The 72,089-nt window shown below is 41.7% G+C and overlaps 2 protein-coding genes across 2 annotated transcripts; one reads left to right on the forward strand and one right to left on the reverse strand.

Annotated features, from left to right (window-relative positions):
* Window positions 1-3,158: 3,158 nt before the first annotated feature.
* Window positions 3,159-35,775, reverse strand: fbxo15 (F-box protein 15). Its single transcript, XM_021620462.2, has 13 exons — window positions 35,594-35,775; window positions 35,127-35,303; window positions 29,811-29,915; window positions 29,636-29,708; window positions 22,482-22,648; window positions 13,074-13,274; window positions 12,764-12,893; window positions 12,398-12,480; window positions 11,126-11,271; window positions 10,571-10,695; window positions 10,240-10,398; window positions 9,982-10,113; window positions 3,159-3,711 (listed from the first exon to the last, which is right to left on the reverse strand). Exons 1-12 carry the CDS (start codon window positions 35,701-35,703, stop codon window positions 10,003-10,005), a joined length of 1,587 nt encoding a protein of 528 aa, XP_021476137.2. The 5' UTR covers window positions 35,704-35,775; the 3' UTR covers window positions 3,159-3,711; window positions 9,982-10,002.
* Window positions 35,776-43,850: 8,075 nt separating this feature from the next.
* cbln2b (cerebellin 2b precursor) lies at window positions 43,851-47,384 on the forward strand. The gene is made up of 4 exons (XM_036935150.1): window positions 43,851-44,151; window positions 44,553-45,125; window positions 45,893-46,012; window positions 46,218-47,384. The coding sequence occupies exons 2-4, from the start codon at window positions 44,832-44,834 to the stop codon at window positions 46,413-46,415; spliced, it is 612 nt and encodes a 203-aa protein (XP_036791045.1). The 5' UTR covers window positions 43,851-44,151; window positions 44,553-44,831; the 3' UTR covers window positions 46,416-47,384.
* Window positions 47,385-72,089: the final 24,705 nt, after the last annotated feature.

Genomic DNA, 72,089 nt, shown 5'->3' on the forward strand with positions numbered 1-72,089 from the left:
GCCTCAGGACTACCTGACATGATGACTCCTTGCTGTCCCCAGTCCACCTGGCCGTGCTGCTGCTCCAGTTTCAACTGTTCTGCCTTATTATTTGACCATGCTGGTCATTTATGAACATTTGAACATCTTGGCCATGTTCTGTTATAATCTCCACCCGGCACAGCCAAAAGAGGACTGGCCACCCCACATAGCCTGGTTCCTCTCTAGGTTTCTTCCTAGGTTTTGGCCTTTCTAGGGAGTTTTTCCTAGCCACCGTGCTTCTACACCTGCATTGCTTGCTGTTTGGGGTTTTAGGCTGGGTTTCTGTACAGCACTTTGAGATATCAGCTGATGTACGAAGGGCTATATAAATAAATTTGATTTGATTCAGTGAGGATTTTTTCCAAGTCAGGTCACATGGTCATGGAAAAACTAAGGGTCCAAGAATAGAATCAGTTCAAATAGAGTTAAACCCAGGGTTTGTGTTTGAAAGTCCATCCGCAACACACCAGATGCCCACACACTGTGGGTGCCTCCAAAATGGCACCCTATTCGCCTGGTCAAAAGCAGTGCACTATATAGGGATTAGGTTGCAATGGCGGTTACTGGTTCCAATGACTGACCTGAGGTCATAATTCTAACTCAACTAGTAGACTGAGTCTTCAGTCAGCATTAAACACTGTTTTCATCTGAAAGGAATTGCATAATGGTTAGCAATGCAATTGGGGTAATAGCTAAATCAAAAAAACAAATCAGAAACTTGAATACTCAAATGTGTAACAAGCAAAAAACCTTATAGGGATTCTGTCCTGTGGGCTCTCAAAGATTAACAAAGAGATTGGAATCACAAAAACCATACACAAATAAAGACCGGTATTGATTAGTTGCATTCTGCTAGTTTAATGTGACTTTAGTTGAAACTTTATTCACAAAACTGCCCTTGTTTCCTTGCTCACATTCTGGGCTCTATTTTCAGCTGGCGTTATGGTAGCGCTTAGTGTCAAACGCATGTTAGTTTGCAAGTTCGTTATGTAAAAACGTTCCAGCCCTAACACCAAAGTTGGCAATGTACCTGTCCTATATCAGCTCGCAGGCGTTGAGGTGTGTCCTTAAAAACGTGCGCCAATACGGCAATAATTCAGTGAGCACAACTAGGGACATTTAAAACCGACCAAAATCTTAGGGATAACGCAATTGGTTATGGCACTGATTTTGCCAGCGGAGACCCACACAGTAGCCTTATGTAGGCTACATCACCAATGTTTTATTAAAATATCACGAGCAGCAAAAACATTCAACAGACATTGTGCTTTTTATATAGGTCGATCTCAATAGAACATCACAATACGGTGCAGTGTGTTCGATTTGGCTGCTGGAGCAATGAGACCCCCAGCTCCACTAAAACCATTGACAACTGTCAAGACCCGGTTACGAACTCGGGTCTCCGGTGGGAGAAACAGTCACTTAGCAAACTGAGCCATTAATAGTCGGCTGAACCCAGAACATGAGGCAGACACAGCAGTACTTGAGACGGTGTTTTAATAAAGTAAAAAGGAAAGTTCAGGCAAAAATATAAATCCACAACGTCAAAAGTAATTCCAAGAGAAAAAGGTAAATCCACAAGGTGGTAGGTACAGCAAAAAAAAAAAAAAACTCAAAAGACAATCAAAAAAAATTAAAGACACCAAAAACAGATTACCACAAGAGCGTCCAACTGGCGCACCAAATGTTCACAGCATCGCTGGGTCTGGGTGCTATCATTCAAACACAGAGCAAAGAATTGAGGAAAACTAAGGGTTTAAATACATTCAAGGGAAACGAGGCACAGGTGCAAATAATAACTGGAATCAAGGGAAAACAAAAGGGTCAAAATGCACAATGGGGGCATCTAGTGGCCAAAACCGGAACAATCCTGGCCAAATCCTGACAGACAACTACTATTTTCAAGGGAGTGTTTAATAAATGTTAACTATTTGGTTTAATATCATCACCTCTTGAAGAGCAGTCAGAACTACACATTTCCAATTATTCCATGTTTAGCTCATGTTTAGCTCTATCAACGGTCTATCAACTTATACAGCAAGTAACTGCATGCTTTCATGATCAGTAAACATCAATTGATCATGTAATTTTTGATAGGTGAGGGAAGCCTATCCATTTGGCATGTAGCTAGCTAGATAGTAAAGCAAACATGTCATTTAGCTTGCTTCATCAGAGATTAGGCTTTTGGAAAGAGCTTGACATCGTCAAGTCCTCGTCATGGTTAAGTTGTCAGTCGGACATCTGTCATCACCATTACAGAAGACATGAAAATCAGAAAATATTTGGATATAGCCCTGTAGTTTATCCCCTGACAGTTACCTTAACTAGCCATATTGATGTGATCTGTTATTAGAGAGCTAGCCAATTTACTGCGGTCAAACTATCCTGGAAATGAAAAAACTCTGTCAAGCCATCTGCCCTATAGAATTTGCATGCACGCAGAATATGCTTGACAGGGAGAGACACTCCAATATCTGAACCTCTCAAGAGATTTTGTGTCGCCACACGCTAGTGAATTGTGATATGATGATGTGATATGTTCATACCCAGTAACTTCATTCAAAAAGTGAGACAAATTGATTTGACTTGATTCACTTTAATTGGATGTTTGAGTGATATAAAATAAAAGTGAACCCTACCTGACGAGTGGTTTAGGTTCATTTCCCAGGCTCTGCCTGTCAAGCGCATTTGCCGATGTACTGTTAGTTGATGTTTACTTTGCAAGCTACTGGTAGAAACTTTGCACAGTTGACTAAACATAGTGGTAATTAGACCCAATGCACCTTTTTCTCCAAACAACGTAGGCCAACCTAGCGGGGTTAGCTAACATTATCCTCTTTTCAACATTGTTTTTAAAGAGTGTTTAATTCCCATAGCTTTTGCTGACAGACATGATAGTCTACTTCGACTGATGGACAAAGTCAAATTGGCACTGCGGTCAACCTAAATGGAAACCTCGGTCAAGCCATCTGCACTGTAGAATTTGCATGAACATTATGGTATTATGGGAAATGCTTAACAAGGAGAGACGCTCCGATCTCTCAACCTCTTCTAAACAGATTTAGTGTCGCCAGTGAATTGTGTGATGTGATATGTTTATACCCAGTAAGTTCATTCAAAAAGTGAGACAAATTGTATTGACTTATTCAATTTGTTTTATTTTTTGGTTCGGTAGCAATGCACAGCATACGCGGAAGTATATGCCTTCAGACGGAAGTACAGTTGAAGTCACACGTTTACAGACACCTTAGCCAAATACATTTAAACTCAGTTTTTCACAATTCCTGACATTTAATCCTGGTAAAAATTCCCTGTCTTTGGTCAATTAGGATCACCACTTTATTTTAAGAATGTGAAATGTCAGAATAATAGAAGGGAGAATGATTTATTTCAGCTTTTATTTCTTTCATCACATCCCCAGGGTGCTTTGCTGCAGTAGGGACTGGTGCACTTCCCCGAATGCACTGTATATACACTGAGTGTACAAAATATTAAGAACATCTTCCTAATATTGAGTTGCACCCCCCTTATACCCTCAGAACAGCCTCAATTCATCGGGGCATGAACTATACAAGGTGTCAAGTGTTCCACAGGGATGCTGGGCCATGTTGACTCCAATGCTTCCTGCAATTATGTCAAGTTGGCTGGATGTCCTTTGGGTTGCAGACCATTCTTGATACAGACGGGAAACTGTTGAGTGTGAAAAAATAAACAGCAGCTCTTGACTCTCTCAAACCGGTGCGCTCGGCCCCTACCACCATACCCCATTCAAAGGCATTTAAATCTTTTGTCTTGCCCAACCTTCTGAATGGCACACATACATAATCCATGTCAGCAAACTCAATGGATTAATAGAGAACAACTACTCATCTGTCTATATTATGGACTAGAAATATTTTTACTGTAGCATTTTTTAAAAGAGAGGCCTCTAAACTACTTACATCACATACACGATAATGGCATTTGCAGTGCCTTAAGAAAGTATTCATAGCCATTGATGTATTGAACATTTTGTTGTGTTACCACCTGAATTAAATCAATCAATTTTTTGGGGGACCCACCTACACACAAAACACCATGATGACAAAGTGAAAACATGTTTTAGACATTTTTTCAAATGTATTGAAAAAGAAACACAGAAAATATCAATTTACATAAGTATCACCCTTGAGTCAATACGATGTAGAAGCACATTTGGCAGTGATTACAGCTGAGTCTTTCTGGTTAAGTCTCTAAGAGCTTTCCACACCTGGATTGTGCAACATTTTCCCATTATTATTTTCAACATTGTTCAAGCTCTGTCAAATTGGTTGTTGATCATTGCTAGACAAACATTTTCAGGTCTTGCCATAGATTTTCAAGTAGATTTAAGTCAAAACTGTAACTCGGCAACTCAGGAACATTCAATGTCCTCTTGGTAAGCAACTCCAGTGTAAATTTGGCCTTGTATTTTAGGTTAGCATCCTGCTGAAAGGTGAATTCATCGCACAGTATCTGGTAGAAAGCTGCCTGAACAAGGTTTTTCTCTAGGATTTTGCCTGTGCTTAGATCAATTCCATTTATTTTTTGTCCTGAAAAACTCCCCAGTCCATAACTACTGCAAGCATACCCATAACATGATGCAGCCATCACTATGCTTGAAAATATGGAGAGGGGTACTCAGTAATGTGTTGTATTGGATTTGCCCCAAACATAACACTTTTATTCAGGACAAAAAGAGAATTGCTTGGTCACATTTTTTTTGCAGTATTACTTTAGTGCCTTGTTGCAAACAGGATGCATGTTTTGGAATATTTTTATTCTGTACCAGCTTTCTTCTTTTCACTCTGTCAATTACGTTAGTATTGTGGAGCAACTACCATGTTGTTGATCCATCCTCTGTTTTCTCCTATCACAGCCATTAAACTGTAACTCTTTTAAAGTCACCATTGACCTCATGGTGAAATCCCTGAGGGATTTCCTTCCTCTCTTGCAAATGACTTGGGAAGGATGCCTCTATCATTGTAGTGACTGGGTGTATTGATACACCATCCAAAGTGTAATCAATAACTTCAACATGCTCAACAGAACATTCAATGTCAGTTTAAATGTTTTTACCCATCTACCAATAGGTGCCCTTCTTTGCGGGGCATAGGAAAAGCTCCCTCTTCGTGGTTGAATCTGGATTTGAAATTCAGTGCTTGACTGAGGGACCTCAGATAATTGCATGTGTGGGGTACACTATTATTGCGCACATAGTGAGTCCATGCAACTTATTATGTCTTGTAAAGCACATTTTTACTCCTGAACTTATTTAGGCTTGCCATAACAAAGGGGTTGAATACTAATTGACTCAAGCCATCACTTTTTCATTTGTAATTCATTAGTATTAAAAAAAATTTAAAAAACACAATTCCACTCTGACATTATGGGGTATTGTGTGTAGGCCAGTGACCCCAAAAAATCTAAATTTAATCTATTTTAAATTCAGGTTATAACACAACAAAATGTGGAAAAGGTCAAGGGCTGTGAATACTTTCTGAAGGCACTGTATATTTTGGAGCAGTAACAGCGAGTAGGCGTTCCCCTTGATCTTTATATTGGACCGTTTCCAGCTCACGTGAAAAGTCTACGTAGTCTACGTAGTTTTAGGCCTAAAATGATATGCCCACGGGAAGCAATTATGGTGTCTGTAACTTTATTTAGACATAGGCTATTTCAAACAAGTTGTTTTATTTTATTTTAATTTGATTTGAATTATTTGCTGTCTTTTTAGGTCTTCATAAATTGCATGGATTGATGCGCCAACGATTAATATAATGACACATTTATAACATTAATGTGCACCAGTTTTATTAAATGATCATTTCAACTACTACTACTAGTTTTATTGTAGTAGCCATCAATTGTCCCATTAACAATCACCCATATTAGCAAATGTATTTAATTCCAAACTTCACATTTCTCTAGTATAAACTACTTATCGTAATGAACGATATCAGTAAAATGCCTGCAATAAGTGGTCGGTATGGTCGGTGTTGATAACTTTCGTTATAATTTTCGTTTAGTGTTATCAATAGTGAATTCAATCTTGCTTATTGACAACGTTAGGCATATCCATGGCTCAGACATAATGCACTTTACAGTGGGCCAATATCAGTGTGAATGCTATGTTATCAATATATTTCCATATGGAAGCCATGCAATTACTGTTCAAAAACATGTTTTGCAAATATGGGATAGGTGTACATTTAGTTTCTGTAGGCTATTTAACAAACTAAGCTACAACGGACTAACATTCAAATTAGAGTTGATGACAAGGCAATTACATAAAGGACCGTAAATACACAACTTGAAGCAACCACATATTTAGCCATGGAGCACGTCCCGATTGGCCCGTGAGGCGTCAAGCCTCGACACACCTTCAACTTGCTTACACACTTACCTTGTTTATTCAAATTGCTGCGCCCCTAATTCTGGTTGTGAAAATAACAAAAGTATTTGACACACCCCTGAACCTATAGCGACCGCCAGAGTTTAAAACTTGACCAAACCGGCCCCACGCGTGCATCTGCCATCTTGCCATTTTTGCCACCAGACGCATTCATGCAGATTAAAATACCAAAACCAACTGAGGAGCAACTCTTATTGACTTTGAGACAGGTCGGCACACACAAAACATTCATGGACATTTAGCTAGTTTACTGTAGATAGCTAATTTGTCCTGGGAGATAAACAGTGGGTTGTTATTTTACCTGAAATGCATATGGTCCTTTTTTTTGCTGGATCTTTGTAAGCAGTTTGGATGAAATAATTAAATAACAGCTTGGACATGTAATGTGGCCGGTCTAGTCAGCATGTTAGATGTACCATTACATTGGGTTTGTTCAAATAGAGCCCTCCATGTCTGAAGCATGGTAACTTAGTCTGGCACTTGTATTGAAATATAATATAATTTAGCATGAAATATTCAGCAAGTATTCCAACAGGGCTATGATATTATCTGCTGTCACCATGACAAACACATTGTGCCTCCCACAAAGGACAAGAAACACACAAACACATAACAGATGAAGTATTTTTAAAGATCTTTTGGGGCATAGGTAGGGCTGTGGCTGTCACGAAATTGTCGGCAGGGGATTGTCAAGCAAACAACAGGTCTGTCTCAGGTAATTGACCTGTTAATTAACATAAACACATTTAGCATCTCCTGGCTTCCACACATAGCATACAAGCCATTTTAAAATGACTATGCCAAATGGCTGTGGGCTACACTAGTTCATTTATCAGACAAGATTTGCTTATAATTCTGTGGCATTATTTTATATTATGAAGAATACAATTAAACAAAGCTGAATAAAATAGAAAGGACATTTTCTCCAAACGATTTGAGGGAGTGTCACATGCGTCTATTCTGTGTTGAGCGCTTAACAAAGAAACAGGTCCTCCTATCTGCTTAATTTAGAGTTATTAATGTAACTTTAGTTGTTCTACAAACGTTGGGCTATATGTTTTAATTTATAATACATTGTAATTCTTCATGATGAGACTAATGATGATTCGAAAAAAGTTGCTTGAAAGGCATGAGCTCAACGCCACACACACGGGCGCAATAACACCCAGTCCAAAACAACAGTGTCGGTCAACGTCACACACACGGGCGCAATAAGACCCAGTCCAAAACCACAGTGTCGGTCAACGCCACACACACGGGTACAATAAGACTCAGTCCAAAACAACAGTGTCGGTCAACGCCACACACACGAGCGCAATAAGACCCAGTCCAAAACAACAGTGTCGGTCAACGCCACACACACGGGTACAATAAGACTCAGTCCAAAACAACAGTGTCGGTCAACGCCACACACACGGGTACAATAAGACTCAGTCCAAAACAACAGTGTCGGTCAACGCCACACACACGAGCGCAATAAGACCCAGTCCAAAACAACAGTGTCGGTCAACGCCACACACACGGGTACAATAAGATCCAGTCCAAAACAACAGTGTCGGTCAACGCCACACACACGGGTACAATAAGACCCAGTCCAAAACCACAGTGTCGGTCAACGCCACACACACGGGTACAATAAGACCCAGTCCAAAACAACAGTGTCGGTCAACGCCACACACACGGGCACAATAAGACCCAGTCCAAAACAACAGTGTCGGTCAACGCCACACACACGGGTACAATAAGACCCAGTCCAAAACAACAGTGTCGGTCAACGCCACACACACGGGCGCAATAAGACCCAGTCCAAAACAACAGTGTCGGTCAACGCCACACACACGGGTACAATAAGACCCAGTCCAAAACAACAGTGTCGGTCAACGCCACACACACGGGCGCAATAAGACCCAGTCCAAAACAACAGTGTCGGTCAACGCCACACACACGGGTACAATAAGACCCAGTCCAAAACAACAGTGTCGGTCAACGCCACACACACGGGTACAATAAGACCCAGTCCAAAACAACAGTGTCGGTCAACGCCACACACACGGGCGCAATAAGACCCAGTCCAAAACAACAGTGTCGGTCAACGCCACACACACGGGCGCAATAAGACCCATTCCAAAACAACAGTGTCGGTCAACGCCACACACACGGGTACAATAAGACCCAGTCCAAAACAACAGTGTCGGTCAACGCCACACACACGGGTACAATAAGACCCAGTCCAAAACAACAGTGTCGGTCAACGCCACACACACGGGCGCAATAAGACCCAGTCCAAAACAACAGTGTCGGTCAACGCCACACACACGGGCACAATAAGACCCAGTCCAAAACAACAGTGTCGGTCAACGCCACACACACGGGTACAATAAGACCCAGTCCAAAACCACAGTGTCGGTCAACGCCACACACACGGGTACAATAAGACCCAGTCCAAAACAACAGTGTCGGTCAACGCCACACACACGGGCGCAATAAGACCCAGTCCAAAACAACAGTGTCGGTCAACGCCACACACACGGGCGCAATAAGACCCAGTCCAAAACAACAGGACAAAACGGTTCGAGAACAAAATACTTCCACAGAAATCACACACATTAAATAACAGAAAACATGCCAGCACAAAAGCCTACCGGGTTTAAAAAGCCCAAAACCAAAACAAGAAACAGGTGCAACTAATCAGACAAAACTAAATGAAACAGAAAAAGGGGATCGGTGGCAGCGAGTAGGCCGGCGACGACGACCGCCGAGCACCACCCGAACAGGAAGAGGCACCATCTTCGGTGAGATTCGTGACATACACGAGGTGTGCAACTATGATTCGAAACATAGGGGGCATCATTCACAAGTAATAATTTAGAATTCACAAGTGATAGGCTAATATTGTCACTCACTATTCTTGATTTAATCTTGTCTTTACATTTACTAAATAATGTGTGTGTGACATTTATTTTGATTTAGAATGGACCATTATCATGCACCTGTATGGAAACGGGCAGTGGGAAAAAATACATGTTATCTATGCACTTAAATAGCGAAAGGAGGACACTTTTCCCCGTGGTTTATTTTCAATTTAAGCAATGTTCTTAATATTAAGAAAGTTGAGAAATAAATTTAGTAGGCCTAGCTTCTAGAAAGCTGATGGGATCCTCCTCTTTTAATTAGCTGTTTTCTCACACAATTGCATAGCCTATAGAAATGTTGCGTAACATGAGCTGATGGGCTCTCATGAAGTGTTTGATTAGATTTTCGAATACATTTGCATTGATGTCAGAGTGATTAGAGAGACAATGAGTGCTGAGTACCAGGCAGTTAGCAAGTTTGGTAGGCTACTAATGACCAGCAGCAGCATCAGAGCTTGGAGAAGCCTAATTACTGTGACTAAACTGTATTTTTTTTTGACTGGCTTCATGACTCGTGTCCGCCGGTGTGGCGGTAATATGGTCACCACAACAGCTCTAGGCATAGGGAAATGTACCTTTAAAAAACTAGGCAGAGATCATATAGTACAAACTTACAGTACCCCCTAAACAGTCGCCTTAATAGGCTCTCCCAAAGTGCTGGTTGACTTTGACTGTGCTGATGTAGACAACCAGATTAATAAGGAAGAACTGTCTCTGTTCCTCCAGCAGCACCACGTGCATCTGTACCTACACACAATCATATGAAATAATATAATACATAAATTAGTATAATTATTATTCACTTTGGTAGAGAAACAAAAGTCACGGCAGCATCTGCCAATAACTGATAATTGAATAAAGCTAAAAACACACCTTTCCCTCTGCATCCTTGTACTTGATCAGGAAGTGCTGGCCCTGGTAGTCATAGGAGAAAGGCTCCTCATTGGCCAGCACCATGGAGACAGGCGTGCTGACACACCAGAAGGGTATCTGGGACTCATCCAGCAGAGTCAGGCTCATCATGCAGCAGTTCTACACAGAGAGGAGAGAAGAGAGAAAAACACAGACAAATGCTGCTTTAGCTAAAAATAAGTGTTGATGGTTTATGCCATCTGTTATTTCATTGCTATGTCAACGTTAGGTAGGCCTTATGACAGGTGGTTGCTGTAAACTAAACAAGTGAGTCTGTGTTCCTTTCCTGTACCTTCACAGTCCCCTCCAGAGCATCAGACCTCCAGGGCAGGCTGACCCTGGCAGAGAGAGGGGTCTGCTGAGACTGGTTACTCCTGATGATGGCATTCAGCTGGATGAAACCTTCATTGATCTGACCTGGATAACCACAAGGACCACATCAACAGCCTATGGTCAAGTAGCTGTGTAGAGCAACTACAAGGCAGAGGAATGAAGACTTGACTAAGTAACTTGATCGAGGGCACACAGTACTGTAGGAAGTTTCAGTAGACTTGATATTAAACAGTGTCACTAAGCTAAAAACAACCCAACTCTATCATTCTCCTCAGGAGCCCAGGCTTCTCACCTTCTGTTTGAATGCCTGGGGAAGTTCTCCTCAGTAAGAAGCTACAAAGGGGTAGAGTACGGTGTCTAGATGGAAAATGAACGCCAGCGCTTCCATTCAAATGTAAAATACAACACTTAAGCTCGCCAGACTTTCAATAGACGAGTCAATGAGACGAGCTTTGGAAGGACGGCCACGCGAGACTATGATAACCCTGAGCCCTGTGGACAGTGGTTTATTAACCTTTCCGGCAGAAGAGCTGAGGGAAGTGGCCAGACATGATCTCCGTCACAGTGTTGTGGAGGGTAATGTGTAGCGTGTAACCATGGAGACCGTAGTTTGGGTCCACGTCGTCAAAAAGAGGCCTGTTCTCTGGAATGTTGTAGGGGCTGGGAGAAAAAGTGATAGAGAGATGAGAGAGACACAGACCGAGAGAGAATTAATGTAAAACAGAGGCCTATAAGACCATTCCCACCTGTCACCAGGAGAGGGAGTTAGCACACCATCTGCAAGTCTACAGCTCTGTCACATCAACCCACAGAACCAACGTAGAGGCAGTGTGCAGTAGGCACAAATCATCTTAGACATTTCTTATTTTATTCGGATCCCCATTAGCTGTTGAAGCAGCAGCTGTTCTTCCTGGGGTCCACACAAAACATGACAAAATATAGACCACTAATAAAAAAGAACAGCAACAGAAATATTAAACAAAATAACATTTAAACAAATCATGGGAGTGCGTGTGTCTCTTCACAGTCCGAATTGTTCCTTGTGTTGTTGTTTTATATGTTTTATTTCCAATTTATTTGATTTCTTGCCTCAAGTTACTTTGCTCTATACAGTACCATGCGTTTCCCTGCCTCTGTTCTGACTTGGGGACTGTGAAGAGACCCCTGACTGCGTGTCTTGTGGAGTATGTATGGGTTTTTGAGCTGTGTGTTAGCTGACTGAACAGACATTTCGGTACATTCCTCACGTCAATACTACTTACAAAGCAGTGATGCAGTCAATCTCTCCTCCACTCTGTGCCAGGAGAGACTATCATGCATGTTATTGACATTGGCCCTAAGTGTACATTTGAGGGCCAGAAGAAGTGACTGATTGTGTGCCGTTAGTTTATCATTGTCAATAGCTGAACTCAAATTGGTTTATAGATGTTAAATATTGAAATGAACTATTTTCTTGACTCTCAAGAGTTTGAGAGTAGAGTGCCTAGATAGAGTACACTTGGCAATGGGAACTGCAACAACACAAGCATTATTTAGAAACTAACAGACTAATGTACTTTTAACAAATAAGCAGCAAAAATAATATATGAATAATGTATAACTCCAGGTTAAATAGTGGAACAAAGAATCTGACCCTTAGTCATGTTAGGGGACATCGGTCTTCAAAGACACTTTGAAGCAGCCAGCGGGCCATCTGTGGGTAATAAAGCTATGGAAAAAGGTGAATACAGAGAGTTGCGGATGGCCTGGACCCGGGTGGGGGCGGGGGAAGACAGGGGCTGCATACCAAACAGACGAGCCCAGGAGACTCCTTTCCAACAGCCTGTGGTAGTGGAAGGTGGCCATCACAAAGGCTATGGACGACTGGCCCTGTGGTGAGAAACGGGGAATAGACGTCATCATTATTCAATCATTAAGATCATATTATTCCCCTCCTAATCATCATCCTCTTCCTGATCATCATAATTATTATCATCAGGGAATAGAGAAACACCATCATTACTCAATATCTTCCTTCCCCTCCGAATTATCCTCATCATCATTGGGGAATAGACCAATACCATCATTATCACCCTCGTTATCGTTCTCCTCTTCCATCATTATCAGCAACAGATCAACTCATCATCAGCACATACTGTGAATGTTGGCCTACCCTCCAGATGCCGATGACGATGCCTGGCGACAGCAGCACCAACTTGACCAGTCTGTCTCCACCAATCACCTGGCTGCTCTTAGAGATGGTGTCAATATCCAACTGAGCCATCAGAGACCTCCAGCCTGGCCTGAAGGGTGGAGGTGACAGAGGGGGAAGGGGAGAGGGCAGTTGAAAGACGAGAGCTCTTTTCACTCAAAGGACCAAAACCTCCCAAATATGATTTGATATTGGATGGCTAGAAGCACGGGTGGTAGGAGATGGAGGGAACAAGAAAAAAATGGTGAGGAGGGAAAGAAAGCAAACTCACTTGATGGCGCTGGGACATTTGAGGGGAACTCTCTTGACACCGTGAAGCTGTATGGTAGAGAGTTGGTGGAAGGCGGGCCATGAACCGTTGGTCCAGCACAATGTCACTGACGAGTCACTGTAGTAGGTGTGGCTCTGTTCAAAAGTCCCCTCACAGACCGACCTGTCACGCACTGTGATCTCCCAGGCCACACGCTGCTCTCTGAAGCAGAGGACAAGAGGAGAACAATTTAATGAAGTGATACTGACATGGTTTTCATACATTTTAGTAGTTTTCAATACGGTATGTAGCCAAAACAAAGTTTATTGGTCACGTGCACATGGTGCAGTGAAATGCTTACTTGCTAACCCTCCTCCTCAACGATGCAGTACAATATCAATCATGAATCAAATACCAAATAGAGAAGTCCAAACATAACAAGTAATAAAAAGTAGAAGGAAAAAATAAATAAAAAGTTATGAGAAGTACAGTATGTACATAATAGAATATACAAAGCATGATTCAGTGTCAAGTCACTATATCTCGAGTCCGAGTCCCTAGCATTCCAGTCCAAGTCCGAGTCCTTTATGCTCGAATCATCAGTCCTTTGTTAGTAGTCAAAGATACATTTTGTAAGGTAGAAAGTTGGATAAATTACTGTTTTGAACAGCTAATACAGTAGCCATCTGACATTTGCTGTTGTAGCTATAATGTTGAATAATGCAAGGGAGAGAGACTTTCTGACAACAAAGTCACTACTGGTTGAGTCTGGGTCCAAGCCATCACTGGTCGAGTCCGAGTCGAATCACGAGTCATGAAAATCGTGACATGGATCCGAGTCAAGTCCGAATCTTGGACTCGAGTACTACAACAATGATATGATTTCTAAAATGTGTCAAATTATGATGACTGTTTCTGTATACATTGTTCTGACTATGTCAGTATTACTTAATGGAAAACATATCTATCTTTCTGTAAACTGTTTATGACTGAGCCCATACAATGTAAGCCAAATAAATTCCCATTCTACCCTCATTGTTCAATAAAGCATTTGAAGGAAGAAACCAACCAGTGTGTTTTTGGCTATTGAAATCACAGCATTGACAATGACCCACTAAAACCGAAATGACTTGCAGATAGCTGAAATTAAATCGCATGTATTAGGATACATTTCTGACCCAGTTCTTTCTACAAACACAGCCCAGGGATACCCCCACACGATGATGTATACTGTGTCTGCTGGCAGCGGCCCAATCATCCAACATAAATTAAATAACTGAATAAAACGAAGAACCCGAACAGCCAGGAAGCCCTGGGAGAATTCCATTGACTCTGTGTTGTTTTGTTCATCTGACTGTTGTCATATGAAATTATCATTACCTGGGTAAATCGCAACCTCCTGCATTGCAAGAACCCACAGGTCTCCAGAGGTAGTAGTCTGGGCAGGTGAGGATGTAGGGAGGGGTGGGGGTTCAAGTCATTTATTTAAACAGAAAAACAATTATTTCTCCATATGCCGCAGCCACTGCCATGGAACTCAGAAGTTGAGTGCCAGCGTTGCTTCCAATCAGAGGTTAAAAAAACCAACTAAAAAAACAGAGCTTAAAACAGCAGAGGAAATGCTAAGTGAGCTTTCACCCGTGTGTGTTCTTATCAGTATTCCCCATAGCATGGATCTCATATCAGACAGAAACTCCCTCCCTGTGCTTTAATAAGAGAGGTCATTAACAGAGAGGAGAAAAACAAATGGAAGCGGATTGATCTCAGATTGTTATGAAAACGTTTCTGTAGTTAGAAACAGATAAGATTAGCATTCCTACAACATTTTGTTGAAATATAATTTGATCTGAGAAATTAAGCTCATTGATTGCACCCAAATTGAAACAGCACCATCTAGTGGTCAACATCTGGTAATATCAGGATGAAGGATGTGATAACTTCAATGACAAATCTCTCTGAATAAGGAATAAATAAACTGAGAATACTTTACATAGGATGAAGAAACAATACTCAGAACCGCAACTCCATACTACACGTCAGACATAGAGAACTGATACTATATAGTCATTGTTGGGGTGGGATTGGTGTGGGGCGGGGTGTGGGTCCTTGGGTGGCTTTTGACCATGTCTTTGGATTCTTCATGTCTTACTCATTGTTAGAAAAAATGTTTGGTCCAAATCTGATGTTATTTAATTGATTATGGCCAATCTGGATGCAATCATTTATCGTAATATCTCAGATCAAATTATATTTCAACTAAATAATGTTGCAGGAACAATTTCAGAACAATCTGAGATGGAGATGGTGGAACGACCAAGGCGTTTTATATTTTGGAGGCTCGTATCATCTCCATTAGGGGTGTGCCGACATGGCCATAGTCGTATTCGTAATTGGATCTGTAAATTGACAGTTGATAGTCAGATTGGATATGCCTAAATATATGTTGTCAAAATACCTATCCCCCTGCATGTTTATAGACCAAACAACTGCAGATTAGGAGCAGCACGCGGAGGGATGTCTGTGTCCTGAAGTTATGAAGAGAAGTGAGTGAACTGAGAAATACACCTTCGCTCTACCCAATCAAAGCAGCAGGATCAATGTACAGCCCGCCCTTTTCTTTACAAACAACTCAATTGCTTAGTTTGCCTATTTAGTCCACGTAGCACCTCGCACTTGATTGAAAGACGCACGCTGGCACCCAAAATACCTTTACTTGTTGTCTGACTATTCGCCACAACCCTAATCTCCATGCTTTAACCTGAACCCCGAATAACAGGGAAGCGCTTCAAAATACACCGTTTTTAACTTGGCAGAGAGAATATGAGATTACCTTGACAGCGCTGAATGAAGCCTGGATATCCCACGGTGTTATAGCTATGTAAATACTTGGGATGCACGATATAAAAATCTGTGAACATATCGGAATCGTCCGGTATTAGCTAAAAATGTCAACATCAGTATCGGCCCGATGTCTATTTTAAAGCCGATGCGCAAAACCGATGTCAAAGCTGATGTACCTATATAAACATAGGTACATTATGTAATAACGGCATGTAAAATTTTGCGCTACACGTGCAACACAGCATTCCTAACCTAGCCCACAATGTCTGCTGTGTGGATCGAGCAGTCATCAAGTCGAGCAGTTATTTGAAAGAGTTAAAACATTTCAGCTAGACAACTCATTGCCCTTGACAATCAGCCGTTCTCTGTCGTGGGAGATGTTGGCTTTCGCCGACTGGTCGAGCCCCGGTACACATGTTGCCCTACCGGAGTTACACAGTGATAGCGTCACTGCTATTAGCTTCACGACATACAATGGAACGCCGTTTGGGTCTTTGCGTGTCAAAAAAGATACACGTCAAATAACACTATTTGAAGCGTTAAATAAGCTTTTAATTTGACACGTCAAATAACACAGTTCTACTATAGAATGTTGTGTGTCATGAATTTGCACGTGCAAGGCAAGCTATTTGTTCGACTACAACATCTGGGGTAGCTAGCCTTAGCTTGGTACCTAGCTAGCACCAATACAACCAGCTTGAAAACAATGACCAGTAGAAACTGCAGTCATTTTCATTATTCTTAGCCATTATTTAGGAATCGTTGTAAGTATTAGCTTGGTAGCCAGATAGCCATTAGCTAGCTAGTTGTTCACCTATTGAAATTTAAATTCAGTTCATGAAAATAAATAGCTAGCCAGCTACTTAATCCTGTTGCCCAAAGCTAACGTTATAAGCAGCCAGCTAGCTTCATCTGGCTAGTGATGCTCGACAAGACCGGGTTATGTGTTGTGAAGCTAGCCACAATAACGATTAGGCACAATAGTGGAATTTGCAGTTTGCCTTCAAAATAAAAGTACCTCTGTGAAAGTGATGCAGAAGGTTACATTTGGTGGAATCATGCTATATTTAGACTAGATAATGTTAAACAAGGTTGGAATGTGAAGCAATGAAATGGGGTAACAGTCTACTCAATACCCACAATATTTTTTTCCAACGTCTTCCTCAGAGTTAACAGACTCAGAGTTAACATCCACGCAGTATTGCTTTTCCTCTGGAATAGTGTTCAATACACATAGGTTGACAATAAATGTGGCTCAAATCACAGTTGTTTCAGAGTCCCGCAGTAATAGCTACGATGCTAATGTTCTCTGGGTGTCCCTGAGTAGACTGATACCCCATGTCATTGATCCACAATCCATAGGTAAGGCTGTACAGTGAAATAAGTATGCCCCCAATGCAATTCTAAAGTATAATACATCCAGTGTGATTTCAACTGATTTGTCAAATTAAAAACATTTATTTTGTTGATTTTATATAACATTCCAACCTCGTTAGCATGATCTATTCAATTATGGCATAATTCGACCATTTGTATTCATTTGCGTCACTGTCAATAACACACTTTTATTTTGAAGTCCAAACACAAAGTCCACTATTGTGGCTAATCCTTATTGTGGCTAGCTTCACATAGATGGGTCTGACCACCATTAATCAAATAAGAACTGTCTTATAAATTAGGGTTATTTTAGATGAAGACACCTAGCTATATAATTAGCTAGCTAACTATAGCTACTGAAACAGATTGACGTTCTTTGCATCCATGAGCTAGCTAGCTTTTCTTTTTATGACCAGCACTGTAGGTGCATGAGATAACTTTACCAGCATCATAGCATACGTTTTGATGAATCGTTGTGACATATGAAATACGAGTGAAAGTGTAATCAACGTGTAATAACTACGTAAAACATTTATGAAAGCGTTAAAATATTATGTGACGTGCAGTCATGTTCAGGTCTTGATTGGTCAACAAGCTTATTTAAATAGCAGACCCAAACGGCGTTCCATAGTATGAGAAACGACTGAACAAATTAACATCGAAACAGCACAGCAAGTAAGTGAAAGAAATAGGTTTTGATTATGTTTTACTGGTAATGTGGACATACGTAAATACCAACAAAATAACTTTTTGGTCAGTGTGGTGTGTGTAACCTTTATTTAACTCGGCAAGTCAGTTAAGAACAAATTCTTATTTACAATGACGGCCTACACAGGCCAAACCCGGACGACTCTGGACCAATTGTGCACCGCCCTATTCACGGCCGGATGTGATACAGTCTGGATTCGAACCAGGGAAGATGAGATGCAGTGCCTTTGACCGCTGCGTCCATGTGTGTCTTAACTATTTAACTGAACTAGAATGCTTAAAAGGCAGCTAAAATGTCTTTTTCGGCAAGGAAAATATTGGATATTGTCATATCGGTGCAGGCATAGAAAATAGTAGCCAAATAACTGGTTGATGTGTAATAAGTTCTTAAAGGCTCAGTGCAGTCAAAAATGTGATTTTTCTTTGTGTTTTATATATATTTCCACACTATGAGGTTGAATAATCCTGTGAAGTTGTGAAAATTAGGATAATGCCCCTTTTTTTGTAAGAGCTGTTTAAAAAGACTGCCTGAAATTGCGGCCTGTTTTGGAGGGATGGAGTTTTGGTATGCCTGGTGATGCAGTAAATTAGTTAATACCAATAAGACAATTCCAAACCCTTCTGCCAATAACAGCTAGTTTTCAATTTTCCCCTCCTCACTCAAAACACTCCCAGACAGCCCTAGCAAAAATTTTGCTTGAGAAATTACTCCTTGCTAAGCCTAAGCATTTTATTTTAAAGCAATCACAGTAAGGTACCGTTAAACATTTGCATAGCTAAAGCTGCAATATATAACTTTTGGGGTGACCTGACCAAATTCACATACATCTATAACACATTTCTAGCATTCTAAGAAGTCTAAGAAGTGGTAGATCTGTTCTACGTATTTTTATGCTTCTATGTTTAAGTTTAGTTTTACTTTCGATTTTGTACACCAGCTTCAAACAGCTGAAAATACACAATTTTTGGTTATGGAAAATATATTTCAGTGGGTTTAGATTCACGCAACGATATGGTGTGTGGTCTTCCCATTACAACTCAGGATATGCAGTATATTAGGCTACAGATTAAATAAGTGATGAACTCCACAGGGTGGTGAAAGTGCAAGGTGATAAATATTGAGGGTCTTATTCTGGTGACATGATGATCGATGCTTGACTACCGTTTGACAAATACAAATATTCTCCTTCTTATCCAGAATAATAATAATCTCAACATGTAGACTGTATCTGCGAGCTGTTGGCTAGAGCGCACGTAAGACTAGAGTAGGCACATTTGCGACAAACCTATCGGTAGAGATGAAAATGCGATGGAAACACATTGAACTTTAGAATTTTATTCAGTCCATGAAAATGAAAAAGTACACTAGGACATCGCACGCTGATTTTTTTATCCACAACCTGAAACACACCACTGGTGGGAAAATGCACAGATTTTCTTTATGTGGATTTTAGGATATTCGCATGAAAATCTGTCACCAATTGGATGGAAACCTAGCTTGTGTCACATTTATTTTGTCTTAATATTCCTCTATTTCGGGAAAAACTTTTCCTTGACAGGATAATTATTTTCCTCTTTCGCTACACCCGCAAAAATATCTGCTAAACATGTGTACAGTGCCTTGCGAAAGTATTCGGCCCCCTTGAACTTTGCGACCTTTTGCCACATTTCAGGCTTCAAACATAAAGATATAAAACTGTATTTTTTTGTGAAGAATCAACAACAAGTGGGACACAATCATGAAGTGGAACGACATTTATTGGATATTTCAAACTTTTTTAACAAATCAAAAACTGAAAAATTGGGCGTGCAAAATTATTCAGCCCCCTTAAGTTAATACTTTGTAGCGCCACCTTTTGCTGCGATTACAGCTGTAAGTCGCTTGGGGTATGTCTCTATCAGTTTTGCACATCGAGAGACTGACATTTTTTCCCATTCCTCCTTGCAAAACAGCTCGAGCTCAGTGAGGTTGGATGGAGAGCATTTGTGAACAGCAGTTTTCAGTTCTTTCCACAGATTCTCGATTGGATTCAGGTCTGGACTTTGACTTGGCCATTCTAACACCTGGATATGTTTATTTTTGAACCATTCCATTGTAGATTTTGCTTTATGTTTTGGATCATTGTCTTGTTGGAAGAGAAAATCTCCGTCCCAGTCTCAGGTCTTTTGCAGACTCCATCAGGTTTTCTTCCAGAATGGTCCTGCATCTTCCCATCAATTTTAACCATCTTCCCTGTCCCTGCTGAAGAAAAGCAGGCCCAAACCATGATGCTGCCACCACCATGTTTGACAGTGGGGATGGTGTGTTCAGCTGTGTTGCTTTTACGCCAAACATAACGTTTTGCATTGTTGCCAAAAAGTTCAATTTTGGTTTCATCTGACCAGAGCACCTTCTTTCACATGTTTGGTGTGGCTCCCAGGTGGCTTGTGGCAAACGTTAAACTACACTTTTTATGGATATCTTTAAGAAATGGCTTTCTTCTTGCCACTCTTCCATAAAGGCCAGATTTGTGCAATATACGACTGATTGTTGTCCTATGGACAGAGTCTCCCACCTCAGCTGTAGATCTCTGCAGTTCATCCAGAGTGATCATGGGCCTCTTGGCTGCATCTCTGATCAGTCTTCTCCTTGTATGAGCTGAAAGTTTAGAGGGACGGCCAGGTCTTGGTAGATTTGCAGTGGTCTGATACTCCTTCCATTTCAATATTATCGCTTGCACAGTGCTCCTTGGGATGTTTAAAGCTTGGGAAATCTTTTTGTATCCAAAACCGGCTTTAAACTTCTTCACAACAGTATCTCGGACCTGCCTGGTGTGTTCCTTGTTCTTCATGATGCTCTCTGCGCTTTTAACGGACCTCTGAGACTATCACAGTGCAGGTGCATTTATACGGAGACTTGATTACACACAGGTGGATTGTATTTATCATCATTAGTCATTTAGGTCAACATTGGATCATTCAGAGATCCTCACTGAACTTCTGGAGAGAGTTTGCTGCACTGAAAGTAAAGGGGCTGAATAATTTTGCACGCCCAATTTTTCAGTTTTTGATTTGTTAAAAAAGTTTGAAATATCCAATAAATGTCGTTCCACTTCATGATTGTGTCCCACTTGTTGTTGATTCTTCACAAAAAAATACAGTTTTATATCTTTATGTTTGAAGCCTGAAATGTGGCAAAAGGTCGCAAAGTTCAAGGGGGCCGAATACTTTCGCAAGGCACTGTATGTGACAAAAACTTATTTTTTTTAACTTTCGCCACTAGAGGTCAATCAGCTGATGTCTGGGGGTTTGTACCACAATCTATGGTCTGTACTCCCGAAGTAGACTCTTTTTGTGCTAGGTGTTCTCAGCTGTTAGCAGCCAATGGCTGGAAACTACAAGTGTACTGGAACTTACAAATGTAGATCCTTCAAAACACCCCCAAAACAGGGAAACAGATCCCAATCAAAGGTGTTATCATGTGCTCCACTAAGGCAGTTATTTATCTTATAAAATTGATGTGCGCGAGCTTAAATTAAAAGTACGATTCTCGGAGCACCATTAGGTGCAAAACTCGACTTACCCAGTTGCGGCCCACTTTTTGGAAGCGAACCACTCGATTTCGTCCCTACGCTATATCGGCATTGAACATGTCACCCTCCCTAGGAGCGGGGGTGACCTCGACAATTATTTGCTAAATGAGAGGCTGTCTGGATCTTTCATTTTAAGACCCTTCCTCCCTTCGGTCTCAACGTAGACTTTGATCTGAAGCCATTCATTTAAAAATATATATATTTTACCTTTATTTAACTAGGCAAGTCAGTTCTCCCTCTTTTGTTCTACAAACTAATAGTTTGTAGGCCTATGTAGCCAAATTGTATCTATGATCGTATGCTATCCATTCATGTTTTTTGTATATTATTCTTATATCCGAGAATTAACCAATGATATCAGGCCACACCTGGCCATGATTACAGACACGTGTCCTTTGACACTATATAAACTAGTGACCTGCAGTGTTTGTCATTAAACCCAGACGAAGATGTTGGATATTAGGTTAGTGTGCGGCTCTCCTTTTCTTTTTCAAGCAGCCAATGGTTAGCAGCTTCATACTCGTGATAAAAATGGATGACTGCCTTTATTATTTAATGTAACAAATAAAAACATTAAACCTTGTAAACAATTAATGGTAATTCAATGGTAACGTCGTAAACTATTAATTTAGACCCAGGCGTGTATTTGCTACAGCGTGCGGTTGGCCAGCTATTAAAAGGGACAGGTGACTATTTGAGACTGCGATTAAAACACGTTTTACAGTACTTCAATCGTTAGCCAGAAATGATTTGATATTGAGATAAAAACGACTGCATTGGACCTTTAACAAAGGTATTGCATAGCCCAAACATTACATATTGTTTGGGCTATGTAAGGCATTCTGGCTCGTGAGTTTCAAATAGTATGTTCTGACAATACTGGTATTGTCTACAGTGTAGCCTCAGCTACAGAGCCAGTACAGTTACTAACCTGAGGACTCTCTCTGTGTGGCTGGGAAGGCCTGTGAAGGGATTGATGGTTCTCAGCTCCTTCAACCACTTGGTGTGGTTGTAGCCAGCTATGGTCCTAAAGTACAGCCTTCTCCAGTAGCCCCCTGGTCTCTCATGAACTTTCATCACACTCAGCTTCTCCACAACCTGAATGGAGGACCAGACACATGATAATACATTTGGTTCATAATGCTATATTAGTACATACAAGCATACAGTATTCACTTACATACTAAATCATGACCCATTCACATGCTCAATACATTGAGGGGAAAAAAACTGCTGTATTATGTATATACACTGTGTGTACAAAACATTAGGAACACCTTCTCTTTCCATGACATAGACTGATCAGGTGAATCAAATCCAATTTTAATTGGTCACATACTAGGGTTGCACATTTTGGGGAATATTCTGAGGTGGAAACTTTCTGTGGGAATTAACAGGAATATACGCAAATTAATATTAATACCATTTAAATGTAGATGTTTTTTGCATTGGATATATTTACCATATCATATGGAGACAGAAACATAAACATTTTACCTTATCTTAATAAGTAGACGTCATAGCAAATGATTAAATCCTTCCAAATGGAAAATAAATAAATGTAGTTACTAATTGAACTTTAATTAAATGAGTTGACTCTTCACATGGAAGGATTTCACTGAACAACAAAATAAAGGGAATATTGAATGATCCCCAATGATCCATCGCATCTCCCAAAAACATTTTCAACATAAAATGATAATCTAGAAACTAAGCTTTGGTTGTCTTCCATGTCTTCTCCCTGAACTTCCTCAATGTCCACCTCTTGAACATCAGACTCTGAGGCCTCGTCTTCACTGTCACTTTCCAATCTTGTTGAGGATGGCTCGTTGTCCGGCTAAAAAAAAAACTCAAATTTGCCCGGACGGCCACCAATTTTTCAACCCTTGTATTGGTCAGCTTGTTGCGTGCTTTGGTGTGTGTTCCCAAACAAGGACCAGTTGCACTCTGAGGCAGCTGATGTTGGTGGGATTTGGAGGATGATGATCGATGCAACAGAGGAATAAGTCTTAGATCCACAAAGTCCCTTCCACCAGGTGATATGATATGTTGGCACGACTGCCATATTGCATCTCAATCCCAAAGCCCTTGCTTTGAAGTGTACTTCGCCAGACTGCCAAGAACCTTGCCCTCATCCAGGCCAAGATGGCGAGACACGGTAGTAATGACACCATAGGCCTTGATCTCCGCACCTGACAGGATGCCAGCATACGTGGGGTCCAACATGTACGCTGTGGCGTATATGGGCTTCAGGCAGAAGTCTTCACACTTTTTGATGCCTTTCAGAACTGCAGTTTCCTCTGCTTGGAGCAACAGTGAAGTGGTCAGGGCAGGACTGATTTCTTCTCTTACATTTACAAACAGGATGGCATTGTCTCTCTTAATCCGTGCAATGGCTACTGCTATAGGTTTCAGGAGTTTCAGGCTGCTTACCACTCTCTCCCAAAATACATCATCCAGGAGGCTCCTCTTGATGGGGCTGTCCATATCGGCAGACTGATATGGCCATTTCTTTGAGAGACTCCTTCCCCTTCAGGAGACTGTCAAACATGATGACAACACCACCTCAACAGGTGTTGCTGGGCAGCTTCAATGTGGTGCTCTTATTCTTCTCACTTTGCTTGGTGAGGTAGATTGCTGCTATAACTTGATGACCCTTCACATACCTAAGCATTTCCTTGGCTCTTTTGTAGAGTGTATCCATTGTTTTCAGTGCCATAATGTCCTTGAGGAGCAGATTCAATGCATGAGTAGCACAGCCAATGGGTGTGATGTGAGGGTAGGACTCCTCCACTTTAGACCAAGCAGCCTTCATGTTCACAGCATTGTCTGTCACCAGTGCAAATACCTTCTGTGGTCCAAGGTCATTGATGACTGCCTTCAGCTCATCTGCAATGTAGAGACCGGTGTGTCTGTTGTCCCTTGTATCTGCTCTTGTAGAATACTGGTTGAGGGGTGGAGATGATGTAGTTAATTATTCTTTACCCACGAACATTCGACCACCCATCAGAGATGATTGCAACACAGTCTGCTTTCTCGATGATTTGCTTGACCTTCACTTGAACTCTGCATCCAGCAAATGAGTAGATAAAGCATGACTGGTTGGAGAGGTGTATGCTGGGCGAAGAAAATTCAGAAATCTCTTCCAATACACATTGCCTGTGAGCATCAGAGGTGAAACAGTTGCATACACAGCTCGAGCAAGACATTCATCAGCATTTCTTTATGTTCCTCCATTGAGTCAAAAAAACGTCTGATTCCAGGAGGACCATGAGCTGTTGCTATCAATATGGTGTCTGAGTCATCATTTTCCCCTCGAATAGAAGTAGAGGAAATGCGAGTGTGGCATTTCGCTACACTCGCATTAACATCTGCTAACCATGTGTATGTGACAAATAAAATTTGATTTGATTTGATTGTTGTGAGCGCAGGGCAAACTTTATGCACTTGGCCAGATGATTCTGCATCTTTGTAAGATACATGTTTTAAATTGAAACATCTATGAAAACAGGTGAATTAACACTCCTCAGTTAGAAGACTCAAGCAAGCTAAACCCCACATGGTAGCGAAAACTAACTAGCAGAAATTGTTAACAGGTTATAAATGATTTAAAACACACTTTGCAGTCGGCTACTATTTACTAGTTAACAAAAAATCATGTACGTCATAAAATATATTCACCCCACCCAGTATTGTAATTAAAACTTAGCAGAAAGCATGTAGTCCAATGGCTCAGACAGTGTAGTAGTGTGGACTCAATAGCATCTCATTAGTGTGCAAGATCTTGAGAATCATCTGTACATGTGATGGAAGAATGCACTGTGCATGCACAGAGTTGCAATTCCATTGAATTTGGGATAGTTTACCCAAAATATGCCACAAGACCTAGAATTGCCTTATGTGTATCCCACAAAAGGTTCACTGTTATATGCTACCTTTTTTGATGAATTTAAGCAAAATTCCCCAAACTCCCGGGCTTAACTTCCCATGGAACATTTCCAGAAAATTTCTGGAAGTTTCTGACTGCAATCCTATCACATACACATGGTTAGCAGATGTTATTGCGAGTGTAGCGAAATGCTTATGCTTCTAGATTCGACAATGCAGCAGTATCTAACAGGTAATATCAACAATTCCACAACAAAACTTAATACACAATCTAGTAAAGGAATGAGATAAGAATATATGTATAAAATATATGGATGAGCAGTGAGAGAGGCTAAGATTATTATTTTTTTTTTACCTTTGTTTAACCAGGTAGGCAAGTTGAGAACAAGTTCTCATTAACAACTGTGACCTGGCCAAGATAAAGCAAAGCAGTTCGACACATACAACAACACAGAGTTAAACATGAAGTAAAACAAACATAGTCAATAATACAGTACAAAAACAAGTCTATATACAATCTGAGCAAATGAGGTGAGATAAGGGAGGTAAAGGCAATAAATAGGCCATGGTGGCGAAGTAAATACAATATTGCAATTAAAAACACTGGAATTGTAGATTTGCAGTTGGTGAATGTGCAAAGTAGAAATACTGGGGTGCAAGGGAGCAAAATAAACAAATAAATACAGTAGGGGATGAAGTAATTGTTTGGGCTATTTATAGATGGGCTATGTACAGGTGCAGTGATCTGTGAGCTGCTCTGACAGCTGGTGCTTAAAGGTGGTGAGGGAGATAAGTGTTTCCAGTTTGAGATTTTTGTAGTTCGTTCCAGTCATTGGCGGCAGAGAACTGGAAGGAGAGGCGGCCAAAGGAGGAATTGGCCCTGGGGGTAACCAGTTAAATAGACCTGCTGGAGTGCGTGCTATGGGTAGGTGCTGCTATGGTGACCAGCGAGCTGAGATAAGGATGGGACTTTTCCTAGCAGGGCCTTGTAGATGACCTGGAACCAGTGGGTTTGGTGATGAGTATAAAGCGAGGGCCAGTCAACGAGAGCGTACAGGTCGCAGTGGTGGGTAGTATATGGGGCTTTGGTGACAAAACGGATGGCACTGTGAAAGACTGCATCCAATTGGTTGAGTAGGGTGTTGAAGGCTATTTTGTAAATGACATCGCCGAAGTCGAGGATCGGTAGGATGGTTAGTTTTACGAGGGTATGTTTTGCAGCATGAGTGAAGGATGCTTTGTTGCGAAATAGGAAGCCGATTCTAGATTACATTTTGGATTGGAGATGTTTGATGTGAGTCTGGAAGGAGAGTTTACAGTCTAACAAGACACCTAGGTATTTGTAGTTGTCCACATATTCTAAGTCAGAACAGTCCAGAGTAGTGATGCTGGGCGGGCGGGCAGGTGTAGGCAGCGATCGGATAAAGAGCATGCATTTAGTTTGACTTGTTTTTAAGAGCAGTTGGAGGCTACGGAAGGAGAGTTGTATGGCATTGAAGCTCGTCTGGAGGGTAGTTAACACAGTGTCCAAAGAAGGGCCAGAAGTATACAGAATGGTGTCGTCTGCGTAGAGGTGGATCAGAGACTCACAAGCAGCAAGAGCGACAGCAAGATGCAATAGATAGTGTAGGATACAGTATATACACTGCTCAAAAAAATAAAGGGAACACTAAAATAACACATCCTAGATCTGAATGAATTAAATATTCTTATTAAATACTTTTTTCTTTACATAGTTGAATGTGCTGACAACAAAATCACACAAAAATGATCAATGGAAATCAAATTTATCAACCCATAGAGGTCTGGATTTGGAGTCACACTCAAAATTAAAGTGGAAAACCACACTACAGGCTGATCCAACTTTGATGTAAAGTCCTTAAAACAAGTCCAAATGAGGCTCAGTAGTGTGTGTGGCCTCCACGTGCCTGTATGACCTCCCTACAACGCCTGGGCATGCTCCTGATGAGGTGGCAGATGGTCTCCTGAGGGATCTCCTCCCAGACCTGGACTAAAGCATCCGCCAACTCCTGGACAGTCTGTGGATGGAGCGAGACATGATGTCCCAGATGTGCTCAATTGGATTCAGGTCTGGGGAACGGGCGGGCCAGTCCATAGCCACAATGCCTTCCTCTTGCAGGAACTGCTGACACACACCAGCCACATGAGGTCTAGCATTGTCTTGCATTAGGAGGAACCCAGGCCCAACCGCACCAGCATATGGTCTCACAAGGGGTCTGAGGATCTCATCTCGGTACCTAATGGCAGTCAAGCTACCTCTGGCGAGCAAATGGAGGGCTGTTTGGCCCACCAAAGAAATGCCACCCCACACCATGACTGACCCACCGCCAAACCGGTCATGCTGGAGGATGTTGCAGGCAGCAGAACGTTCTCCACAGCGTCTCCAGACTCTGTCACGTCTGTCACATGTGCTCAGTGTGAACCTGCTTTCATCTGTGAAGAGCACAGGGCACCAGTGGCGAATTTGCCAATCTTGGTGTTCTCTGGCAAATGCCAAACGTCCTGTAAGCACAACCCCCACCTGTGAACGTCGGGCCCTCATACCACCCTCATGGAGTCTGTTTCTGACCGTTTGAGCAGACACATGCACATTTGTGGCCTGCTGGAGGTCATTTTGCAGGGCTCTGACAGTGCTCCTCCTGCTCCTTCTTGCACAAAGGCGGAGGTAGCGGTCCTGCTGCTGGGTTGTTGCCCTCCTACGGCCTCCTCCACGTCTCCTGATGTACTGGCCTGTCTCCTGGTAGCGCCTCCATGCTCTGGACACTACGCTGACAGACACAGCAAACCTTATTGCCACAGCTCGCATTGATGTGCCATCCTGGATGAGCTGCACTACCTGAGCCACTTCTGTGGGTTGTAGACTCCGTCTCATGCTACCACTAGAGTGAAAGCACCGCCAGCATTCAAAAGTGACCAAAACATCAGCCAGGAAGCATAGGAACTGAGAAGTGGTCTGTGGTCACCACCTGCAGAACCACTCCTTTATTGGGGGTGTCTTGCTAATTGCCTATAATTTCCACCTGTTGTCTATTCCATTTGCACAACAGCATGTGAAATTTGTCAATCAGTGTTGCTTCCTAAGTGGACAGTTTGATTGACTTGGAGTGTGATTGACTTGGAGTTACATTGTGTTGTTTAAGTCTTCCCTTTATTTTTTTGAGCAGTGTACATATGAGATGAGTAATGCGAGAAATGTAAACATGCTTAAAGTGGCTAGTGTTCCATTTATTAAAGTGGCTAATGATATCAAGTGTGTAGGTAGGCAGCCGCCTCCCTGTGCTAGTGATGGCTGTTTAACAGTCTGATGGCCTTGAGATATAAGCTGTTTTTCAATCTCTCGGTCCCAGCTTTGATGCACCTGTACTGACCTCGCCTTCTGGATGGAAGTAGGGTCAATAGGCAGTGGCTCGGGTGGTTATTGTCCTTGATTATCTTTTTTGGCTTCCTGTGATCGGGTGTTGTAGGTGTCCTGTGGAGGGCAGGTAGTTTCGCAGGTGAAAGCAGGTAGAATCCAGGTGAAAGCTATGATCCCTTATTGATATCACTTGTTAAATCCACTTCAAATCAGTGTAGATGAAGGGGAGGAGTCAGGTTAAAGAAATATTTTTAAGCCTTGAGACAATTGAGACATGGATTGTGTATGTGTGCCATTCAGAGGGTGAATGGGCAAGACAAAATATTTGAACAAGGTATGGTGGTAGGTGATAGGCGCATCAAGAACTGGTGCACCGGATTGAATGTGTCAAGAAATGCCATGCTGCTGGGTTTTTCACACTCAACAGTTTCCTGTGTGTTTCAAGAATGGTCCACCACCAAAAGGACATCCAGCCAACTTGACACTACTGTGGGAAGCATTGGAGTCAACATGGGCCAGCACCCCTGTAGAATGCTTTCAACACCTTGTAGAGACCATGCCCCTAAGAATTGGGCTGTTCTGAGGGCAAAAGGGTGTGCAACTCAATGTTAGGAAGGTGTTCCTAATGTATTGTACACTCAGTGTAGATTGGGTATGTAAATATTTCATGTTGTAAAGTAAATAAGTAGTGTGTAATATGTATGCTGTGCATGTTTGTATCTGCTTCTTGTATTTGAATTCACACTGCTTTGCAAGCTTGCCCTCTACTTTGTCCCTAGTGGGATAATTAAAAGTGTTATTCAATTGAAATTATACTGAACCTCGTCCATGTGCTTGGCCTTCAATTTCTTACTCTCCCCATATTTTGCAGAATAGATTTTACGCCACATTGCACTGCAAGAAAATTAGACAACATATTCAACTATTATGTGATTGAATAGGGTCAATAGATAGTGAAGAAGAGTCTTACTGCCTCCGGATATAAAGTATCCTTACTTGTTTTTGGCCAGCTTATATAATAGCTTGTTGACGTAGCCAATGCAGTAGAGAGAAGAGGCATCCAGGTTCCACAAGATCTTCATTAGAATCTCAGGTGGCAGACTAATAGAACACAAATTACAATAAGGCTGGGTCAAAAAAAGGCATGAACTGGGCACTTGCTAGCTGTCTCCTTGCCTAATAAATATACTTTTATATCAATACTTGATAAAGTCTAAAACAGCAATGCAAAATTGTCAAAGTTTTCCATACAACCCAGAATATTTAATAACATTACATTTGAACTTACTCTACCGGTTTGTCCTTCAGCCGCTTGAAATTTGAGACAAAATATCCACAGGAAAGTATTGCTCACCCAACATTTAGAGCGCTGGTACTGACGTTTAAATGTATATCACCTGGCACATGCTCAAAACCATGTAAACACATGCAGACTTCGGTTACATGCATGCGCCGCCTGTACTTCCGTCTTGTGCATGCGCCTTTGGTCAGGAGCAAACAAATCTTGATTATCACACAGAGATGCGTTTTCATGTCGGGTTAATAACAGTTTCCTGTGGATATTTTGTAAAAAAATTCGACCAAAACCACAGACAATCGGCAAAGTAGGTTCAAATGAAGTTTATTCAACATTCTGACTTGTAAAGGGAATGTTTGGATTTTTTTTTACAGAAATGTGAGTCAAAAAGAATTTGAATGCATCACCACGTTTCGTACCTAGCTGTTTCCAAGTCCACACAGCCAAACACGTTGTACTCAGGATACTTACAGCTAACACATTAATACAAACACAGACTGGATAGATTTGTCAACTGTTTATGAACACCAAGAATTAAATAAAATACTGTATAAAATACATTTATTCTAATTTCAATTCTAACCGTGGGACTTGGAGACAGTAGCAACTCTGCCCTTTCTCTCTGCAGATTACAGAACAGGACATGGATCATAGGAAACAGGTGGAGGTGCATTCTTGTCATACCTGCAACCAATCAGAGCATGCAAACAATTCATTCAAATGGACCCAAAGCTCACACTTCCAAATCACATGATGATTACTGTAATGCACGAGGCACCTACACTCTGTTACACATTAATTAATTGTCGAAGTAGTTTGCTAGCTACTGTAACAAATTATGGAGAAGATGGCGGGAAGAGGATGTGGAACTTGAATCGGATAGCGGTGGAAGTGAGGAAGAAAGGACTTTTGTACAAAATAATGGTAAAAGAAGCAAAATTTAAGGGGGAAAGGAAACTAGTGTTTATAATAACCCATCATATATCTGGTACGACTACATTTTCTGGGAGTATTGGTGCCAAAACGTGGTGAATCCGTTGAAATATGAAAGCTCTCGGTAAAGTAAAGTTGGTGAAGATCACAAAAATTGTTTCGATTTTTTTTGTTGGGTCTCAGGCAACTTTGTGATTATGATGTGTCATGTTTTGAGCTACAGAAAAGGGCACCTGTCAAGGGAGTAATTTCTGGAGTCTTGAAAGAAAATTGACATTGATGTACTGAAGAATATTCTTGGAAGTGGTCAATGAACGTAGGATGAATTGTTTGGTTAATGGCAGGAAAGAGAAGAGTTCATCTGCTCTTGTGTTTTTGATGTGGAGTCCCACCTGACTCCAGTGAACTATGTCCTATCCAGTCAAAGATTTTATATCCAGGTCTTTGCAATGTCATCATTTTAAAATGTTTGGACATGTAGAAAGTGTCCCCAGTAAGAAGAAGCCCGAGATGTGAGAAAGATCACTTTGAAGGGGTTTCTGAATGTGTAGCAGAAGATAACAGTCAAGGAGCAAGGTGTTGTAACTGTAGTGGAGAACATGTGGCGACATTCTTGGAATACCTGAATAGGGTGAAAGAGACTGAGGTTTCCAAACTCAGGGCAGTTGAGTCTCCTATGCAGAGGCGGTCAAAAGGGTAGAAAGAATGAGTATCTCTGAAGTTCTGGTGGTAGTGAATAACGAGCAAGACCCAAAAATTATTCATGTGAAGAAAGTGGACTGTGTCTCTTTTATAGTGATGAATCAATTGCAGCTGAAATATTTCTGGATTAAAAGGTTTCACATCTGAGGAAAGGATGGTCATGGCTCACATCAACACCATTATCCCAGAAACCCTACACCCACTCCAATTTGCTTAACGCCCAAACAGATCCACAGATGATGCCATCTTTATTGCACTCCACACTGCCCTTTCCCACCTGGACAAAAGGATCACCTACGTGACAATGCTATTCATTGACTACAGCTCAGCGTTCAAAAACATAGTACCCTCAAAACTCATTACTAAGCTAAGGATCCTGGGACTAAACACCTCCCTCTGCAATTGGATCCTGGATTTCCTGACGGGGCGCCCCCAGGTGGTGAGGGTAGATAGCAACAAATCTGCCATGCTGATCCTCAACACTGGAGCCCCTCAGGGGTGCGTGTTCATGCCCCTTCTGTACTCCCTGTTCACCCACGACTGCGTGACCAGGTAAGACTCCGACACCGTCATTAAGTTTGCTGACGACACAACAGTGGTAGGCCTGCACACCGACAACAACGAGACAGCCTATAAGAAGGAGGTCAGAGACCTGGCTGGGTGGTGCCAGAATAACAACCTATCCCTCAACGTAACCAAGACTAAGGAGATGATTGTGGACTACTGAAAAAGGAGGACCGAGCATGCCCCCATTCTCATCGACGGGGCTGTAGTGGAGCAGGTTGAGAGCTTCAAGTTCCTTTGTGTCCACATCACCAACAAACTAGAGTGGTCCAAACACACCAAGACAATCGCAGAGAGGGCACGACAAAGCCTATTCCCCCTCAGGAAACTAAAAAGATTTGTCATGGGTCCTGAGATCCTCAAAAGGTTCTACAGCTGCAACATCAAGAGCATTCTGACTGGTTGCATCACTGCCTGGTACGGCAACTGCTCAGCCTCAGACCGCAAGGGACTACAGAGGGAAGTGCGTACGGCCCAGTACATCACCGGGGCTAAGCTGCCTGCCATCCAGATACCTCTATACCAGGTGGTGTCAGAGGAAGGACATACAAATTGTCAAAGACCCCCACGCACCCCAGTCATAGACTGTTCTCTCTATTACCGGAGCACCAAGTCTAGGACCAAAAGGCTTCAACAGGTTTTAAGCCATAAGATTCCTGAACAGGTAATTAAATGGCTACCTGGACAATTTGCATTGTGTGCCCCCCCAACCCCTCTTTACACTGCTGCTACTCTCTGTTTACCATATATGCACAGTCACTTTAATTAAACATTCATGTACATACTACCTCAAATAGCCCGACTAACCGGTGCCCCCACACATTGGCTACCCAAACTATCTGCATTGTGTCCCGCCACCCACCAACCCCTCTTTTATGCTACTGCTTCTCTCTGCTTATCATATATGCATAGTCACTTTAACCATACCTACCATTGAAGTCGGAAGTTTACATACACTTTAACCAAATACATTTAAACTCAGTTTTTCACAATTCCTGACATTTAATCAGAGTAAAAATTCCCTGTCTTAGGCCAGTTAGGATCACCACTTTATTTGAAGAGTGTGAAATGTCAGAATAATAGTAGAGAATGATTTCTTTCAGCTTTTATTTCTTTAATCACATTCCCAGTGGGTCAGAAGTTTACATACACTCAATTAGTATTTGTTAGCATTGCCTTTAAATTGTTTTAATTTGGTCAAACGTTTCGGGTAGCCTTCCACAAGCCTCCCACAATAAGTTGGGTGAATTTTGGCCCATTCCTCCTGACAGAGCTGGTTAACGGAGTCAGGTTTGTAGGCCTCCTTGCACGCACATGCTTTTTCAGTTCTGCCCACACATTTTCTATAGGACTGAGGTCAGGGCTTTGTGATGGCCACTCCAATACCTTGACTTTGTTGTCCTTAAGCCATTTTGCCACAACTTTGGAAGTATGCTTGGGGTCATTGTCCATTTGGAAGACCCATTTGTTACCAAGCTTTAACTTCCTGACTGATGTCTTGAGATGTTGCTTCAATATATCCACATAATTTTCCTTCCTCATGATGCGCCATCTATTTTGTGAAGTGCACCAGTCCCTCCTGCAGCAAAGCACCCACACAACATGATGCTGCCAGCCCCATGCTTCACGGTGGGGAAGGTGTTCTTCTGCTTGCAAGCCTCCGCCTTTTTCCTCCAAACATAACGATGGTCATTATGGCCAAACAGTTCTATTTTTGTTTCATCAGACCAGAGGACATTTCCTTTCAGGTTATGTCGATATAGGACTCGTTTTACTGTGGATATAGACACTTTGTACCCGTTTCCTCCAGCATCTTCACAAGGTCCTTTGCTGTTGTTCTGGGATTGATTTGCACTTCTTCATCTCTAGGACACAGAACGCGTCTCCTTCCAGAGCGGTATGATGGCTGGTCTCATGGTGTTCATACTTGCGTACTATTGTTTGTGCAGATGAACGTGGTACCTTCAGGCGTTTGGAAATTGCTCCCATGCATGAACCAGACTTCTGGAGGTCAATTTTCTTCTGAGGTCTTGGCTGAGTTCTTTTGATTTTCCCATGATGTCAAGCAAAGAGGCATTGAGTCTGAAGGTAGGCCTTGAAATACATCCACAGGTACACCTCCAATTGACTCAAATGATGCCAATTAGCCTATGACATCATTTTCTGAAATTTTCCAAGCTTTTTAAAGGGACAGTCAACTTAGTGTATGTAAACTTCTGACCCACTGGAATTGTGATACAGTGAATTATAAGTCCTAACCGACTTGCCAAAACTACAGTTTGTTAACAAGACATTTGTGGAGTGGTTGAAAACGGGTTTTAATGAATCCAACCTAAGTGTATGTAAACTTCCGCTTTCAACTGTACATGTACATACTACCTCAATTAGCCCGACTAACCGGTGACTGTATACAGCCTTGCTATTGTTATAGCCTCGCTACTGTTATAGCCTCGCTACTGTTATAGCCTTGCTTCTGTTATTATTCACTGTCTTTTTACTATTGTTTTTATTTCCTTACTTATCTATTGTTCACCTATTACCCATTTTTTACTTAAAAATTGCACTGTTGGTTAGGGCCTGTAAGTAAGCATTTCACTGTTAGGGAAAGACTACCAGTACCTGTGTACAGTGAAGGCTGTTGAGGGGATGTTGGCTCATAATGGCTGGAACAGAGGAAATGGAATGGCATCAAACACATGGAAACCATGTGTTTGGTGTATTTGATACCATTCCACCTATTCCGCTCCCACCATTACCCCGAGCCCGTCCTCCCCAGTTAAGGTGCCACCAAACTCCTGTGTCAGCAACCCACTTACTGCTCTATGTGGTTCTGGGTGCAGCCAGCTGGCCTGGCACTGGCAGCATGTCTAGCAGACCTTGGTAGCAGAGAGGTGAGTCTCTTTGTTGGTACCTTGCTTGGTACTGGACAGCTGGGTACAGTGGCCTTTTTCTGTGTCAGTGGCACACGTTTTGCATTGTTGGTAGCCAAGCATCTAGAAAGACACAGATGTAAGACATTTAGCTAGTTAACCAGCTAACTAACTAGCAAACTAGACAACTAGTATCTAGCTAGCTTTACATTAGTTATATGCATAATGCACCACAAGTAAGTTAGCTCGAAAGCAAACTGACAAAAAAGTCAACAAAGGTGTTTCTCTGTAACTAGCTAACGTTAGCTAGCTACGTAAGCGAACCGTAATTAACTACAGTACTACGTTAGTAAGTTAGCTAGCTAAGGTAGTCTGAGCAGCGTTTGTTGACACTCGGTCCACGCTATACCCACCTTTGAGGGCTCGTGCCCGGGGATTTTGTGGTCATGATTTTTCTTATTTTAGGACTTCCGCACTTCTTTTCGCCTGTAGGTCCTCTACCCTCGGTTGGCGGTGCCTTCATCCAAGCCCTCTCTGAAACTGCGGAAAAGTTGTCTAGCTTCGTCCAGTAGTCATGGTTACAGATAGGCTGCACGCATAGAAATAGGAATTAGAATACTAGAATGGTTTAGCCTTTTTATGGTTCTCCTATTGTCAGCCATGTTGGTCAGGTAGATGGTCAAACATGGTTTGCCGGCGCTGAGATATTGTGTAAAACAATAAATGTGAAGAATATATCTGCACTGTATGTGTGTTAGCTAGCTAGCCAGACAGTTATAGAGGAATGATTCCATTAATGTTTCAAATGAACTGCTAATATTCCAACATTCCATTCAAACAATGCAGTCAATCCACAACCATACACTGGCTGAAATCAGTTGATGATAGGACAAGTTGTTAATGCATCAAGTACTGAATATTGTATCATATAATAGCACTCACAGCTTTCCAAGAAAACAAAATCTGAGACATTGGTCTGTTTCCATATATTTTAGAGGCTATTTATACAGCACATTTGTATAAAACCCATATAAACTGTATTTATAATTATATGACAAAATTTTAGGTCGACTATAATTCCATGACACCATTTCTGATACATCACATGCCTTACTTTTATTTTCCTGCATAAGTAAAAGCAGGAAATACATCACCTATGCCTCTACCATTCCTTCCAATTAGACTGTTTTTGGATTTCTCCCTGACCAAGATGGCTGCCATTTTCAACCCCATTATGGAGCTTACAGGGTTTATGACACCTCCCTCTAGTAATTTAATAGGATCTCTGTTGTGGCATGTCTAAAGTTTTGAACATACTGCCTCCTAGGGGTTTGGCATTTCTTGACCTGCAGACAAATATGTTTTGAGTACAGTATACTGCAATTCACTTGGTATAAATCTATAGTGAATCCCATTCCCAAATCTTCAAAATATTACCCAGAGTGCCACTGAACTATAGAGGCATATGTTTATTAAGTACGGTTTATAAATTATATTCATCCATCCTCAACAATAGGCTAATTACATTTTTGGAGGACCAAAACATTCTGGCAGAAGAACAAAATGGTTTTGGTAAATCCAGAGCCTGTATAGATCATATCTTCTTGGTCTGTACAATAATCAGAAATAGATTACCTGAAGAGAAGCATACTTTTGCATGTTTCATTGATTTCCAGAAAGCTTTTCATTGCGTAAATAGGGATCTTTTAACCTATAGTTTGTTAAAGACAGGGGTTGATGAGAAATTTTATCAAGCAATCCAGTCTCTTTACAAAGTACCAATTGCTTGTGTGCGTGTTAATGAATATCGTACAGATTGGTTTCCCACACCCTCGGGTGTAAAACAAGGAGACACCTTATCACCGACTTTGTTTGCTTTGATTATAAATTATTTGGCAAAATAAGTTAAACAGTTAAATATTGGAGTAAGATATGGTGATGAAATGCTAAGTATCCTTTTATATGCTGATTATATTATTTTGATGGCAGAAACAGAACAAGACCTGCAGAACGTGTTATTATGTACAGTCAATTGGTGTAAAAGATGGAGACTCATGATTAACCAGACAAAAACACGGATAATGCATTTAGAAAACCAGCTACTAAGAGAAGTGTTTTTCAGTTTTGTTTTGGTGGAGACACTTTGGAGTTTACTAGCATTTATAAATATTTGGGTCTTTTTATTGATTAACATATTACCTTTCTATACACCAACATCTGTCCTGGCCGACTCAGCAAGTAGAGCTCTTGGGGGAGTTATAGGAAAAACTAAACCACTCAAAGATATAGGTTATGCCTCGTATTCCAAACTGTGTCAGACATGCGTGTGTCCTGTTCTGGACTATTCAGCACGAGTGTGGGGTGCTAAGACGTGTTTTAAAAATGAACATGTTCATAACAGAGCAGTACGTTACTTTTTAGGTGTCCACAAGTTTGCACCTATACTTGCAATAATAGGGGACATGGGCTGGGAACCCTGTGAGGTGAGATGGAAGGTGTGAATGGTGAGACTTTGGAATAGACTGTTGGATATGCCAACTGCCAGAATAGTTAGTAAAGTTTTTCAATGGGATCTATCCATAGGGGGAGCCTGGGAAACTGAAATATCTGACCTTTTTCAACAGTCTGACTGTGAACATCTGAATGAAAACCAAATTAAGGGAGACATAGATATGATTTTTTTTAAACTGTTGATGCAATATGAAAAAATAATGGGTGGAGGAGATGAATCATAAACCCAAATGTATAACTTTTTGTTTGATTAAGGGTGAATTTGTGTGTGAGAGATATATTAGGTTTAACCTACCTAAAAACAAGAGATCACTATGTGCACAGGTAAGATCAGGGATATTGCCTCTGCGTATTGAAACAGATAAGATCAGGGACATTGTTTCTGCGTATTGAAACAGGTAAGATCAGGGATATTGTTTCTGCGTATTGAAACGGGTAAGATCAGGGATATTGTTTCTGCATATTGAAACAGGTAAGATCAGGGATATTGCCTCTGCATATTGAAACAGATAAGATCAGGGATATTGCCTTTGCGTATTGAAACAGATAAGATCAGGGATATTGTTTCTGCGTATTGAAACAGGTAAGATCAGGGATATTACCCCTGCATTTAAAACAGGTAAGATCAGGGATATTGTCTCTGCTTATTGAAACAGGTAAGAGCAGGAATATTGTCTCTTCTTATTAAAACAGGTAAGATCAGGGATATTATCTCTGCTTATTGAAACAGGTAAGATCAGGGATATTATCTCTGCTTATTGAAACAGGTAAGATCAGGGATATTGTCTCTGCATATTAAAACAGGTCGGTATTGTGGTGAAATGGAAGAGGAAAGACTATGTAACTATTGTAAATTCGAATAAATAGAGAATGAAACTAATTTGATCCTTTATTGCCCTTTCTACCACGATATACACTTGATCTTATTTCAGATATATTCTAGCATTATGTGGCTGAGTGATGAGGAGAAATGTAAAAGTTTTATTGTCCATTGTGGATTTCTGTTAGCAGAATATTTACATAAAGCATAGAATAAAAGAAAAAGGGCTACCTATAATTAATAGTAAAAATATGTATATTCTACGTGGTTAATGGAGTGTGTATATAGATTGTGTAGAGGCTTGTCTCCCATATGAATCTTCTCTTTGTGTCAGACTGGGTTCAAGTGACTTCTGTTTCTTTTTTTTCTGTATTTATTTGTCTGTTTATGGTATGTTCAGTTGAAGTTGGAAGTTTACATACACCTTAGCCAAATACATTTAAACTCAGTTTTTCACAATTCCTCACATTTAATCCTAATAAAAAACTCCCTGTCTTAGGTCAGTTAGGATCACCACTTTATTTTAAGAATGTGAAATGTCAGAATAATAGTAGAGAGAATTGTTGATTTCAGCTTTGATTTCTTTCATCACCCAGTGGGTCAGAAGTTTACATACACTCAAAGTATTTGGTAGCATTGCCTTTAAATTGTTTAACTTGGGTGTCAAACATTTTGGGTAACCTTCGACAAGCTTCCCACAATAAGTTGGGTGAATTTTGACCCATTCCTTCTGACAAAGCTGGTTTGTAGCAATTGCAAGTATAAACACCATAGGACCACGCAGCCGTCATACCGCTCAGGAAGGAGCTGCATTCTGTCTCCTAGAGATGAACGTACTTCGGTGCGAAAAGTGCAAATCAATCCCAGAACAACAGCAAAGGACCTTGTGAAGATGCTGTAGGAAACAGGTACAAAATTATCTATATCCACAGTAAAACGAGTCCTATATAACCTGAAAGGCCACTTGGCAAGGATGAAGCCTGCTGCTCCAACCGCCATGGGGACAAAGATCGTACTTTTTGGAGAAATGTCCTCTGGTCTGATGAAACAAAAATAGAACTGTTAGGTCATAATGACCATCGTAATGTTTGGAGGAAAAAGGGGGAGGCTTGCAAGCCGAAGAACACCATCCCAACCGTGAATCATTGGGGTGGCAGCATCATGTTGTGGGGGTGTTTTGATGCAGGAGGGACTGGTGCACTTCACAAAGTAGATGGCATCATGAGGGAGGACAATTATGTGGATATATTGAAGCAACATCTCAAGACATCAGTCAGGAAGTTAAAGCTTGGTCGCAAATGGGTCTTCAAATGGACAATGACCCCAAGCATACTTCCAAAATTGTGGCAAAATGGCTTGAGGACCACAAAGTCAAGGTATTGGAGTGGCCATCACAAAGCCCTGACCTCAATCCTATAGAACATTTGTGGGCAGAACTGAAAAAGCATGTGCGAGCAAGAAGGCCTACAAACCTGACTCAGTTACACAAGCTCTGTCTGGAGGAATGGGCCAAAATTCACCCAACTTATTGTGGGAAGCTTGTGGAAGGTTCCCCGAAATGTTTGACCTTAGTTAAACAATTTAAAGGCAATGCTACCAAATACTAATTGAGTGTATAAACCTCTGACCCACTGGGGATGTGATGAAAGAAATAAAAGCTGAAATGATACATTCTCACTACTATTATTCTGACATTTCACATTCTTAAAATAAAGTGGTGATCTTAAATGACCTAAGACAGGCAATTTTTACTAGGATGAAATGTCAGGAATTGTGAAAAACTGAGTTTAAATGTATTTGGCTAAGGCGTATGTAAACTTCCAACATCAACTGTATAATTTTGAAACAATTACAGGGAATAGCTACTTGGTTGCATACTCTCAAGTGGTAAAGTGGGAGGCACACACACACACGCACACACACACCCACACACTTCTGGGTTAACATGAGATTGAGAATGTATGTGTTTTAAACAACCTGCAGCTGTCTCCAACTCAGCCAATTCACTGTGAGAGTACACACACAAAGGAAAGATCTGAAAGAGTGGTCAGGGAGGAGGGAGTGGGGGAGAGAGACGAAGAGAGGGAGATAAAACAGCTGGTGAACAAATGAGTGCAAGTGCCGAGATTCATATCCATCCGTACCCCATGCCTTATAGTTTGGTTTTGATGAGGGATTCCTACAGATATTAGGGAGAGATAGATAACAATATAGAGTGTGAAAGAGAGGGGATGGGGGGGGTTGTGGCTAGGCCCTATTGGAAACAGTTCACTTTTTAAACGAAAGCAAAGCAAGCAACCTCCAGTGCAGGCCAGGGATGTGTATCTCTCAAGGTTAACAATATAGCACTCAGCGGGAAAGCTAGGTGTCAAAGGTCAAACTACTGCAGAGGAACCTGGGAAATGAATCTTATTTTGCTACGGCGTCTCATTGATGTGGGGTTCAGAAGGGCGAAGCAACACAATGGAAACGTTATCTCTTTTTCTTCTGTTTTTCCTTTGAGGATGCTTTTGGACTCACAGGTTTAAATGGAACCTCTTTGGCCTCGTTGGACAGGCGCACACACACACACATACGCCTTGTTCTCTCTAATGCACTGCACATGGTATTTGGCATCTCTGGAGGATAGAGTAGTGAGGTACTCTGTAGAGTGGTAGGTATATTTCCTTATATTCTCTGATCTACAGACAAATATATATCCAAATAGAGCCAAGGTAACTAGAGGAATGAACAAATGAACATCCATTCATCTTTGCCACAGCAGCACTCATCATAACTATCACAACCCTGATTGCTTAATCAATGCCTATCTCATCAAATCCCTCCACCAGGGGAAATCCCACCACCACCATGGTTTCTAATCTGTGGATTTACTAAGCCGAATGCGTTCTAAATTACGCCTATAGGTAAACAATGGCAGCCAGCCGCCAGCAGCAGAACTGACTGACTGATGCTAAGTCTCTTTTCATTAGAGCAGATGTCTGTGCTCTCAGACAGGCATGCCAGCACACGGAGAAGGGTCGGGATCCCCCTAGCACTGGGAGCTGGTCTGCTCTGCTAGCTGTCACTGCAGATAGCTGTAACGTTCCCCCTACTGCCAGTCCCTTCGCCTCATTACAGAGCCTTGGTCCATGGCGGGCCCCTCTCAGGGCAGAGGCAGCCTCTGGTAATGGGAGTACCAGCCCCCCCCCCCATTTACCCATGCCTCTGCTTGACATTTGATGTCTGTTGCTCTAGCTTGGTGTCCTTCTGCAGGCCTGCGGGTCGGTCTTAGCCCTGGAGTGTCTGATGGCTTGCTCCTGCATTGGTTGTCACTCACTGACACTGTGATGTTTGTCAAATGAAGTGGGAAGGAGGGAAGAGGGGAGTAAGAAAGGGAAGAATGGAGCGTGCATGTTGGGTAGCTGTAATTAAGATGTCTATATAGCTACAAGTGCATAATAATGTCTGGTGTTTTACTACTGCAAGGCAAGTGGGTCACTAGATGATGTGACATGGATAACTGGATGTTAACTGTTTAATGTCATTCTGTGTTATCTATGGTTTCATTCCAACACAGATTAACAAAATACAGTGTGATAGGCTATTTGTTGAATTGTATACCGTGGATGTTTGGCCTATCACTGACTGCTATATATACTGTTGCTTCCACACATATTATCCGTCAGGAGATTTGTACTACACCCAGGCTACACTGTTGAACATGTTTATTCCCTTCATGACAGTTTGAATAGTGGATAGTTTGGATGAGTGGTTGTAAAAGCACAGAAGTTTCAATGTTTTTTATTTAACTAGGCAAGTCAGTTAAGAACAAATTCTTATTTTCAATGACAGCCTAGTGGGTTAACTGCCTGTACCTTGTCAGCTGAGGGGTTTGAACTTGCAACCTTCCGGTTACTAGTCCAACACTCTAACCACTAGGCTACCCTGCCGCCCCATGTAAAAGAACATGCATGTGGAATATAAAATAAGGCTTCCAATGTGTTGATGGTTATGATGTCAAGAGATGTCAGATTTCGTCTGGCGTTTCAAAATGTTCTATGATGTCATTACGGATGGGTGGATCAGGGTGGATGGATGCACAGATTAATTTAAATGAATGAATAAATAAATGGATGAACAGATTAATAGATGGACAGATGCCAATGCCGAATGGATAGATAGATGAAATTCCAACACAACCTCCGGTCAGAAAATCTCGTTTTAATTGCATTTAAAATATGGATGACAAACCTAACAGAACCTTAATGATACACCTACCACCCCCCCCCCCCCCTCCCCCCTCCCACCCCCATCCCCCTCTCACTCCTCTGGGATAATCAGTGGAGTCAAATGTATCATGGTATATAAATCTGAACTCCTTGCATAATCTGGCCAATTAGCAAAGTTTAGAGCGAGTGGAGTGACAGCTCATTACGAAGTTTAAGTGAAAGTTCAGCAGTTCTGTGGAAGAACTCTCAGATCCATCAGAGACAAGGAGCCATGATAGGGACCCTTCCACAGAGTTCTTCAGAGGTATTATGACATGTTTGGGCAGAGCTGGACAGAGATGGCAGGAGTGGGCTAAGGTGAGGTGTACAGGATGTATACTAATACATTGTATATAAGGTCCAGAGTGTTCCTGGTCCGGGGTGGGAAAACCCTTGGCCATTGGAGTGGGGGATTCTATGTATTAACTGTTTTAAGCCAAATTAATAAATAAAATGAATCACATATGTTGCTGTACTGCACATGTTTTATGGGAGACGCATAAATGGAACTGAATCCCGACCTCTCAGCCCTCCAGCTAATATAATCAATAGTATCAGATATGCACAATATCAATATTAATGGATAGCATAACTATTAAATAAATGTAAGGTTGCAAAGGAATAGCTTACTGAAATTTCACCACTGCTATACTCCCACTGCTTTAATTAATGACACAACAATGAAAGACTGCAATGTGCTGCTCACTTCCACCTAATGATTTTGCCTTAGAAACACAAGCATTTTTAATAAAAACAACAGGATATTATGGTAGTTTGAAAATTGTCCTCATTAGTCAAACACAAATTCACCATGCACCTGTGGTGAGAAAAAAAAAGAGCTGACAGTACCAGCTTTGTACCGCTGGGTGTCGCACAAGTATCTATGTGGCTCCTGTAAAACTGCCAGTTTTGAGCTCAAATTAGTGACATACATATCCAATTATAGGAACAGCGCAAAAAGCAATGATATCCGCTGTTATGCCACTTTCATCTCTGATTAAGCGCGCGAGAAGAGAAGGGGGGATGGCGGGGTATAAATTGCGGGTGCAGATTGGGAGGCAGCCATGAACTCCGCTGTCCCGGGAGGGCCACTGATGTGTAGTCTCACAACATTCAACTGGTTATGTAAACAAGCGAATCAATCAATACGTGTGCTTATTCTACTGTTCTAGCCTACTAGTGAGTGAGGTGCCCTTATACGCAGTGCCTACGACATTACTACTGGACTTGTACTTCAATAAAAAGGATGGGCGTAAGTCGCCTTTGAAAGGGAAACGAGGGGCGATCCCCTTTCAGCACAGGATGCGAGCCCAGCGCTCAGTTCACTCTGCGCGCTGCTTCCTATGCGGAATGAGAGACTGACTCCACGCTATGGATAGGCCTATTACAGGTAACGTCCAGACGTCTTTTCGGGAAAACATATATTTGGGTTTTTGATAGTGTAAAGGAGTAAGCTAGTATAAGAGTGACCAAATTAAACTTGAGGGGAAGAAACATTTTATAAATAATTGCTCACAATTATTGTTTTTAGGATTTCCAAATTGCATGAGTATTTAACGTTCATTTAATAAGTACTAATATTTACTAATTTGAAAACTATAGCCTAAATTAAATAGCCTATATTTGACGCACTTACTAGATAGGCTACCTTAGAATTCCGTGCGTATTACGCACGAGTTTTTGTATAGTTCTATGGATCCCAATTAATCATTTTTAGCACTCATTTTAGTATATCTTAAACACCTAATAGTCTGTCATACATCAATTGATATTTGTTTCTTAAATCACCAGGAAACACCACCACACCGTCTGTTTGAAGACCAGCCTAATATCAACTGAGACGCACAGGAGAAGGGGGTGTGAGAAAGAGAGAGCGTGTCTGTGCGTGTGCTAAAAGTGTGTGCGTGTGTCAAAGTGTGTGTGTTAGAGAGAGAGAGAGAGAGAGAGAGAAGGGGAAAGAGAGAGAGGAAAGGAGTAAGGTTGGTCCAGGTGATCGCGTCCTATCAAACCTCCAAGGAGCTGCCGTGTAGGATCAGTGTGCACAGGAAGGATCAGAGTTCCGACCAGACCATGGTGGTGCCAGCCCGCTGCCCGGGCCCCTGTGCCATGCTGGCGCTCAGCCTCTTTATGGGATACGGCGTGGTGCTCTGCGTCGCCGGCCAGAATGACACGGAACCCATCGTACTAGAGGGGAAATGCCTGGTGGTCTGCGACTCCAACCCTTCCTCGGACAGCGGGGTGACCTCTTCGCTCGGGATATCCGTCCGGTCCGCGGGCGCCAAGGTGGCTTTCTCTGCTGTGCGCGGAACGAATCACGAGCCCTCCGACATGAGCAACACGTCTATGACCATCTACTTTGACCAGGTCAGCCGTCCCTGGAATTTGCATATGCAAATTATGTCCCTATCTGGACAGATACTTATTTTGGAGATTGATAATATGTGTAATATATTTGTTTTTCTGATGCGGCGTACAGAATAATGTTTTAATGCAAATGGGTTATGATAACTTGACCTGGGTTGCGTTTATGCGTTGGGAGATTTCTTTCTCTCAAAAACTTGAGAGCAGTTTTGGGGAGCCTCTGCAAGAAAATGTTGCAGTATGATAACGGGAACATTGTGATCGTTGTGCGTAATTACCTCAAATATGCATAAAAGCTGCAGCTTGATGCAAATGTTGTGATTTGAAAATACGTAGGCTATTGTACTTATAGTCTGTCTTGTGTAGGTTTAAGGGACGCGCAAGCACTGCGGCGCAACAATAGATGTGACTGCTGCTGTAAATGCTCCAACCATCAAGTGGAGTATTTTTACGCCCAGCTGGTGCGCTGGAGCATTATGGACAGTATTATGTTAATTGATGCCCCCCCCCCCCCCCCCCCCCCCCCCCCCCCTCTCTCCGACAAACTAACGTGTATAGATTGAAATCAATGATTCGACCACTACGTTTATCGACTTCAACAAAAAACATGTATTGTCCAATTGGAAAACTGAAAGTGACAGGCGAGCAACATTGGGCAATGTGCCTTTACAGGACCGCTCTATGTCTAGTTTAACCCTTGCGGTGTCTCAGTCTGTTATATGGTGACTCTGGGTTCTGCACGTGCGTTATCTTGTCGCTTTGTGTTGCAGGCTTTAGTGAACATCGGCAACCATTTCGATCTCAAAGCGAGTGTCTTCCAGGCGCCAAGGAGGGGAATATACAGCTTCGGCTTTCATGTGGTTAAGGTTTACAACAGACAAACCATACAGGTAAGACCAATGGTCAACATTTGCTTTACTAGGATCGCTATTCAAGGTTTTCTGATGGTTGGCCTAGTTGAGCTATAGCGTATTGTTGTAGGCTATGCCACGGAGAAGCCATCCCAAATGGGTACATTATTTGTCATAATTAGAGTAGGCCAACCGTACGATGTAACAGGTCTGAATTCTGCGCGTGCTGTTTCCGTTACCCCAGGTCAACCTGATGCAGAACGACTACCCGGTCATATCAGCTTTCGCCGGTGACCAGGACGTTACGCGGGAGGCCGCGAGCAACGGCGTTCTTCTGCAACTGGAGCGCGAGGACCGGGTGTATCTGAAGCTGGAACGGGGCACACTCATGGGCGGATGGAAATATTCCACTTTCTCAGGCTTCCTAGTGTTTCCACTATAATTTAATATGCGATCACGGAAATCGCAAACGTTACTCCTCTACGGTTGAGGAACGATAAAGACAAAAATGTGCTCTTTTATTTGAACTAAACTGTCAGAGGAGGAAGAAGACAGACACATATGTGTACATACACACACTATACAGTATCTATTTAATTCAAACATGAACGTTTCCTTGGAGTTCATACATCCAAATCCATCGACCAAACCCAATCTGGAAGGATAACCGAATCGATCGCTCCGTGATGTATAGGCTACCACTTGTCGATTATTTGGATTTTATCACTTGGGAATCAATTAACTTTTGTCAACAGACAGACGAGTCAGTGTACCTCTGTGTACCCGGACTACTGAACAGATGAGAAGAAGGTTATATGAATCGAAGAACTAAAAGTCCCGAGCTAGTCTACATGTATTTTCCAATGCTCTATTTTGTGTTTGTATAGCCTTTGGCATAGAACTAGGGTTTCCGTCAAGTGAGGTGTGTGGAATTATAACGGACGTCCAAGAGAAGAAGAGTGCTTTCACGCCCAAAGCATTTTTTGCACGAACGGAAGAATGTTTTTGTTTTGTGCTGTCTATGGTGTTCCATTTTGGATGCTGAACATATTGAAAACAAGCCAACTGTAGGCTGCCTAACTATCCAGAGATGACATAAAAAGAGAAAAAAGGCAACATATTTCAGCCAATGGAGACATCTATAGAAACTCTTTTACAAAAAACATTTATCGAATTTATAAAGTACATATTCACATTATGGTGTGTTCTACTCTACATTTCGAATCTGCGTAGCTTTGACTGATTTAGTGTCCAGTGACGTTGCTCACAAATGTACATTGTGAAAATAACAACAGAAAAAATCCCTATATATGATGTCCCGCCTAATAAAAAATATTGTATTGTATACGCGTATCTATTCACTTTTATTCTATACCATTTTGAGCTTGCAAATAAAACAAGTTCGAAAAGACATCAGGTCTGAAGTAAGTTAATACATTTACGTTCAAAGTCAAAGTAATCGTGACAGAATAAAGTACTGGACAGCGAACGTCCTTCTCAGACCTGTAGCTCACTATAGATTGGCGCTGTCCATGGTTCTCATCTAGCAGCCGCTTGAACTGAATGCAATGCTATGCTCGTCACGACACACTGAAGCCCACACCAAACCCCATTCAACTCTCGTTGTTGAAAATAGTAAATAGATCGCTATATACTTTTCATGTTTCTTTATTCTAAGATCAAAGCAGAGAAATAACATGACAATACAATAGCATATTGACATGGTCAAAAACGCTCTATTTTGATGTGAGTAGTGATAGTTATTCACAGACTGTAATTATCTTAGCAAAATAATTATGCAATGCAGAGACAATGAGATATTGTTTTGGGCCTGCTGTAGAAAAACAACCCTCCAGCACACACACACGAACACACACACACACACACACACACACACACACACACACAGAGAGAGAGCGATCAAGGTTGTTTTTCAGCCACAATGTACAGGGATACATTCCTATTACATCTTCACAGTTGAACAATCAATAGTAGATCAATGAAGCCTACTCTATTTCTAGAGCTTTGATTTAATCAAGATACTGCATGGATATGGGAGCATGACAAATGTTCAGATATGTCATGTGCTAAACGATGCTATCAAAGATGTACCCCAAACAAGTCCATATAATTAAACATGCATTGTGGTACATAGAAACCAAGGAAACAGGAACTGAAGGATATGTAAATGTCTGGTCTATTTCCAGTGTGTGTGTGTGTGTGTGTGTGTGTGTGTGTGTGTGTGTGTGTGTGTGTGTGTGTGTGTGTGTGTGTGTGTGATAGCAAGTATATTAATATATGCTATAACTAATGGTGCCTAGATGCTGTATATAGGCCTATACCATGCAGGTCTGATTGGCATTCGTTCTTTGATCTAGGTTAAAGGGGAACAAAATAAATCAAACGTTGATATAGATTGAAGATATTGGCCATGAATGAGACAGATAGTAGAACAAAGGGAATTGGTGTGGTGTAGTTAAAGTGTAGCCTAATAAGAAAATAAGGGAGATGGTAAGTACACCTATACCTGTCACTGTTGGTTTCCTCTGGGCTGCATGGCCAGGTGCAGTGTAGTTTTCAGCAAGGCTGGGATGTGGATCAGTGGGATACTTAAGTTTGATTTTTGCATTGGAGACTAGGTCTCTGTCTGATTACGAGACCAAACCCACGTATTTGACTGTTGCTACAAGATATTAAACAAGTCATGGGTTGTTTTGAATTGTTATAAAATTAGTAAATTGTTTTAAACAGCTAAAAGTTGTGTTGATGCTATCAGGCATCTATTGTATTATAAACTGTAGATTGTGATGCTTTATCTGATCTCATAAATTTACATTGAGAACAGTTAAACACCATTTTGATAATGATGTAGATGGGCACTGCACTGTAAGCCAAGCAGTCATGACAACAGCAAGATGGCTGACTTTAGGAGGTGGAAAATGTGATTGGTTGAGATCTACTCTGCTCAAGAGAATGCTGAAATGTTCTTATGCAGACATAATTTCTAGACTTGTCAATACAATATTGATTGAAGTTCATTAGCTCACCAAGATCTCCTAACTATGGATACTTTATATTCATCTATCAACAATGGCACAAAATACTGAGATTGTATAGCCTATTATTCAGAAAATCTTCTAAAATTGAATGTCCAAAAAATCCAAGATGGCAGCAGGATTGGCCGTGGCAGTGGAACCTAGCTGGCAACTGCCTAGCGGATTAGTGTCTTAACTAGTTAAATCCAGTTTTTATATTCAACATGCCACACACTAGGCAGGTTTCAATTGACCCAGATTTATTAGACAAAAGCAAAGTCACAAACAAATAAATAATTGTGACCTGTGTAATGGAAGCAGCAGCTGTAGGGGAAATGTTCTAAAGATCATCAACATTTGTATCTGTTACAAAGCGGTGCATTTTTATTTTGTCAAACTTTCTTTATAGCAACACATGATGATGGAAACAAGTGTTTTTCGAATAATGATGATTGCCGCTCATTTTGAAGGTACGCAGTGCATGTGATGACATTAATAAGTAACTATACTACTCCACATTTCATTCTGAATGCTTTTTCTAAATCTATTTTTCAACTATAAAACGTAATGTTTCTTTGCGGGACAAGGATTATCTGGTCTTTCAAGAATGCCTGGATTGCTTTGCCTGGTTTTTCTGGTTGGCTGGATGCGAGATTCACCATCCAATTATTTCAGATCTAACGGAATGCACGTTTCACCATGGCGCTGACTGTGGCAGTTATTATCATTATTAGAGTATGGCAAATAGAAGTAAATTCTTGCATTCTGTCCATGCTGGCTTTTGTGGGCTACCTGAGACATGAAACAGGTGAGAGGGCATACAGCCTGTCACCAATTTATTGACGCGCAGTTTTCCCAATTTTTATTCCACACTAGGTTTTTAGCAAAACATTTTTTTTTTATGTGTGATGTCATTACGTCCAGCTGTTATTATCGAGACAAGACAGTTCAACGGAAAAGCACTGGGCAAGTTAATGGAAACGTAGCTAGTGTGTGAAGGCAACAGGCACTTTGAGTGAGCTAACACTACCTACACATCAGCATGGATATCGACATCCATTGGTTTCTACTAGTTACCATAGCCACAAAGTCAAAATTGGCTATATTGTAAAATAATCATAAAAACAAAAATAAGCATTTTGGCCTTAATTTAAGGTTAAGCATAAGGTTATCAGGGTGGTTAAGGCTAGGGTTAAGGTTACGTTTAAAATCTCATTTTAAGAAGATACATTTATGACTTTGTGGCTGTGGTAAGTAGTTACGACCTGATACGTTTTGCGGAAACGAGACCAAAATCTTCTAATTAGACTCCAAAAGCTGAGAGCAGAGCAGAGAGGCCTGCTGTTACTTCTGCAGATGCCAGGCCAGGGATAATGTAGCATAGAGTAAAATGGCTCTGGCAACCAACATACCACTCACCACTTCACTCTCTCTCAACAGCTTATTTGGACAGCATTTTAAAAAGCCCTATAAACTTTTGATTAAGCCCATACTGACTCAAACGGTCTATTTTTGGACCATTTATTTTCCTAATTATGTCTGTATCTCATTCTTTTATCTTGTCATGGCTTGATTACTCAGAAATGATTCTACATTGTTGGTGGTCAAATGATCTCAATCCATAGAGGCAGACACAAATATATAAAACTAGAAGTAGGGTTTGTGTACCCTTACGAAAAAAGATTGCAGTCAGAGTGCAGTATAAATGCAGTACACTGCATTATAACTGCAGTCAGAGTGCAGTATAACTGCAGTATGTGACAAATACTGCATCCAAAATAAGTTCACATAAATTCCACAATCTGATGCTAGCACATGACGAATCCTAAACACCGTTTGGCACGACAGGTGCCAGATGAGTGTATTTGATGTTACCAATATATAGCTTTGATGAACGTTAGCCATCTAGCTGACATGTACATCTTTATGCCCTTATGGGTGTGAACCATGGTTAAAGTAGCCTATTGAGTGTTTTCCACAGATATCATCAACATTTATCAAAGATGTGAAATGATAACACCACCATGTGTCCACCCCAATAGTACCATCAATCCCTGTGTATGGGGGACACTTTTATGGATGTACAGATGGCAGTATATTGTTCTTTGTGGGCCTGATATAAATAAGGATAAAACTGGTACCACCCATTAAAAAACACTGAGCTAATATGGCCTTTTAGTGTTTAAAGACGTCTTTGTTTCAGAGTTAGTCTCTTGGAGGCAGGCATGCTTCTTGTTAAATATCCTTTGTGGCCTCGTCTTTGGGCTCGTGTTTCATTTAAACAGCTCACCCAGCAGTATCGTAGACTTCAATGTGGGCCCTCACGGCACGCAGCCCTGCAATACTTTATGCATTACAGTCTAAATTACATATTAGAGTCATCAGAGGCATATTATCTGTGGGTTCAGCCTGTCGTAATGGATGTCAGTTGCAGTTATTCATTAAACTGTAGGTTTGGTGAGGAGTCTTAAACACACACATATATAGACACACACACACTCGCTCCCCTCAGAGAGACACAGCTGTAATTTCTACCCAGTCAGGCTTGAACAAAATGCCACATATCTAAACATTTGAAAACTGCCAGAGAAAAAACAAATTAAATCGATTACAGCAATCAGATATTGAAGTCCTCTGGTGTTGACTTGAAGGCTGTCACCCAGAGAGCATCGTAGCTGTAACTCATATTAGACAGCATTAGAGTTTACACATCTAATTTAATTGCTTCAGCTTGCAGTTAATGGTAAATGTAGCAAAACCAAGTAAATATTCTGGGAGAAAATAGTGGAGTATCTTTGCTTTGTCCTGCCCAAAGTTTTGATCTTTACAGCTGAAATAAAACCATTCATTGATTATCATTCTCCTCACTTACCAACAGTGCTCCAACAGTGGAGTATGCAGGTGATTAACTACTGACAACTTAATGAAAACCATAACAAGTAAATACCATGGAACGAAGTTTGATTTCGTTGGCAATCACCATTAGTCTTTGGATTTCCTTAAAATGAAAAAAAACTTAGTGACTTCAGCTTTTGAGTCCTGCCTAAGGGTAAGGCACAATAAACACAGTTGGAACATACTGTATACTGCTCTGTGCATTTGTCGCTTTGCTGAAAAACCTTGTGGACCTCATGAATCAACATACACAATTAGATTGTGAGGGGCTCTTTGCTGCCACTTTACAGAATGTAATCTGGTTCTCTGCAGAGTCCTCTGAATATTGAAGGACCAAACTGCTTCTAGAACAATGACAAGCCATCAGAAATCCTATTTTAGTAGTTTTCTATAGTTTGAAGCTATTAGACACACACAAAAGCCACAGATTGGCAAATTATCCCTCTGCCTCTCTGAATTTGGCAGAAGGACTTTGCATCCCCCCCCTGGGCACAGACGTCATTTCAACGTCCATTCCACGTTCGTTCAACATAATTTCATTGAAATGACATGGAAACAATGTTGATTCAACCAGTTTGTGGCCCAGTGGGCAGGCTTTGTTTGTTATAATGTCCCTCAAGGGGAACAGTAAAGAAAAACTCAAACATCACAATCACAAGAGACCAACTAACAATGTACAGTATCTTTTTATTTAACAATGAACAGCCAAGTAAATACATGTGGTCACAGCAACTAAAATCCCTCACACAAAATGTCTCCTCTTCCACTCATTTTCTCAAGTGTTCCTCAGCTATCCATTTGTGGCTAAATTTGCCCTTAGTGTGATTCTGGGTGAGAATAATCCTTTCACAGCAGTATTTTTATATTTAGTGTGCTTTCAGGCAAACCTAGCGGCACTTCCGTCTGGGTTGAAACAATGCTTAGTCCCACACTCAATCTAATATCTAATGTGGAGGCAAGTTAAAAAGGAAATGCATACTGAATGTCAAGCTTTATCGCCCGCCCTCTTTATATCATATTAAAACCTCCTTCCATAGGTTTCTCTCCAGACAAGCTCTGTTAATTTCATAGTCCTGCAGTAATGGCATAGCAATAGGAACATAACCACCTGTGCCCTTCCCTTCCCCTCGTTAGGAATAAAACTAACCAATGCTTTGACAAGGGAGGGAGGGAAAGTGGCAGGGAGGAAAAGAGGGCCTCATCAAGGTGAATCATGCCTTTCTATTCAAACATTTCTATTCTTTAATCACATATTAGTGCTAAGACCCCGCATACATCTTATCAACATTATAGTTTAAGCAACAAAAAGGTCAGAGCTGATGAAACACCAAGTGGACATTTTGTCTTACTCTAATGAAACACACTTGGGATTTTTCCATGTCCTCCCTACTGTGCTGTGGGACATTGATTCATTTATTGATATCACCTGTTCATGACTATTAGATGTGCTGCATCTGTAGCTTCTATCCCTTCTCTTGAAGGGGGTTCAAGACCCCTGCGATAACTGCCATGGCCGCCTGATGACCTGGCCAATTTACACTTGAATGAGAAGACACGGTAGCAAACCGGGAGAATACACAGAGAGGATAGATAGAATGCACGCACGCCCGCACAGCAAGCACTGCACAGTGGCTGGTTAATAATTCATCTGTTTGCCTAATAAGTAAAGAGACTCATATTACAGACCCAAACATCAGACAGACACCCGCCTCTGTGGATGGACCCCTGTGTCAATCAGCTCCCTGAAGAGATGGAGAGAAGGAGACCGAAGAGAGAAAGATGGAGAGGAAATAGAGAGAGATGGGAAGTCTGTTTATTCCTTGTCTTTCCTCCCAACTCTGCAATATCCATACTGCTGAAATGTGCAATTCCCCAAAGATGCACCCCCCTCTCCCCTACCACGCATCCCTCCTACTGATAGAGACAGTACAGTAGACTATGCAAAGCTAGGCAATGCAAGCCAATCTCATATGAGGAACTTCCATGATGATGAGAGTCTCCGATATATCATCTGTCTACACATTAGATTCAGTCAGTGTCCCAGCCCCACAGCCTAACCAATTTAACCAGATTCATTAGAATGGGAAACACTGTGCATCAGCACTACTCTAGCACTACTGTAGCAATAGGTGGATGACATAAATACACTGCGATGTGAGCTGGGAGATGCTCTGACACAGAGGTGGGTGTCATACTTACAGCATGTACTATCCTTTGATTGTTCCGTGGTTGCCATGGCGCTGAGGTGCGGTGAGGCTGCCTAGGAAGAGAACTCCTCTACATTTGTAATTATTTTATCCATTTTTAAAAAGCTTTTTTTTTCAATCATTTTTGTTTGTTTTTGATAACTTGTTGAGGGTTGACCTAAAATGTCTGGTGATAACCCAGGTAGTTGCAGGACTAGTGATGGCAAGTCCATTTCTGTGGCTTGGCTAGCTAGCTAACTATTTGAACGATACAGCAACACAGAGCCATCTTTCCACCTGCACCACCTGTTTCTGGAAGAAGGTTGAAAGCGTTGTGTGGGATGAGAAACTACAAGCTTGCCTCGAAGGGGACTGTTCCGTGTACTACCAAGGTGTGGTGGTCTTTTCTGGCACTTTTGCAGCCGCTGAAGCCTCATCCAGGTTGGTGCTACATTTTTTGGAGTTGACAATCCAGCCTATGCACAATGTTGAGCTGAATATCGTAGACATCAAAGGGTCTGGTGAAGAGCTCCTGTGGCCTGACTAACATTTCTCCCTGGCTGCACCATCATTTAAATAGGAAGATAGTACACGAAGGCCACAGAGGGACCAAACCAACAGTTGATTTTAAGCTAGCTCATGGATGTCCATAAATATTCAATATTACAGAGGTTTGTGCCAGTTTAAGTTCAATAATAATTCTTTATGCTGAGTATGTTTATTTATGAAGAAGTAATTATTTCATTTTAAATGTAGCTAGTAGGCTACACGGGCAGAATTTGAAAAGTGGTGTGCATTGCTAAGACATAGACTGAAGAGTTTGGGACTGTGAGAAACTGCCACTATCCAAGCATTATCTCCTTTAACAAGCAGTAAAACTAAACTAGCAGAAACACAATGAATATTTATTTGAGATTTGCAGGTTTGACAGAGTCATTGTAACATGCATGACTATATACTCACACTGAATGTACAATCATCATAGTTAAAGCAACACCACTAAATGAATAACAACTACTCACATACACATAACTGGTCATTTAAAGCAGAAGTCTACCTTACAATACATATGTTACTTCAACCACATACAGTGCCTTCAGAAAGCAGAAAGCACACCTTGAATTTGTGTTACAAAATGGGATTCATATGGATTTAATAGTCAAATTTGGTCAACGATCTACATAAAATAGTCTGTAATGTCAAAGTGGAAAAAAAATTCTAACATTTATTAAGAATCAATATAAAATAAAAGACAAATGAATCTTGATTAGATAAGTATTAACCCCCTGAGACAATACAAGTTAGAAACACATTTGGCAGCATATTTCTGGGTAAGTTTTGCACACCTGGATTGTACAATATTTGCCCATTATTCTTTTAAAAATTCTTCAAGTTCTGTCGAGTTGGTTGTTGATCATTGCTAGAAAGCCATTTTCATGTCTTGCCATAGATCCTCAAGCCGATTTAAGTCAAAACAGTAACTAGGCCATTCAGAAACATTCAATGTTTTCTTGGTAAGCTTGAACATATGAAGAGTGGTACTCAAGTCATGTGTTGTTTTGGATTTGCCCCAAACATAATGCTTTGTATTCAGGTCAAAAAGTACAGTTCTTTGCCACATTTTTGCAGTTTTGCTTAAGTGCTTTGTTGAAAACAGGATGCATATTTTGGAATATTTTTATTCTGTAGATGCTTCCTTCTTTTCACTCTCTCGTGTAGGTTAGTATTGTAGAGTAACTATAATGTTGTTGATCCATCCTAATTTTCCTCATATCACAACCATTGAACTCTGTAACTGTTTTAAAATCACCATTGGCTTAATGGTGAAATCTTTGAACGGTTTCCCCCCTCTCCGGCAACTAAGTTAAGAAGGACACCTGTATCTTTGCACTGACTCTGTATTGTTGCACCATCCAACGCCTAATTAATAACTTCACCATGCTCAAAGAGATATTCAGCGTCTGCTTTAAAAAAAAAAAATGTTTTTACACATCTACCAATCGGTTCCCAATCAAAACCCCCCTGGTCTTTGTGGTTGAATCTGTGCTTGAAATTCCCTACTCGATTGAGGCACCTTACAATTATCTGTATGTGTGGGGTGCAGAGATGGGGTTGTCATTCAAAAATTATTTTAACCACTATTATTGAATATAGAATGAGTCCATTTAACCTATGTGTTTAATTAAGCAAATGTTTACTCCTGAACATTTTTTGGTTTGCCATAACAAAGGGGTTAATTTTTTTAATTAATTTCTCAAATTTTCTACAAACAAAATACATTTTTGGCATCATGGTGTAATGTATCGGTGACTGAAATTCTTAGGCTGTAACACAACAAACTATGTGAAAAAAGTAAAAACTACTTTCTGAAGGCACTGTAAATCATGCATTCATGTCAGTGCCAAAATTGGGCCAAACATTTAACTACTTATGTCAATGAGAGATATTGGGGTTACACGGTTGTATCATTTATTCTATTTAGCCAGGATAGTCCACACAGTAACACATGTTTTTCAGGGAGTCAATTTACAATCCAGCCCTGAGTTGTCCGAAAACAAACATCAAGCTATTGAAGATGTCTAGACGATCCATCATTGATCAGAGCAGTCTCTCTGCCAACCAGTAAAAATACAAGTTTGAACATGTCAAGTCCAACCTCAGTTCATCATATCACCAACATATAAGGTGAGTAGCATAAAGCTTGCCAGAAGGATTGCCTTACATTCACTGGAGTCAGAATAGCCTGGGGCTCCACAGCCGACTTGGAGGAGCGCTACAGGCATGGTAAAGGGCAAAATAAAGAACAGATACTTCTATGGAGGCTTCCGTTTCATCTACGATCAATCCACTGCAGAGAGAGAATGGGAAATACATTTCTCAGATTCAAATATCAACTGCCCGTTTCGCCAGTTTCTTTCACACCCCTATCTAATGCTATGCTTAAGCAATAAGGCACGGGGGGGGGGGGGGTGTATGGCCAATATACCACAACTGAGGGTTGTTGTTAAGCACGACGCGATGCGGAGTGGCTGGATACAGTCCTTAGCCGTGGTATATTGGCCATATACCACAAACCCCTGAGGTGCCTTATTGCTATTATAAACTGGTCACCAACATAATTACTGCACTAAAAATAAATGTTTCGTCATACCCGTGGTATACGGTCTGATATACCACAGCTGTCAGCCAATCAACATTCAGGTCTCGAACTACCCAGTTTATAATGTGAATTATGGCATCATATTTCAGATAACTAATAAAGCATGTGTTAGTGTTAGCTCCCTATCGTTACAGCAAGCACACACATTTTTTTGGTCTGTCCCAGACAGTGTGTTATGGCTAAGCATGCCGGTTTTAAAGGATGCATTGGATTTGTTGTGTTGCAGGGTGGATCAATGCCAGGCATGCTGATGAGCAGTGGAAAGGTGTAGCCAGAGGCAATGTGATAATGGCCAACACATGCAGAATCACACCACCAGCCATGAGAGTCTATGGGGAACCTTATGCACGTCTGCACATCCAGTATAGATAGACTGCAGGCATGCATGAAGAGAGAACTCACAGAAGCACACAGACACGCACACACACATGCCTATAGGAAAGCCAAAACCCACACACACACACACACCATACACACACTGCACATTACATTGAGTTGCACGGAGGATCACACACACACACACACACACACACACACACACACACACACACACACACACACACACACACACACACACACACACACACACACACACACACTCTGTCCCAGGTGTTTCCATCACTCGCGTGATTTAATAATGTACCAAGAACAAGATAGAAAGACAGACAGGCCTCGTCGGTGCCTCCCTCCCCTCACCCCTAGACTGCTGATATTTATAGCCCTTAACAATATTTTTAATATGAGATCTGATCTCCCAACTTCTCACCACAATTGTCTCTCTTCAGCTAACTACAATCCCCCTGTAAATCCCATCTGGAGAATATAAAAACATGCAAACAGGCCAAATTGGCTTCCAGGAGAGCTAAAATCATCCTTCTGAGGGAGGAATGAATCTGTTGCAGTTAAAGGGGTCAAAGGGGAGCCCTCAGTCTGATAAATGACTGATATGCTGTGTTCCCTGGATATATGACCTGACTTCATGATGGAGGATTCAATGCCTGGAAACAAAGCTATCCTGCCATAGCTATGTTCATACAAACCCCTGCCTGCAAACATACACACACACACACACACACACACACACACGCACACACACACACACGCACACACACACACACACACACACACACACACACACACACACACACACACACACACACACACACACACACACACACACACACACACACACACACACACACACACACACACACACACACACACACACACACACACACACACACACTACTTCTGAACACTGGAAGCATGTTGACTATATAAAATACTGAATCATACTGAATGTAAGTTCCGTTGAATTGAGCCCTAGCTATCTGGGATACATAGAATTTGTGCCTATAATTCAAAGTATTCCACTAATCATTTAGTATACTGTATCATATTTAAAATCCTAAACGACCTTTTACGACGACAAGTTAGCAGAGTAGCAGGGTGCTTAGGAAAGCCATATTTTATAACTAGGGGAGTAGAGTCTGATGTGTGTTGAAGATAGCACATTTAGCCAATCAAAGTCTCTTTCCCCTTCTCTTCCATCCGTCTTGCCCCAGTTTTGGTGAGCTCCCCCATCTGGTTTGACAATCTGTTTTGATGAAAATCATCAGTTGTTTTTACAGCGCTCTCGTCTCCTCTCTCTGCTTGCGTCTCCCCGCTTGAAGTTTCCCTGAGTTCTCTTCTCTGAAGCGGGATGAAGCTCAGCAACGATCACAGTCTTCTCCAACGTCAACATCAACAGTGTGTGTGTTTTAGTGTGTGTGTGTCTTACTGTGGTGTGTACGCATGCTTGTGATCCCTGGGGGAAAGTGTCCTATAAGATCCAATAGTCCAAGGCAGTTTTCATAGATGATTAAGAGGAAGATTAGTCTCTTCTGTCTGTGAACATGATTTTTATGTCTGCTAATTTTCAAAAGCTAGTTTTGAAAATGGTTCCCCTCCTTGGTCTTCTGCCAGTCAAGCTAACATCATTGTCGATATGATGTCTAGAGTATCCTGCCATGATTAACACAGATTTTTCTACTCACACGCCCCTCTCCCTTAATCATGTTACATTATATGTCCGTATCGCTGTTGGGAGTGTCAGTCAAGTTGGGTTATGCTCTCATTAAATTTAAATCAGTAAAGTATAACCTCATGTCAGATTCACCAGCTTGATATTTAAACTGATAAGATAACATGCTAGGAATGTGTGTACACATCACACTGTATAATTGCTGGAGTTGTTTATCCTGAATGTCTACTGGATATATAAAAATACAGCAGATACATTTTCAGTGCACTGACAAACCATGAGGGAGCAGAAAGTTGAACAGCACGGGTTAGCTGAGTATTATATACCTGTTCTCTCTCCGTCATTGAAGAGAACGATTTGAATATGAGATGGAGGTAAAGTTTTACGAGCGAATAGCTCTCGTTGTTTGATGTCAGAGGTGTGAGAGTAAACATTGTTTAGAGAGATGGAGGAGAGGGAGTTGGGGAAGTTCACTTCCCTCTCTTTATTTCTCTCTTTGTCTCTCTCTCTATCTCTATGGAATAGCAGTGACTACCTCTGCAAAGTCTGTCAACAATTGCCACTATATCTTCTGACATCTAAGATATGATGAGCGTCTTGACACTCACCCTCAAGACACATTCCTTTTTTTTTCCTCTGGAATTGTAAATATTCCTTTGTGTCCTGCTTTTCTGCTCCTGCCTTTTATATCCTAAAGTTTAGGTTTTTAAATGCAAAGATGCTGTGGATTTCTTCTCACAGTGTAGCCTCATCCCTTCCTCCTTCCCTCCCTCTCCCCACCGCCCCGATTTCTTTCTTCCTCCTCTTTCTCTCGCTCTCTCTCCTGCTAGTCCTCCAGATGACGTCTGTGTCTTAACTCTCTCTTTATTCCCTCTTCCCCCTCTCTGCACACATCACTTTTCCTTCTGACTTTACTTCACAGGAGTTTAAGAGGACTAGCTTGACTTTTTTGTCTTTTATCTTAGTGTGCAGTGTGACATGTGCGTGTGTGCTGTGTGTGTCCTAGGATGTACCCAGCTAGCACATTTGGTTCCTTGGAAGTTGTGGGAACATATGTTTTTGGTTTCACGTTAGTTGTGGGAATGAAGCCATATGTTTCCTGACCGGTCATGTAAAAGATTACATTCTGACAACAGAAGTGAACATTTTGCCTGTTCTGGGAACGTTTATTTTTAGGTTGCAGGAAGGATCTGAGAACGTTTTACTCTAATTCCTTACATTTTGTCGCGGGACGTTTCATTAACACTCGAAGAACGGAAATGATAGGTTATTTGGAGGTTTTTGAACAACTTCCTTCAAACTTTTACTGAATGTTTCAATAAGACTTAAGAACACTGATAGCTTATTTTGGGTTTAAAAAATTAAGCTCCAAGCACAAACGGAAATACATTTTCTTACACATTAGGAATGTCCTTAGGCTAATAAGAAACATTCATTTTTTTATTGTGGCAAGGCGTCAGAGAGATATGAATCTATGATCTTCTGTTCTCTATCCATGGAATTAGTGCACTGTGCCACAAGGATGGAGCTAGCATGCCTTGTTTTTATTATACTTATAAAGCTGTTCATTTTGGTCTGTACAAGCAAACCCCAATTCAAAGAAAAAAAACACTCGTTAATATCAGGATCGGTCAATTAGTGGCTGGTGCCAACACACCTGAACACACTTAACAGGATAGAGTATAGAGAGAGTTTTGTTTATGCTGAGAACGGAATGAATAGGTTTTAAAATAACATTCTTGTAACAGTCTCTGAACATAACTAAAGTTTTCTTGTGATTTCTATGGACCACGAGGAAACCTGTAGGAAACATTATGCTGAAGTATTGAAATTCTGACAGAGGAACATTGTCTTTTAATGTTCTTGGAACAATTAGAGAACATGACTTTACATAGAAGAACAATTTCCCACAGAAGAACAAAGTTTCTTAACATTCTCTGAACTATTTGAGAACATTCTCAATGCCAAAGCAATTGGAGAACGTTACTAGAACATTACAATTGTTTCAATTAAATGTAACCATGTTTGAACTTTTAGGAAACTTTTGTTTAATGTAAATGAAATACCAAGAAATCGTTTTTTTCCCAAGTTGATTAAATATGCTGAGAGTGTTCCAAAGCCAAGCAACTATCCTGCACCACTCCCAGAAAGAGGCAAAAAATACCCATAGGACAGCCACGCTCCCACCAAGCTCTAAGAAACATATAGTTCTCAGAACGTTATGTGCTAGCTGGGTAGTCAGCTGTATTAAGGAGACATAGCAGAGTCTCCCCACTGCCACGCTCCAACAGCACACAATCTCACAATTCCCCACCTGTCAGCGAAGATACACACACATGTACTAAGATGTAGACACACACATACGTACACATACCCGCAATCTATACAGTATCTCTCTCTCTCTCACACACACACACACACACACACACTCTGTCCCAGGTGTTTCCATCACTCGCGTGATTTAATAATGTACCAAGAACAAGATAGAAAGACAGACAGGCCTCGTCGGTGCCTCCCTCCCCTCACCCCTAGACTGCTGATATTTATAGCCCTTAACATTATTTTTAATATGAGATCTGATCCCCCACTTCTCACCACTGTTGTCTCTCTTCAGCTAACAACAATCCCCCTGCAAATCCCATCTCGAGAATATAAGAACATGCAAACAGGCCAAATTGGCTTCCAGGAGAGCTAAAATCAATCTAAACTGAAAATTGCAGGGAGAGAAGCCTTGGGATGTTTTGGAGGAAGAGAGATGAAGAGATGAAGGGATGGAGAGGGGGGAATGAGCTAAACCAAGGCTGTTTTGGGTAATGTGAGTGTGAAATGCCACAGCATCACTTACTGAATGATTGAAGACAATCTAAGTGTAGCTGGTGAAGAGCATCTAATGGATACACACTGATTAAGCTCTAGTCGTCTAGATTTATTGTGTTCATATTTACATTACACTGTATGCCCATACTCTATTTTGGTACAACAACATCTGTGTTATGGCTTTGAGCGCTTTATGTACTTTATGATTATATGAGTTGTTGTGAAGTTGTCTGACGCACCTTGAGATTCGCAAGATAGATGGGTAAACATTGTAATTTCCCGTGCTTAAATCGCTAGGCATTTATGATTGATTTATTGTCAAATTAAATCATGGCAAAGTTAGTCTTTGAATGTTTAAGTTTGCTCACTGCACACTTGGTGCTCGAAGGCTGCACTGTCTGCCAGTTTTAATCCTTACATTTTAATCAGATTCTTAGTTATACTTGACTGACCAGGTAGCCAATGTGATATCTCTGGCCAGTCAATGATATGGATAAATGATTTGCCTTGGAGGAAGGAAAACCAGCATGACTCTAGCCCTCTGAGACACCTGCTTCAAACTGTGTGGAGAAGAGAAAAGGAGAAGTTCATACATGCCAAGAAGTTGATCATATCTCTCTCTCTCTCTATCTCTCTCTCATCATCTCCCTCTACCCCCCCACATCTCTCTCTGTCTCTCTGTCACTCTCTCTCTCTCTCTCCCTCTCTCTCTCTCTCTCTCTCTCTCTCTCTCTCTCTCTCTTTCTCTCTCTCTCTCTCATCATCTCCCTCTACCCCCCCACATCTCTCTCTGTCTCTCTGTCACTCTCCCTCTCTCTCTCTGTCTCCTCCTCTCTCACCGCCACTCTCCTTCTTTCTGTCTTTCTTCCTGTCAACTTACCCCTCTCTCTCTCCTGCTTCGTTAAGCTAAGTGATAGGCCGTGGCAAGGCCGATCCGTTCAAAAGCGAGCCTCATCATTAGGGATCTCCAGAGAGCAGCTCTCAGAGCTCTACCTGCCCCCAGGGGAAGGATGACAGTTCGTCACAGCCCTCGGGGGTTACCTTCCACACAGAATATGGAAATCGAAGAAGGCGACCATAAATATGAATAGAATCAAATTAAATTATTTCAAACTCTTTCTTTTTTTTGTTACCGATAATTATTATCTGAAAAAAGGGACGGGCGGAAAAAGAAAGAGATGCTGAACAAAAATATTCACACCGTTTTGAACTGATAATGATTCATCATGGAGTAGAGGGTCTAGGTGTTTCAAAGTGGAAGCTGTGAGTGTTTGAGGATTGGCTTGAAAACAATGTAGAAATGGAGTGTCGTTCTTGAACTACGATAGCATTTGAGCATGGCATTTTGGAAAATAGTTTTTATTTAAATGTATTTGGGTACATCTTCCCATTCTATAAATCAACTAATATGGTAGCTTAATGACTTTGAATCATGTTGACCATGATAACTTTTAATCATGTTGACCATGATGACTTTGTGCCACCAGTAGCACACCAATGATGGTAACACCCGTGAGAATATTTAGGTAAATTAGGATTTTCTTAAATGGAAGCCACAAATGCTCATATTGAAGGTCATACATCCTTTAAAAATAGTTGACTAAAGTAATATGATTAATCATTTTGCTCACAATGTTATTTCCTTTCATTCAAATTGACACAAAGTTACACTTTGGATTTAGACACACCCAAATGATCAATGACAACCTGCAATGTATGGCACAGTGAAAGAGCGTGATTAGGTAATCATTTTCTTTAATATGGAACCCTCCCCCGAAAACAGTTTGCCACTGGAGAGAATGCTCAAGGTATATTATGTATATGTATATGTCTAGTTAACATAAAAAAATAGATAGATATTTCTAAATCAGCAAAACATGTCACTACACCTCTGCCTTCACCAGTGAGACAAGCCAATTTTCTATCCCCAAGTAGTTTTTACAATACCTACAAATAGACGTTTGCAGTATAAAATACATACAGCACAGTACAGCACAGCCTTATTCTAAAATAGTTTCCCCCCCCTCACATCTACACACAATACCCCATATTGACAAAACAAAAAAGTTACGTTTTTTGTTGCTAATTTATATATATATTAAATTAAATATCACATTTACATAAGTATTCAGACCCCTTACTCAGTACTTTGTTAAAGCACCTTTGGCAGTGATTACAACCTTGAGTCTTCTTGGGTATGACGCTACAAGCTTGAAACACCTATATTTGAGGAGTTTCTCCAATTCTTCTCTTCAGATCCTCTCAAGATTGTCAGTTTGGATGGGGAGCGTCGCTGCAAGGATTTCTCTGTCCTTTGCTACGTTCATCTTTGCCTTGATCCCGACTAGTCTCCCAGTCCCTTCTGCGGAAAAACATCCCCACAGCATGATGCTACCACCACCATGCTTCACAGTAGGGATGGTGCCAGGTTTCCTCCAGACATGACGCTTGGCATTCAGGCCAAAGAGTTCAATCTTGCTTCATCAGACGGGAGGATCTTGTTTCTCATGGTCTGAGAGTCTTTAGCTGTCTTTTGGCAAACTCCAAGTGGGCTGTCGTGTGCCTTTAACAGAGGCTTCCATCTGGCCACTGTACCATAAAGGGCTGCTTGGTAGAGTGCTGCAGAGATGGTTGTCCTTCTGGAAGGTTCTCCCATCTCCACAGAAGAACTCTAGAGCGACCATCGGGTTCTTTGTCACCTCCCTGACGAAGGCCCTTCTCTCCCGATTGCTCAGTTTGGCCGGGCGGCCACGAGGAAGAGTTTTGGTGGTTCCAAACTTCTTCCATTTAAGAATGATGCAGGCCACTGTGTTCTTGGGGACCTTCAATGCTGCAGACATTTTTTGGTACCCTTCCCCAGATCTGTGCCTCGACACAATCCTGTCTCGGAGCTCTATGGACAATTCCTTCAACCTCATGGCTTGGTTTTTGATCTGACATGCACTGTCAACTGTGGAACCTTATTTAGACAGGTTTGTGCCTTTCCAAATCATGTCCAATCAATTGGATTTACCACAGGTGGACTCCAAGCAAGAAACAGCTCAAGGATGATCAATGGAATCAGGATGCACCGAAGGCACAGTATGTTTTATTATAAAATAACAGGTTAAATAAACTGGAGAACTTATTATTTGTCATGTTTTTGTCATTTATAGTGTTTTTACATGGAGCCAAAGTCAAGGGACAGCGGTTACTACCACAATTCAAGAATGACCCTGGAGTAAATGAGGTGAAACAGAATAATAGAGAAGCCGATCCCTCCCCTTTAACAAACTTGTATGGGTCCTGAAACAGAAACAGACAAACTCAAGGTTGACCAAGCACGACCACAGAAGGCAAAAACATATTGATTATTCCAATCCAGGACTCCAAAATCTAGGAGAATCTAAACGTCTCAGAAAACAACATTACAGGGGGGGGGGCATTGAAATGACTAAAATCACATTGAAACTGTGCAGAAATGATAATGGGCCTACATTTATAGTCTTTTCACTCTGTCCATCTTGCTAATAGTCATCGAAACAAATGTTAGACAGTCAGGGAGCATTGAAAATTCCAAAAGCGATGGATAGAGAACTATTGTTGGCAAATTTTGATGAGGAAATATAACAGATTTTAAGTGCGGCCCTCCAGATCTCAGTAAAGACCGAATGTTTCTTTACTGCAAAATTTGTTTCCCTGTTCTAGATTCTAGAGTCCTGTGTAGAGCGTTGCACCGTTACTCATTGATCCTGTATTCATGCAACATGAGACGGGTGAGAAACTTCACAGCCTATTTGAATATCACTGAACACACCTTTTGATTTGTGGTCTTTGAGGTTTGTCTCAAGTCAGAGTAATTCAGCTCCTTTCTCAAACTCTGAGTAACTTTGTTCTGTCAGCTAGCACATTGGTTTTAAAGCATACTTCCTGTGAAGAGTACAGCAAAGGTATAGCTACTGCACTGATCTGTTGCTATGCATGCTAGACAAAGGCCATTGACATACAGTACCAGTGAGAGTTATGAATGACGGTCTTCTGATAACTTTAGATCACACAGTCTGGGAATCACTTTGCTCTTGTAGAACACCCCACTGTAATTACTCAAAGGACTGACGAGATGTATATGCATTTGCATATGATAGGGCTGTGGTGGTCATGACATTTTGTCAGCCGGTTATTGTCATGCAAAAGGCTGGCTCACGGTAATTTATCGTTAATTAACATAAACATGTTTAGCATCTCCAGGCACCCACGCAGACAAGCAGCATGCAAGCCCTGATGCGTGCCTTTGGAATGTCGACATTTAAAAAGAGTTTAATAAGTCAATTGAACATACACCATCACGATAAATACATTATTTATTTTAAGCAGGTCTAAAGAAACATTATGATATCAAGAAAATATATTTCAGAAGATCAGAATACGAGTTGGCCTACTGTATATTATCTGGCTATGCGCCATGCCATAGGCTGTAGGATTGTTCATTTAGCAGACAAGATATGCTTATAATATAGCCCTTGGTTCACTCCAGACTTGACTGCCCTTGACCAGCACAAAAACACTCTGCGGCGTACTGCAGTAGCATCGAATAGTCCCCACGATATGCAACATTTCAGGGAAGTTAGGAACAAATACACACAGTCAGTTAGGAAGCAAAGACTAGCTTTTTCAAACAGAAAGTTGCATCCTGCAGCACAAATTCCAAAAAGTTTTGGGACACTGTAAAGTCCATGGAGTGTAAGAGTACCTCCTCCCAGCTGCCCACTGCACTGAGACAATAAGCATTTCTCTATGGCTGGCCATGCTTTCCACCTGGCTACCCCAACCCCCAGCCAACAGCTCTGCACCCCCCACAGCAACTGGCACAAGCCCCTCATGCTTCTCCTTCATCCAAATCTAGGCAACTGATGTTCTGAAAGAGCTGCAAAATCCGGATCCCTACGAATCAGATGGGCTAGACAATCTGGACCCTCTCTTCATAAAATTATCCGCCGCCATTGTTGCAACCCCTATTACTAGTCTGTTCAACCTCTCTTTCATATTGTCTGAGATTCCTAAAGATTGGAAAGCCGCCGCGGTCATCCCCCTCTTCAAAGGGGAAGGCACTCTAGACCCAAACTGTTACAGACCTATATCCATCCTGCCCTGCTTTTCTAAAGTCTTCAAAAGCTAAGCGAAGAAACAGATCACCAACCATATCGAATCCCACCAATACCTTCTCCGCTATGCAATTTGGTTTCTGAGCTGGTCACGGTTGCACCTCAGCCACGTTCAAGGTCCTAAACGATATCATAACCGGCATCAATAAAAGACAGTACTGTGCAGCCGTCTTCATCAACCTGGCCAAGGCTTTCGACTCTGTCAATCACTGTATTCTTATTGGCAGACTCAACAGCCTTGGTTTCTCTAATGACTGCCTCGCCTGGTTCACCAACTACTTCTCAGATAGAGTTCAGTGTGTCAAATCGGAGTGTCTGTTGTCCGGACATCTGGCAGTCTCTATGGGGGTGCCACAGGGTTCAAAACTCGGGCCGACTCTTTTCTCTGTATACATCAATGATGTCGCTCTTGCTGCGGGTGATTCTTTGATCCACCTCTACGCAGACAACACCATTCTGTATACATCTGGCCCTTCTTTGGACATTGTTTAAACAAACCTTCAATCGAGCTTTAACGCCATACAACACTCCTTCCGTGACCTCCATCTTCTCATAAATGCTAATAAAACTAAATGCATGCTCTTCAGCCGATTGCTGCTCGCACCCACCGGCCCGACTAGAATCACTACTCTGGACAGTTCTGACTTAGAATATGTGGACAACTATAAATACCTAGGTGTCTGGCTAGACTTTAAACTCTCCTTCCAGACTCACATTAATCATCTCCAATCCAAAGTTAAATCTAGAATCTGCTACCTCTTTCGCAACAAAGCCTCCTTCACTCATGCTGCCAAACAAAACTGACTATCCCACCGATCCTTGACTTCGGCGATGTCATTTACAAAATAGCCTCCAACACTCTGCTCAGCAAATTGGATGCAGTCTATCACAGTGCCATACGTTTTTCCACCAAAGCCCTATATACTACCCACCACTGCGACCTGTATGCTCTCGTTGGCTGGTCCTTGCTACATATTCGCCGCCAAACCCACTGGCTCCAGGTCATCTATAAGTCTTTGCTAGGTAAAGCTCTGCCTTATCTCAGTTCACTGCTCACCATAGCAACACCCACCCGCAGTATGCACTCCAGCAGGTATATTTCACTGGTCATCCCAAAAGCCAACACCTTCTTTGGCCGCCTTTCCTTCTAGTTCTCTGATGCCAATGACTGGACATTTTTTTTGTCTCACTGCTTTGCTTTATCTGGCTAGACTGTAAACCGAATCCAAGATGGCGTAGCAATGAAGACGTGTTTTGTTCGTCCTCTCGTGTACTTTTGTATTCTTTGTATTTTTTGTATATATATATTTCAATTTTATTTTCAATCTCTTTTCAATTTTTAATTCGATTATACCTTCCGGTAACCTGCCTCACCCAATGTGATACGGAATCGCTATTATTTTTAATTTTAGAACACATTCAAGAACCTCCAGAAGCGAACCAGCTTATTAGCTACAAGCTATTTAGTCATTGTTAGCCACTGCTTGCGGCTTTTACCTTCTGCACAGATACCAGCCCTGTGTTTAGCCTGGATAATACTCGCCAGTCTACCAGTATCGGACTGTCTCTCCACAACAACGGCGGATTCCTGCTGTAATCCCTGGACCACTACATCTGATCTTCACAGCTAGCTTGCACTCACCGTGACACCCAGTACCGAAGCTTTACCTGAGGCCCACCTCCCCTCCTACTCAGCTGTTCACCCGAACCCCACTCATACCCGGCTAGAGCCCAATACTCCACCGGATCCTTGCTGTAAACTCTGGACCTTGGCACCGGATCACCGCTGCTACCGATTGGCTATAGTGGATAACGCCACTGCCACGAAGCTAGCACCAGTTAGCCGTGTGCCAGGCGCATCTCCTAGCTAGCAAACTAAATTCTACAATACCTCTTTCGCCATCTGGCTTGGATTCTCTGTCGACACGCCACCCCGCCGCATCACCACGACTGGCCTGTCGACAAATAATCCATCCGCTGTGCCTTCAACCGGCCTCCGTCGGAGCAGACGCTCTTACTAGCCCCGGGCTACTAACTTTAAACGCAGTGTCGCCCGCGTACTAGCGTAGTGGCGGCTTCCCTGTTCCATCTACTGCTGCCCCCTGGACACTATGATCACTTGGCTACATAGCTGATGCCTGCTGGACTGTCCATTAATCCCGGTACTCCATTCTGTTTACTTATTTTTTTAATCTGTCGGCCCCAGCCGCAAACTCAGGCTCTGTGTGTAGTTAATCCGACCCTCTCTGCCTAGTCATCACCATTTTACCTGCTGTTGTTGTGTTAGCTGATTAGCTGTTGTTGTCTCACCTGTTGTTTTAGCTAGCTCTCCCAATCAACACCTGCGATTACTTTATGCCTCGCTGTATGTCTCACTCAAATGTCAATATGCCTTGTATACTGTTGTTCAGGTTAGTTATCATTGTTTTAGTTTACAATGGAGCCCCTAGTTCCACTCTTCATACCTCTGATACCTTCTTTGTCCCACCTCCCACACATGCGGTGACCTCACCCATTACAACCAGCATGTCCAGAGATACAACCTCTCTTATCATCACCCAGTGCCTGGGCTTACCTCCGCTGTACCTGCACCCCACCATACCCCTGTCTGTGCATTATGCCCTGAATATATTCTACCACTCCCAGAAATCTGCTCCTTTTATTCTTTGTCCCCAATGCTCTAGAAGACCAGTTTTGATAGCCTTTAGCCGCACCCTCATCCTACTCCTCCTCTGTTCCACGGGTGATGTGGAGGTAAACCCAGGCCCTGCATGTCCCCAGGCACCCTCATTTGTTGATTTCTGTGATTGAAAAAGCCTTAGTTTCATGCATGTCAACATCAGAAGCATCCTCCCTAAACTTTGTTTTACTCACTGCTTTAACACACTCTGCCAACCCTGATGTTATTGCTGTGTCTGAATCCTGGCTTAGGAAGGCACCCAAAATTTCTGAGATTTCCATACCCAACTATAACATTTTCCGTCATGATAGAATTGCCAAAGGGGGAGGAGTTGCAGTCTACTGCAGCGATAGCCTGCAAAGTAATGTCATACTTTCCAGGTCCATACCCAAATAGTTCGAACTCCTAATTTTAAAAATGAATCTCTCCAGAAATTGATTGATCGCCCCCCATCTAGCTTCAGAGTTTGTTCTGTTAGGTGACCTAAACTGGGATATGCTTAACACCCCAGCAGTCCTACAATCTAAGCTAGATGCCCTCAATCTCACACAAATCATCAAGGAACCTACCAGGTACAACCCTAAATCTGTAAACATGGGCACCCTCATAGACATTATACTGACCAACTGGCCCTCCAAATACACCTCCGCTGTCTTCAACCAGGATCTCAGCGATCACTGCCTCATGGCCTGTATCCGCTACGGGTCCGCGGTCAAACGACCACCCCTCATCACTGTCAAACGCTCCCTAAAACACTTCTGCTAGCAGGCCTTTCTAATCGACCTGGCCCGGGTATCCTGGAAGGATATTGACCTCATCCCGTTCGTTGAGGATGCCTGGTCATTCTTTAAAAGTAACTTCCTCACCATCTTAGATAATAAGCATGCTCCGTTCAAAAAATGCAGAACTAAGAACAGATATAGCCCTTGGTTCACTCCAGACCTGACTGCCCCCGACCAGCACAAAAACATCATGTGGCAGATAGTCTGCGCGATATGCAACTGTTCAGGGAGGTCAGGTACCAATACACGCAGTCAGTCAGGAAGGCTAGCTTTTTCAAGCAGAAATTTGCATCCTGTAGCTCTAACTCCAAAAAGTTCTGGGATACTGTAAAGTCCATGGAGAACAAGAGCACCTCCTCCCAGCTGCCCACTGCACTGAGGCTAGGTAACACGGTCACCACCGATAAATCCATGATAATCGAAAACTTCAACAAGCATTTCTCAACGGCTGGCCATGCCTTCCTCCTGGCTACTCCAACCTCGGCCAACAGCTCCGCCCACCCCGCAGCTACTCGCCCAAGCCTCCCCAGCTTCTCCTTTACGCAAATCCAGATAGCAGATGTTCTGAAAGAGCTGCAAAACCTGGACCCATACAAATCAGCTGGGCTTGACAACAAATCTAGAGTCGGCTTTCTATTTCGCAACAAAGCTTCCTTCACTCACGCCGCCAAACTTACCCTAGTAAAACGGACTATCCTACCGATCCTCGACTTCGGCGATGTCATCTACAAAATAGCTTCCAATACTCTACTCAGCAAACTGGATGCAGTTTATCACAGTGCCATCCGTTTTATTACTAAAGCACCTTATACCACCCACCACTGCGACCTGTATGCTCTAGTCGGCAGCCCCTCGCTACATATTCGTCGCCACACCGACTGGCTCCAGGTCATCTACAAGTTCATGCTAGGTAAAGCTCCGCCTTATCTCAGTTCACTGGTCACGATGGCAACACCCACCCGTAGCACGTGCTCCAGCAGGTGTATCTCACTGATCATCCCTAAAGCCAACACCTCGTTTGGCCGCCTTACCTTCCAGTTCTCTGCTGCCTGTGACTGGAATGAATTGCAAAAATTGCTGAAGTTGGAGACTTTTATCTCCCTCACCAACTTTAAACATCTGCTATCTGAGCAGCTAAGCGATCGCTGCAGCTGTACATAGTCCATCGGTAAATAGCCCACCCAATTTACCTACCTCATCCCCATTCTGTTTTTATTTATTTACTTTTCTGCTCTTTTGCACACCAGTATCTCTACCTGCACATGACCATCTGATCATTTATCACTCCAGTGTTAATCTGCAAAATTGTAATTATTTGCCTACCTTCTCATGCCTTTTGCACACAATGTATATAGACTCTTTTTTTCTACTGTGTTATTGAGTTGTTTATTGTTTAC

The sequence above is a fragment of the Oncorhynchus mykiss genome, chromosome 11, assembly GCF_013265735.2.
Source record: "Oncorhynchus mykiss isolate Arlee chromosome 11, USDA_OmykA_1.1, whole genome shotgun sequence".
Classification (NCBI taxonomy): domain Eukaryota; kingdom Metazoa; phylum Chordata; class Actinopteri; order Salmoniformes; family Salmonidae; genus Oncorhynchus; species Oncorhynchus mykiss.

What these genes read in the sequence shown, in the direction of transcription:
- fbxo15 (XM_021620462.2), bottom strand. Translation starts at nt 35,703, where the DNA reads ATGAAGGCACCGCCAACCGAGGGTAGAGGACCTACAGGCGAAAAGAAG. An exon ending in AGGCCAAGCACATGGACGAG is followed by an intron (nt 22,649 to 29,635) that starts GTTCAGTATAAT and finishes TCCTCCATTCAG; the next exon opens with GTTGTGGAGAAGCTGAGTGT. An exon ending in CACACAGAGAGAGTCCTCAG is followed by an intron (nt 13,275 to 22,481) that starts GTTAGTAACTGT and finishes CCTCTGCTTCAG; the next exon opens with AGAGCAGCGTGTGGCCTGGG.
- cbln2b (XM_036935150.1), top strand. Translation starts at nt 44,832, where the DNA reads ATGGTGGTGCCAGCCCGCTGCCCGGGCCCCTGTGCCATGCTGGCGCTC. An exon ending in TGACCATCTACTTTGACCAG is followed by an intron (nt 45,126 to 45,892) that starts GTCAGCCGTCCC and finishes TTTGTGTTGCAG; the next exon opens with GCTTTAGTGAACATCGGCAA. An exon ending in ACAACAGACAAACCATACAG is followed by an intron (nt 46,013 to 46,217) that starts GTAAGACCAATG and finishes CCGTTACCCCAG; the next exon opens with GTCAACCTGATGCAGAACGA.